We start from the raw sequence: 65,601 nt of genomic DNA on the forward strand, positions 1-65,601 counted from the left end.
TCAATCCGTGGGTTTAAGAGATAAAAGATGTTTGGACATATATTTTTGCGAGTAACTGTTTGCGCTTTTGTGAGCTCGAGCATACCGGAATGTTCAAGATTTCACTATGAAGAAAAAACAATTGAAAAAAAATGATTAAAAATGAAATATATGTGGACAAAATAAAATCGGAAACTGAAAATGAAGAAAAAAATCATCATTGTTTAAAACTCCAGATCTTAGACGATCACACATTATCAAATTCCAGATCTTGTGATCAGCCATAAATATTAACAACAAGATGGCCTTAGGTTACTCACCTGAGAAACACACTATAACACACCATAACAGTGTAAACATGTTTGACTTAGTGATTTCATGGAAAAAAATATTCTGACCAATTATTATTAAAATTGGAGCAAAAATCTTGAGTATAAATAAGTATTTCTTTTGTTTGACCTAGTGACCTAGTTTTTGACTCCACATAACCCATATTTGAAATTAACCTAGATTTCGTCAAGGTAATCATTCTGACAAAAATTCATGAAGATTAATTGAAAAATACAACCTTTATCGCATATATAAGGGTTTCCTTTGATTTGACCTAGTGACCTAGTTTTTGACCTCAGATGACCATTTTCAAACTCGGCCTAGATTTTATCAAGGTAATCATTCTGACAAATCTTCATGAAGATCAGTTGTAAAATACAGCCTCTATCGCATACACAAGCTAAATGTTGACAGACGACTGACAGACGACAGACGACGGACGCCGGACATCGAGCAATCAGAAAAAAACTCACCTGAGCATTAAAATTTCAAATCTTACGAACAGACATGAACATTAACAACAAAAAATATTAAAATCACATTAAGAACAAAAAGATTTATTAAAATTCTAGATGTTTTAAATTTTTTAGATATTACAATTCAGTTATATTTTTTTATAAAGCACAAAAAACCTGACAATATAAGACTATTAGTCTTCCTGGTGACAGGCGTCCGGGAAGCCGTCCAACTAGTCCCAAAGACTTGGATTTTCCCTTTCCTCCTTAGTCACGGGCAGTGTCGGCTGTAAGTCTTGGATAAGAGCATCGAAGAAAGCTTCCAGTACTCCGACGTCACCCGTTAGTCGTTGCAGGCGCTGTGTACCATCACCGAGTGGAGATATTTGGCCGAGAAGACCTTGATAAAGACATCATATATAATTCTCTTTCAAAATGTTCTAAGGAAGACTGCTTATGGCGAGACAGGCCTTTAACCTCGTAAATGATTAATGCTAAGTTATTGTACAAAAGAGTGTACCTTTGCAAGTCATCAATTTGTTTTTCAAGTTTTCCCGCCACATGATTTAGTTTTTTATCAACGTCTCCCAGAGCTGTAATAATACTATTGATAGATCTCGTTTTTGTGAAATTCATGTCTAGTTATATTCAATATGGACAAATTCGATTCAAAAACATGTAGTATAGATTTTTGGGAGATAGAATTACATTTACATGAAAAATGAAGCCTTTAAGGGGTCAATCAACTTGATAAAATAGCGCTCACTGTATTGGTACTGTACCGTAATGTCTAAATCTTGCATTAATACAAAGATTCGTAGCGAATAAAACTTATTTCAGAAATAACTAGAATATCAGTCGATTCTGAATGAGACATCTCGTTAAGGTAATCTAGATGTTCTGATTGATTTTCTACATTATTTGGTACAGGAACATTTTTAGTGAAGCTTGTAGCTTGTTCATTCTCAGAATAACTTTCAGATCCAAATTGGTCTTTGCTCTGCTTTTTTAGATGTTTTCTTAATTGAGCTAAAACGAATGTTCTCTTCGGCGAAAGAGTTTCCCTCTGAGGTTTGACCCTATTTGTCTGATGTGGTTTCGGCATCAGATTCATCGTAACTGCTTGAAGAATCATCTTGATGCACTACAAAGTTCGCCATTTTCTTTTGGTAACCTTGTGGATCCTATGTTTGCAAGCCATATCTGATCGGCATGGACCTGGAGTACACGCTTATCAAGCTGACTCTTAATCAGGTATGTTACTGGGCCTTTTTGTTCTACTACTTAGTATTCTGAAATGTGATTTCCAACGGTCTTCAACTTTGTTTTTTCTTTATTTATTCTTGTAATAGACTGCACCATTGACCTCAAACTTGATGTCCTTAGCTTTCTTATCTATTTGTGACTTATGTTTCGTCTTTGACCTCTTTATACGTTTATACCCAGGAGAAATGACCTTTTCTGATCTTAAAGAACAATCTTATGAAAGTCTTCGCCATGATAATTTGTCCTATGCTTTAGCAGATTATCAATAGATAGAAAAGGTAGAATAGGGTCTCGGTCATAGACAAGATAGAATGGTGTAAACTTTGAGCTTGGTGACACGTTGTGTCTTATGCCTTCTAAAGACATATTCAAGTGGACATCCCATTCACGAGTATTAGAATTCACTTTGTGTTTATGTCATGTAGGAGCCTGTGCAACCTTTCTTGTTTAGCATTGCTTTCAGGGTGATATGTAGTACAAGATACATTGTCTATATTTAATTCTTTTAGGGTTTCTGTAAAGGCTGAACTCGTAAATTCCGACCCTCGGTCATGAATAATCTGAAAAGGACACCCATACTTACATGTACCTAGGATAAATTCATTCAAAAATAAGTCAATTATAGTATCGGTACTTTTCAGGGGTTGCAAAAGCTTCGAAACACTGAACATATCGGCAAAACAAACAAGTTTTTTCTCATAAGGACCACATACATCTATTGATTCAATTGACCATGGGAATGCGGTGATATTTGTTTCTCTCAGAGGGGCCTTGACCTTTGTCAAATTCCTTGTTTGACAATCTACACAGGAAGATATATAGGCATATAGATCTTTAAACATGTTTGGCCAAAATACTTTGTTTTGATAGTTGCAACATTCTCTGAGTCCCTGGGTGTGAATCTTTATGATATTCATTTATGATTAATGCTTTCTAATGACTTGGAACATAGAGTCTCAACAAGGGCTCCTCATCTGGATTTCAAATATAGTAAAGACTTGACCAACTTCTAAAAATGTTTTGCATTCGGACATCTTTGGATCACCATGCTTAAGTTGCATCTTGATCTGCATAAATGTGGGGTCTTTTTCTTGCTCAAGTTTTATATTTAGATCTGCGAATTCTGCAACAAAGAATCCTATTTTTCATATTCCTTATAAGCAACTTAGAATTGATGACATTAATATTTTTGTATCTATATTTTTGCTAGCGAGTTTGTATGTATAATTATGAACCTCGGGTTCGAACTCTGTCTCAGACTCAGTTTTGTATACTTTCAGATTCGAGCGGTCTAGAGAGGAAATTAACGATGACATTGTTTTTGCCTGGAAGATACTTGATTTTACAGTTGTAATCGCTTACAGACAATGCCCATAATTTGATATTCTTGTTCTTTATTAGTGAATCTAATAAAGTTACTAGTGGATGGTGATCTGTAAATATTGTATTGTGCATTTTTCCTCGCGTAAGAAATGGTTCATTTTCTGTAATGCATAATTTAAAGAGAAGCATTCCTTCTCTATTGTTGACCATTTCCACTGAGATTCACTTCGCTTATGAGACAAGAAATACACAGGCCTTTCTTTTTTATTGTCCGTTTCTTTTGAATCTCTGTACAAATTATATGATTATGATGTTTATGTGAGGGTAGGCTAAAACGGGAATGGTCCAAATAAAGGGTACATTATTTCTTGTTAAGTTTATGAGAGGTTGGTTCAGCTATCTTTGAAAACGAATTGATAAATCTTTTGTAAAAGCTATTTGGTGTATTTTTAAGCCTTGAAAGTTAATTTAGAAGTAAAAACCCCATACCTTTTGCAATTGTTGCAAGATTAAATATAAAAGTCCACAAATAGGTCCATTTTGAAAACATTCTTATTTTGATAACGTTATCTGTTCGCAAGAGAACGAGTTGAGGAACGGCCTATCGCACAGACACAGTATGGCAGGCCGGCAAAGAGCTGATAACTATCAAAGTTTACCAAGTAAGAATGTTCCTTGCAGACGTTGTTGTGGTGAGGATATACGAGAAATACATGACAGAAATATTTTTTTTAATTTGTGTACCTTTTGAAAAACCTATTAACATGAAAACAACAAAATTGAAAACAAAACTTGAGTAAATGAGTACATGAACTGACTAATGAACAACCAAGCTATACACATAAGAGAGGTGTCAAATGGGTTCTGGCACAATATAAGATACCCATTATTATGACACCTGTCTAAAACAAACAACGTAGTTCGATATCATAATCTAAGGAGGGAAAGGGTCGAAACAACGATTGCCCAACGGAACACCGTATATTACCGAAAAGCTAGAAATCTACACCAAACACGATAAGAAAATGATTTCGTCCTATATAGGTAAAAAAAAAATATCTTAAAAAACGTCATCGTCTAAAAAATTAAAACAAAAATGCCATTACGTCCTTAGTCACTCACCTGACCTTGATCTTTTGACCTTAAATATACATGGCGATCCAAGAATACACCCGAGTCTGGCTTTTTGAATGATTATAGCTCAGCGTGGTGAACTAATAAAACTGACAATAAGCAATGAAAATACCTAATGATTTTTTGCCCTGCGAAATACAATCAGGTGCTGGTGGGAGTTATAGTTACCATTTTGACCCTTGACGATCAGTCTGCAGCCAACGTTTATAGTCAAAGATAATCTGATGTGAGCATAAATATTTGACACAATGTCATTTTTAAATATATGACTTTTGTCAAAACAAACATTTTACGCAAATGATAGTTATTAATTCTGACCCATTTCTTTTGTATGAACAGTCATAACTATTTCTGAAATTCTGAAAAATCTGAATCATTGATTTGCAAGAAGGGCTAATCTGGTTTATAACGCTTTAAATGGACAAAAAAGTAACATCATAAAGTAATTGTTATTTCTTACATAAAAACTGTGCATAAACAATGACATTTTTTTTTGTAAATGTTTGATGTAGACGTGTTCATTTTGAGACTTGCCACTTTAATCATCGAGTTGGAATCCTGAACGAAAAACAATTTCTGACTTGGTAAAGTAAGCAAATTTTCTAAACAAATGCTTTCTCGACAGCATAGTGATGTCGAAACTTTTGTTATTAAGATTGTAATATGCATACCGTAGGGAAAATGTTTTAGGTTTTTCGTTTTGATAATGTTTGTAGCCAAAAAATTGTTTGCTAATTAAACTGACATTTTTGATAAATTCTTACATGCCAACCGATTCTTATGACGGTAAAAGAACTTGATGTCGAACCCTATCCTAAATGTAATTACCCAAATATCGATCTGAAAACGGTACAATCCATCTATAAACTGACAAAGATACATTTTATATAGTAGCTTGGAAACTGATGTCCGGATTTTGAGCTATAGACATTGCATCTGGAGGTCGGGTTTACTGTTAAGTTACTTTGACCTGGACTTCTCTAAAAAAAGACAAAATCATGGTAATTGTTACCAGATTTATTCTCTCCCCTTTTGTTGTAGCAAATGGTGGACTCCGAGAACAAATCTACGGGGGTAAAGTGGCGGAAGACTATAGGGGCATTGCAGGTAGATGTCACATTTTTTGCTTAAAAATATATGTTTTATATCTTGTTTAATGTTTTAAAATGTGTAAAACAACGCCTTCTTTATACGACTTAGTGATGAAAAAACCTGTCTACCTGAACATTAATTAAGGCTACATTATTTGTCGTTTAAGCAATGCGGGTCACAAAGCAGCGGCTCAGGGTCAATGATTGGTAGGGAAGTTTCTAGGCGGCAAGACAACCGATGTCGTGAATGTTGTGCAAGCGATCACTGTAATAAACTGTTGTGTAGCCAACGAAAACGTAAGCTGAATTCAACTTTAAAAAATTGCGTTCGTATATTTCCTTGTGTTAACTTAATTCTGTACAGTCCACATTGTATTAAGAGACCACCCAAGGGACTGCTAAGAAGTGGTCTCTTAATGGAATGGTCTCTTAATGAATTTCAGTCAGATGAAAAGAAAAGTTATTTTTTAACTGTTAATGTAACAGTATTAATTATAAACATACATGTAAGGTTTAAAATCTGTTTTAACATCGTGAACACATTTCCAAGTACACACACCGTGAAAATTATGGCTAGATTGTTTGTCAGTTCGACTGATACAAAGGCTCATTGCATTCAGTCACGTGTAAAACATACTCACTAATTACATAGATGACGAAATGTCTGGTAGAATTTTGGTACCCGGTCGCTTAATATATACTTTTGTCGAATATTTCACCTTTCGGGACTACATTAATGTAGTCGCTAGTCGTTTAATGAATAAGTCGTTTAATGGAATGAATTTATGTACTGAAAACGTTCGGGGGGATTTGACCGGTCGTTTAATACAAAAATCGCTTAATAGTGGTGGTCGCAAGTACGATGTTGACTGTATTTGTCATGTTATAAAGAAACAGTTATGCGTGCCGTAAAAAGATGAAACATGAATAACAAGAAGACATTAATATTTAGCAATGAAAGAAAACAAGTGGACCCTGTTTCTACGATTTCTAATGTAGATGCGATGTGTAGCATAATTATTATTTAAATTTTCTTAATTTTTTTTTTTGGATCCGAAAGCTAGACTTACATGTATAAAGGTCTTCTCCTATTATAGTAAATTTGGCGGTATTACATAATTTGTTTGAAATGTGTTATTGAACAAACATTTAGCTGATATGCATTGAATAGAACAAATGACATGAAACAAAATATTAGTATCAAGTTAGAAATTAACCAAGTTTTGAAAAGAATCGCGATTAGAATATATATTTAATATATTTAAGCACTCCAAATCGATTATAAGCCGCGTAGAAAAATCATTAGGGCTGCACCTCCTTAAAAATATTCCGCAAGCGTACAACCTTCTCGTTGTGTTTAAATATATTGAAACATGTTCTGCTCCATATGTAAGAAATGATTTATAGCAAAACCGTGTTTTAACACTATTCATACACGATGGACGGTTGTACGTCAAGCGTAATAATTTATTAAATTATTTCGTACGACGTATAACCGCCGGAGTGTTTTAATAGTGTTCGAACACGGTTTTGCCATAATTTTTTATTGTACAATTTAGATCAAATATAATAGAACTGTTTCCTCGCGAATGCATGGCGCCAAATTGTAGCTCGTCACGCTCCTTTGTTTATACACGCCTGGACTGGAAATTGTAATACTTCTTGTGGTATAGTTCCATTAGAGCGCAAATGATGTCAAATTATTCTGCACAGCGAAAAACCAACTCAGTGCGTGCGTGCGTGATGCATATATGGCTTCTAATACAAGTATCATATTGACGTGACGTCAATATGATATCGTTTTGATAAATAAAGCATTGCTAGTCATATTAGAATATTTCTTAAGTAATTCAATGTAATTGTGGATTTTATCTTTGTAATTCCCGTTTTTTTTATTCTTCCTGTTCTACCTGTCAATATTTACAACCAAACACAACCATTATACAAGCATTTAGGAGTGACCTGTCGCTTTTATTAATAGATTTGAAAGGTTACTAGAATAAACCACTTCATTAAAGGGATACCCTACCTTTTATAACTTATTTTAATGATAAATATTTAAATGACTGCCTCTTCGACAATTAGACGCCGTGGTGCAGTGGTAAGCGTGACGGCTGTAGAATCGAATTCCAATGCATATCAATACTTTTTTTCATTTTATATATTTTGTTCATTTTATATTTTGGTAACATACATTTAAAATGATAATAATGTTATAGATGCATTTGAATTGCATTACTTGTATCATTTTGCTATTTCGCATATAACATAGGTTTTTCAAATATCTTTTTGACTGTGAATTATTCAACATGGTTGACATACCTGTTGACAATTTGGTCATTCAACTAGCTGATGACACTGATTCGGTGGAAACCGACGCCGCCAGCGAGTGTGAGGATGCTCCATTGGGTGTGTGTGTTTGAGATGTATTGAATGTATTGAAAATTGTATGAATGAAATTAAAAATGAAATTGAAATGATGAAATAAAAAAACATGAAAAATATCAATAAAAATCCAATCATAAAACAAATCGCCCTGTGTGGGATTCGAACCCACAGGCTTCTAATCGCAAAAGTTAAATCACTAACAAGTTTCTTCAATTCTACCAATTATACTATCAATGCAATTTCAATCTGATCAGTATTTGAAATATATTTATAGTTTTAAATAGACAAAAATCTTTCAAACCCTTATTAAATAAATGGAACAGTCTGTAAAATCCAGATCTAAAAATAAAAGCGACAGGTCACTCTTATTGCTAATAAACATAGTGGGTAGAGTTGAGAACTGAGCTTGACTTCATACATGTATGTTTCGTGGTGCGATAGCTCGATTGGAAGCGTCGGATCTAGCTTTACCAGACGTCGATTCCATTACAGCACGTTGACTGAAATGACAAGATACGCGAAATAGACGGCTTTTAGAAATATTTTATTCAGTTTTTAAAGCTAACTAGAATATTTCATAATCAGCACATCAAAATGACAATGATTTATTTCTGAATAAAAAATGATTATTGAAATGTTAGACAATAGCGTCTGATAAGGTACCTGAGATAAAATTCTATTGAAATATGTTGTGAAAACAAACATGTGAAAAACAAGATAGACTCTAGGGCTACAAATGCTTTATCGACTTAGCTACTTCCTCTTGCAGCATACTCGCATAGATCTCACGGTCTGACAAATTTCACACTACAGCGGTACCCGTATTAAAAAACAATGTCAAAAGACCTAAAGGTGTAAAGCCTCATTATTAAAGAAAATATCCTAGGAAATTATCAGCAACCGCGTTTAGCGTGAATGTACTCAAGGAAAGCGTAGTTTTATCATTAGAATGAAAGAATTTGTACAAATAATCAAAACGCCATCTAGTCGAAACATCATGGAAAAGGATCGTACACTGTATACCTTTATCAGAATTTTGGCAATTTTCCACACAAAACATATAGAATTCAGAATTAAGTTATATTTTAGTGATAAATTATCTATATACAAACTTTTATGTTGTTTTAGGACTGTCATCCGTAGCAGCTGTTGGTTTTCAGGCACACGATATAAAGAAAACTGCGCATAGCAGTGGTGAGACACTGGTATTTAGCACAACAACGTTTGACATAGGTTCCGGATACAACAACAAGACTGGGGAATATGTTACACCTGTCGCCGGAATATACATGTTCACATTGCAGCTGTGCATGAGTAATAAAAAGTATTTATACTTTGAAATTGTTTCTGGAAAATCTGCTATTCTAAAGGGTTGCATGCATGACGACGGCGATGGAACCTATGGTTGCCAAACAGCTACAACTGTAGCGGTGCTAGGTGCAAAGGAAGCTGTGTCGATAAAGAGCGAATCAACTAGCAGTGAAAGTGATATTAAGAAGGAATCGGGAGTCTGGAATAGCTTTTCTGGTGTTCTGATTAGCGCGATCGCCAAATAGACAAACCATTTCGTCTTTCTTATTTAAACAATAGCATACTCTTCTTGATCTTTCTTATGATTATGCAGTAGTCAAAGAACTCTGCTATTTATTGTAGTATTTAATAGAAAGAGAACTGTAACTGTATGGTGAACATGCTTGAAAATACAACTGACAGACACAAAACAATTGTTCTTTTGCTCTTTCATATTTCTTGCTCTCTTCTTTCTCATATTCTTTACGCTGTTTAAACAGTTGTTACAAACGTATTTCTTGTTACTTTTTGTTATTTCCATGCAATACCACAGTACTGGCTTTTTCAGCTAGGTAATTAATCATACAACTGCTAATTTTAATTTGGTTGTTTGCATTTTTCAAAACTTTTGTTGAAAAGATAAGTTACATCGTAAAATGTGTTGTTTTCTTTTTTCAAATGCAATATTTGTGAAAATCTTAGTGCAAGCATTTGCATCTTGTTTAATAGGTACCTACTGATTTACGGGATTAAAGGATATGGTCAGTGCGACCAAAACATGTTCTTTTCAATATGGCTAAATATCTTCCGAAATGCACTTATCTTTTGTTCACCTAATTAATTTTCACGGAGAAATAAAAAGTTGTTTTCAGTGTTTTATATTATCATTACCATATTACGCCCCATCCTAACTCCCTTCACATCGCCAACCTCGTCATGTCGAGTTGCGCGTCGTTTTGTATTGTCGCGCGTTGTATCGCATGTCGTGCAGCGATGCGACATGACATTGCGACATTAATGTTGTCGTGTCGCGCGTCGTGTGTCGATCTAAAACACAACGGACGACAAACAACATGAGATTAGAAGGATTCCGTAGTGTGTTCCTTAACTGGAGGTGGCGGGTTCGAGTTCCGGTGAGTGCAGATTCGACCGCGGTCACTACTACCCATAACTAAGCTGAGGAACTATATGTTCCTGCCATTGAAATGTCATAAGGCATCGCTAAATTGGTAAGTTGGCCATTAGATTTTCTCCTTTTTTTCAAAACAAAAAAGATAAATTGCTAAATAAATATTGTAAATATGTTTCGCTTCGCACTGAATCCAAAAGTTTTGCCGGTTTCAGTATAGAAATAATAAAGACAAGAGCTGTTGTAGGACAATAACGCTGTATTATTTAAAACCTTGTATTAAATATGTTAAATAATGAAAATATAGACATATTAATTTAACAAGATCAAAAAGGGCACCGATTTTGAGACATGGAAGTTTACTGCTTTAGAGGCTACCTAAGATAAGAGATAATAGCGATAAAATCGCTAAGGGAGCATAACTTTGCCAAAAAGCAAACCAGATTGATTGGACCTGTGTCATTCAAGTCATATCATCAGAGTGAACAAGTGCGATTCCCACAAGGGCTACTTAGATACTAATGTACGAGGGTTGTTCAATAAATACGAGGACTGGCTCTACAACTTTGTTCCCAGTACGTGCTATTCAATATAACTGGTAAAGTTATAACCAGCAACACGTCCGCTAGCAACTGTTGAATATTATTAAAATGAAATGACAGGACTCACTGCAAAACTAGATGTTACTTAAGAACCATAGCAATGCGCTAGCGGCCCAATCGGCATTTGGACATCTTAAATGTAAAATCATCAATGCTTGCATGTAAACGTAAATAAATATTTGCAATAGAAAGAAAAAAGTGAATATATTTTATAACATTTATGTGATGTCTCCTTATCATTTAACGTCAATCGATCAATCGAGTTTAAAATAAACAACGTCGGGGGCAGTCATACGTAGTTTGACATAAAATGGCGTCACACGAACATCTAGGAATCTGGGTACAATTTAAATAGAGCAATGACTTGAAAAAAAAAACATCGACAAAAATGCTAGAATTATTGTAGAAAAAAAGAGCTTTAGCTGAACTATCTTTAAAGATAGCCCAGGCATCCATTAGCCTTAACTGGAAAAATGTACCTATAGATAGGTTGTTTCATGACTTCAAGAGAGATCAATGATAAAAGAAATCTAATATCTACATACTTAAATGTATTTTTTTGTGCTTGTCAAAACTAATATCTTGTTTAAAATTAATATGCTTATTCCCCAGATAATACACTGACATGTAATTAAAGTTCAGTATATTTTCTATAGATCTAAAACATAATTAAATTAATTGCAAATAAAAGCAAAGTTGACGTTATGAAGACGTCACTGACGTGAGCCGCAAAGCGTATCCCTTACTTTTAAAATGATCAAAACGCAAACATAATGCATGGTAACAATTTCAGATTTGATTCGTATGTTTCAGAGACATTATGTTTCAAAATGTTACAAATTTATTACGTCTGTATTGGCTAGTTTTATGGCATCAATCTAAATATTTTGTGAACGACCCATCTACATTCAAATAACATTGTGATAAAAAGTGATATATAGGAAAAAACCGTATATTTGAATCCACCAGTGGTTAAACGTACCCAAAACAGTTAAGTTAAAATGTTCGTAACTTTGTAAAACAGCAAAACAGAATTATGTAATATGTGTATTGCTTGTCAGATTATCACAATTAAATAAACAAGAGTTTCATGTTTAGGAGCATATCATCAAACACACAGAAATATTTGGTAATTAAACAATATCTTTAACATCAGTCTACCTGTCTGTAACATGTTTTACCGTACATTCCCGTACGATTGGATAATTAGAATATTATCAGAGAGTTGTCTCCCTTTAAAAATGAATGTCATTAATTTTGTATAAATAAAAGTGAACAACTGGTGAAAACTACGATCCACCTAGTTTTATGAAGTTTCATCGCTGGAACATTTTTGCATATGCATCAAACAAAAGATAGGCAAAAGTTGTTCACAAACGGTGAGTTTTCAGATGCGTTGAAGTGTCCGAAAGTGTGATCCCTTAATGCAGTCCTTTCTAGAATTCAATGTACATAAATGAAAATCTGATTAAAATCATCTACAATTAATGCTACGCACATTGGATCTGGGGACAGGCTATTGAGACACTCTTTCACCAATTACAGAGTTTAAAAATATCTATATCATTTAACCAGGGATTCCAGTTTTCGATGTGTAATTATCACGTTCGGGTTTATAATTTTAATAAGACACACGAGAATTAGTTTTTTCCTATTTTTTCCATTCAAGATCGAAAAGCGTTTGCCGATTGTAAATTATCCATAGGGCACGGTAAGTGTAATTAAATGCGTTTTGTAGGCTATGTTGAAAAGAGTATCTATTTAGAGAAAACAAAAATAACGTGTATGTAAGACTGTAACTACACTCGGAATAGGTCTGCATACTACAACATACAGTTGGCTTTTTGGAACACTCTGAGACTCTCAGTTTGTAAATACTGCTTGTATCCAGGGATATTGGTCACACGAAGAAATGATTTCTGACGAGCCTCGGTTATGGATTTCTTAGCAAGTTGTCCCGCAGATTTCAGAGTGAATTCTCACTGTATGGCATTTCATGAATCAGATCGAGTTTTGATTTTTTATATAGTTTTTATCAAAATTTAAAATCTGTTTTAATTATTTCAACTCGTCATATTTCATTTGACAGAGCTATATGTGTTAGCGGAATATTTATTACTTAGAGCATTGCATCATGTATTGAAATCAAATAAAACAGGAAAAGAAAAACAAAAACAAATCATTTACAAAAAAAAACGTGTATATTTGGTGGTTATTAGCAATTTTGTAAGTCCAAACCAAATTTCTATTTCGGATAAGTAATAATCAAACACTGCTACGGTTACTCATAGAGGCTTACACTTTAGGCAAAATATTTCCCCGAAGTCCACCAGAGGGCACCTTGACGACATTATTAATGAATTTTATTTACCAAGATCTTCATGTGACCAAGTTTGTAATAGTGCTGGAGAAAAACTTCTGAATTTCTGCAAGGCTTACTCGCTTTTAATTACAAATGGCAGAGTTATTGCAGATAAAATGGTCCTCATTTTACATTCGTAGGGCCATAAGGTAACAGTGTTATAGATTATTTTATGTGTCCATGGGAAATTTTGAAAAGAATAAGCTTTGATGTTGGAGATAGAACTGAATCACACCATTTTCCAATAGAAGTGTTGTTTAAACTTTGCTTGAGTAATGAAACAGAGCACAAAGAAGATAAATTGAAGGGAAATAAAACAAAGTATAATTTTAGCGACTTAAATAAAAAGCATTTTATTAGAACGTTGGAAGAAAAATTGTCGAATGATAAAATGCACGAGATACTGAGTTTAATTGACAATGAAAGTACAGATACAAGTATCATACTTTCAGAAATAAAAGGCATTTTAAAACAAAGTGCACAGTGTTGTATTAAAACGAACAAAGAGTACTCCACATCACAGCCACCTTGGTTTGATATAGAGTGTCATAAACTAAAAAAACTGAAATTTGCTAACCTTAGAAAGTACAGAAAAAATTCGTTCTGATGACAACTTGAATGAATATAAATCAGCACGAACTTCGTTTAAAACTCTTTGCGAAGTTAAGAAAAAAACGTATTACAAAACTAAACTGAATGACTTAGTAGAATCTATCAACAACCCAAAATCATTTTGGAAGAAATTGAAACTTTTTTCAAACAAACACCCAACAAACAATGATATACCCAATGAACAATGGAAGACTTATTTTGAAAGTCTATTTAGCATAGAAAATGAAGAAAATATTGATAATGACATAGAAATGGATGATGATGCTGATTTAGACGAGTTACAAAATATTATATTTAATTCTGAAATAACAGACGAAGAAATTTTGAATAGTGTCAAAGCCCTTATTGAAGAAAAAGCCGCGGGCCCAGATGAACTATCGCCCGGGATATTTATATACTCAGTAGATATTATTCTGCCAATATTAAATCGTCTATTCAATAGATTGTTTTTCAAAGGGGAATTTCCAGAAGAATGGAGCAGTGCTATAATCGTTCCCTTGTTTAAGAAAGGAGACCCCAGTAAACCGGAAAACTATAGAGGAATTTCTCTCCTAGATATTTTTGGGAAAATTTATACTAGTATTATCAACAGACGACTGACATTTTATGCAAATTTATATATGAAAATAAATGAAGCACAAGCTGGTTTCAGAAATTCTTATTCTACTATTGACAATGCATTTATTCTTCAATCACTTATTACTAAATATCTCTCAAAGAAGAAAGGCAAACTCTACGCAGCCTTTGTGGACTTCAAAACTGCATTCGATTCTGTCAGGAGGGACAAGTTATGGCATGTACTGAGGAAAGCTGGAGTCTCCGGAAATATTTTTAAGTCCTTAATAGGGATGTATAAATCTGTGAAAGCATGTGTACGTAACTCTGGGTCTCTAACTGAATACTTCAACTGTCCGTTGGGCTTGAAACAAGGCTGTATGGCTTCACCGATACTCTTCACATTTTTCATCAATGAACTGGCCGAAATGATACAAACAAGTGATGTAAGAGGAGTACAACTATTTCCGGATATTACAGAAATCCTTATTCTTATGTTTGCTGATGATGTCGCACTGATTTCGGACACAGTCATAGGCCTTCAACGCCAATTAGACATGTTGTACGAATTTTGTTTAAGTAGTTGTTTAAAAGTGAATGTTAACAAAACAAAAATAATGGCTTTTAAAAGAGGAAGAAAACTTTCAAATTCTGAGAGATGGTACTACAATGGATATCCTTTAAGCTGTGTTAACTCATTTACTTATGTCGGTGTAACGTTTAGTCGATGTCTTTCTTACAATAAAATGGCATCTGAATTAGCAACTAAAGGAAAAAAAGTACTGATTTCATTACTAAAAACACCATACAAAGGTGGACAGATGCCAAAATCCATATTTTTCAAAATTTTTGATACCAAAATACTACCAATTTTACTGTATGGGTCAGAAATATGGGGATTTGAACCTAGAGAAAGTACAGAAATAGTGCATAGATATGCTTGCAAACGTTACATGTGCGTATATCAAAATTCATGTAATGCAGCCGTCCTAGGAGATTGTGGAAGATTACCGTTATGGCTAGAATCTACTAAACGTGTTATAAAATACTGGTTAAAGATTTTAAAAATGCCTGAAAACAGATACGTTAAAAAGTGTTATTTGATGCAGCGTTATTATGATAATATAGGTAATGTAAATTGGGCATCTAAGGTCAAAAATGTATTGTATGAAAACGGATTCGGTTACATCTGGGATCAACAATGTGTAGCAAATGAAAACCAATTTATAAGAACTTTCGTAGACAGACTGAAAGATCAATATTTGCAAACCTGGGGAGCAAGTCTCAACAGCTCATCTAAGCTGTTTTACTACAAGCATTATAAGTCATACTTTGAACATGAAACATATCTAGACTGCCTAACAATACGTAAATTTCGTCATTCATTTGCACAATTTAGAACTGGCGTACATGAATTAGAGATAGAAATAGGAAGATATACCAACACGCCGAGAGAAGAACGGATATGTAAACTTTGTTTGAACGCAGTTGAAGATGAACTTCATTTCCTATTGGAATGTCCTGTGTATGAAGACATCAGAACTAAATATATACCTGCTAAATATTGGCAAAGACCATCCATACACAAATTTAACATTGTACTCGCAACAAAAAATGAAAATTTGATTAAGAGTGTTGCCAGTTATATATTCTATGCTTTCACGATAAGAAAGTCATTGTTAGAATAAGAAAATATACAAGTTTGATTTACTGAATTATTTACATAATCTGTTAAACGCTCGTTAAATATGTACATTTTGTTGATGTTATTATTAACAGGGAATACAACAATTATGAATACATTTATTTATATGATAACTCAAATTAATTATGTATTTATATCTAACACTGTCATAATAACATGTAATATATGTCTGCCTATTCAAGCCTTAGCACTAGCCTTCTAATTTCGTTTCGTTTAAGGTTAGTCTAGCATCATACTATAAATATACATGTTGTGTAACTTTAAGCTAAAGGACTTAATAGCAGATTTGAATATCATCAATCGTCATAGCAATAAAATGTTACGTTTAGTATGACATAAATTGCAGTTTTAAAGTACATCCAAGATGACGCTGTTTAATTGTAGACTATATTTCTGTTAAATTTTGTTTTGTAATACGCCACTGAATGGCATTTAATCTAGGGCAACGTATGTCTGTATATTTGAAGGTGTAATATCCCAACAGTCGTACTTTGATAATTGCTATAGAGAAAAAAATCTGAAGTTCTACCAGCGATTTGGATGCTATATTTTCTGATATGTTTGTATTTAAATATTTGATACCCTTCAATTGGGGCGAAGTTTGAAACCTCATATGTATTCATGTCAAATAATGTTTTCTATGTATAACTGAAATCCTAAGGAACTCCAAATGAACATACAGTTCCGTAATTGAAAATGTTGCTGTTATATATTGTTCTAATATACATTGTATGTACTCCTGTATAACAAATAATCGTCTAGATTTTGTTGTTAACTAAAACGGTGCATTATAATTCAATTGTTTCTATTTAACATGTTATGGGCCGGAGGCCTGAATCATTATGTAAATAAAGTTGAAAGTTGAAACCTTTTCCCATATATATATGATATATTTAAAGACCGATTCCTACGCCTCCGTAAAGTGATACATTTGAAGAGAACTTTTGCCAGGTTAAGAGTGTGTATAATTATAAGGAAAGGAAACTGTCAACTTCCTAAAAATGGTCCTCTTCAATAACACAGTCATTTCTTCCTACATTAAAAGGAGATATTGACCATGAAACAATTTCAATCTTACTAACATAGTGTTAGCAATACTAACAAACGGAATCATTACATGACTCTTTACATAAGTCTTTGTTCCACAGTTTGTACTATTTACTGGTCTATAGTTCTACACTTAATTTTGCTGGGCTGAAGGCAAAACATGAAGAAAAATATATGTAAACCTATTTCTATGTCTTGTAATAAAGCACTTTTAAAATGCTTGCCGGTCACTCGGACTACAGACAATAGTTTTGACTATTCATCGGTAAGGCATTCAAAAAGTGTACACTATAAATCGTTATAGTGTTATCTAGTTGCTCGTATGTAATACAAGTCGTGACAATCACTTAATTACTTTAATACTTAAAAAGGGACAGTTAGGTTAAAATGATAACCTTTACTATATATGTGACAGAAAGCACATTCCACACTCTCATGTAAAGACCATATAAGATTATATATGTTGCGTTATCTTTCGAAGTACCAAAAATGCCAAACAGAGTTAAGTCTGGTAAGATATTTCTAAAGTATTTAATGAACATATTTATACTTTTTAGTATTTTGTATTTGTCTAAATAAATCGTACAATATCTCACAGTCTCGGTAATTCAACTTATAATTAAGTCTATCTTCAAATCAAATATAACTTTCTTCGGTACTGTACCGAACAAACCAGCTAACTCGCCACTTGTTATTTTGCCAATATCTTAAATATTCCTAAAAGTATGGTTATAAAATTTTGTGTATGCTATGAGCAGTTAGCTGTGGATAAATCTGAAGCTTTCATTAAACTCAAACTATGCCATCATATAAATTTTCTCATTTTACATCTTTGATCCAGTTTTGAAAGGTACTTATATGCGCTAAATTTTCTAGAATTTACAAACTAGCGAAAAACGATTTAAGTAAAGAACACGACAACAAAACGAAATCTTGTCAATCGCAACCTATCGAGAAAGAGCATTTGATATTTGTGTAATTTGTAACAATTCAAACTCTACACCTCTGTATTTCTAGTAATGATATTCATCTGTTTTCTTAAAGCACAACTTTCCTGCTTCTTTCTTTGACTTTCAAAGTCTGGGATGTAGTAGTAAAATGTGTAAAATACGTATATCATATATATCGTGATTCAATAATTTTGAAAGTTTTATATGTGACTTACAACATGTTATATGTGTATTCTACTTCCAAACAAAGGACTTTCAGTACTTCTAAAGATATTGCCAAAATTGTGTTTCTATGAAGTTGGTTTCTAAGTTCCTTTACGATGCAAATATAAAATGAAGTTATTCAACATAAATATCCGGTTAGATAATTTTCTATGTAGTTATTTATTATATCTATACGCTTTTATAATTTTTCAGTTGCACTGTGCATTTGGCTGACTTTCGGAAATGCTGGTAAGTGGGTATTAACTGCTGTATTTGATTGATTTTGAACGATTTTTCATTTAAGGTAGTTGTACTTTCTGTCGTTTGGCAATTAGGCATTCTTTGGACGTGAGTATAGCCAAACGTGTACATGACTTTCCGTAACGAGAATGCGAAAATAACATACGGAGAAATGTAAACGTAAAACTGTCGTTACAGGTCCATAACCTTAAGAAAACATGGTATTTTAATGAGTTAACACAAAGCTATCTTATTTGTTGGCGTGATATCCTTCTGAACCTTTTTACACTTGCAGTGTTTCTTAAACGTTGCAACGTAAGTGCCGGTCCGTTACCTTAAGAAAACATGGTATTTCAATGAATTAACACAAAGCTATCTTATTTGTTGGCGTGATATCCTTCTGAACCTTTCTACACTTGCAGTGTTCCTTAAACGTTGCAACGTAATTGCCGGTCCGTTACCTTAAGAAAACATGGTATTTTAATGAATTAACACAAAGCTATCTTATTTAGAGGAGTGATATCGTTCTTAACCTTTTTACACTTGCAGTGTCCCTTGAATGTTACAACTGTCCAAATATCGACAGTCTGAGCAAATGCAACACCTCGAAAATATGCAATCCAGCCGAGGTATGTAAAGTTATTGTTTGACCGTTTTATTCATTTGTTGAATTCTATCCATATATAAAACAGTGTTATTATAATAATAGCTTGCTGGATTGCTGTGTTCAGCTCGAGTGGATTTCGCCAGTGCGAACGCCGAGTGTGATCCGACTTGGCAAAAATCACGAGAGCCATATACAAACATCCCAGATCTAGCTACCGATATAATGACCCTACATCCTTTCGTTTTTTGGATTGATATCGATCGAAATCTTTAATGTTTATCGATATTAAAATAGAACTGAGTGTAGCTATTGTGTGCACTATTTGTAGAACTGTGTCAAATGAAAGTAGTCAGTCAACATACAATACAAAACGTACAATACGGATTTTTTTCTGCCTGTTGTAATTTACTTGTGAAATACAAGCTGTAATTTTGACAGAATTATAGGTATGCAATGAATAACCACATTGTAATAACGATTACTGCCGTAATCGATCCAACAGTTCTTCACTTTATTCAACCGATCGGATGTGTGAATTAGTCCGATTTGGCTGATTTACATGAAGTATTTAATAAGTAAACAAATCTTGAAGTAGATCGCAATGTCTCGTTGAATTATTAATCGGGAGCCAATTCTTTAGGGCTCTGCATGGAAAGGACATATTTATTTTACCATACGTGATTCCGATTACTAGTTTTATACTCGAGCATACAGTGAGACTTACACTATAAGGGATTACATGTAGTAAATCTGAATATACAACATATCCTTAATAAACTGGACGAACTTAGGCCATATTTATTAAAACAATGTCCAATAGATATATTAGGACTTTGTGAAACATTTTTATCAGATAAAATCGATGACTGCAATTTACATATTAATGGCTACGTCTTTAAGAGAAAAGATCGTTTATTGAAAAAAGACTGTGAAGTACTAGTTTATATACTAGTATCGCATAAAGGCCCATATATACGACGCTATGATTAAGAGACGGAAAATATGGAATCCATTTGGATACAAGTAAATTTATGCAGTAACAAACCATTTTTGCTAAACTTTACATACAGACATTCTAACTCAACTCAGACATGGACAGATTTGTATGAGTACCAGTTCAGTAAAGCAGATCATAATAATTATGAAATTCATGCACTCGGAGATTTTAACATTAAATATAATCCTAAAAATAAAATAAATAAATTCAATAACAAAGGTTGGGAATCATTTATTTCTAAATCTGGACTTACTCAGCTGAAAAATACTCCGACAAGTATTGGTAAAAATGGTTCGTCAATCATTGATCACATCTATATCACAAGGAAAGATTTGATTACTGGCATTATAGTGCCCGAGTATGCAATCAGTGATATCTACCCACTGTCATTTACGAGATCAATTAAAAGTAATCTTTTGAAAAGAATAGACATGATACAATAATTTATAGATGTTTCAATAAATTTGACATACACATTTATTTCAAAAAGATTTGGCAAGCTCACCGCTTGAAACAACTGATACAATAACAGAACAAAATGATGCCTTAGAGTTTGTATATCACATATTGAATAACATACTTCTTAAGCATACTTCTTAAGCATGCACCGTAAAGGAAAAACGAATTAAGAAAGAAACTCAACCTGACTGGTTCACAGATGAAAAAAAAAAGAGGCAACCTATCTAAGAGATTATTTTTACAAAAGTAAGCACCTCGACAATTACAAGAAAACCAGAAATAGAGTGTCAAGTTTCCTATGGAAAGGCTAAAAGATATTTCCAATACGGATAAACAAAATCAGGGAATAATTTTTCCAAATACACTTGTAACAGAAAACAATGAAGTAACAGACGGAGAACTTGATATAATAAATGCCTTAAACGAACACTTTATAAATATTTCAAATGTAATTGAAAAAACTAAATTTGTCAGTGATATTTTTTTGAAAATTTAAAACATTATCTAGATGAAAAATTATCATTTAACAAATTTGGGATTGATTTCATTACTCCTTTGGAAGTAAAAAATATCATATCTGAAATTGTTCTTAAGAAATCAACTGGGATAGACGGAATAAGCCCGAAGATTATACAAGACTATATTAGACTGCGGATATTTTATAACTCCAGCTATCACATCTATAATGAATACAAGAGGGCCAAGATGGCCCTAGGTCGCTCACCTGAGAAACACACCATAACAGTATAAACATGTTTGACCTAATGATTTAACGGAAACAAATATTTTGGCCAATTTTCATTAAGATTGGACTAAAAATGTGGTCTCTTGAGTTTAAACAAGTATTTTCTTAGATATGACCTAGTGACCTAGTTTTTTACCCCAGATAACACATCATCTAACTTGACCTAGATTTCATCAATGCAATCATTCTGACCAAATTTCATGAAGATCAATTGAAAAGTACAGCCTCTATTGCATACACACGGTTTTTCTTTGTTTTGACCTAGTGACCTAGTTTTTGACCTCAGAGGACCCATATTCCGATCTGCCTTAGATTTTATCAAGGCAATCATTCTAACCAAAATTCATGAAGATCAATTGAAAAATACAGCCTCTATCGCATACACAAGGTTTTTATTTGATATGACCTAGTGACCTAATTTTTGACCCCAGATAACCCATTTTCAAACTCGGCCTAGATTTTATCAAGATAATCATTTTGACCTAATTTTATGAAGATCCTTGAAAAAAACAGCCTCTATTGCATACACAATGCTTTTCTTTGATTTGACATTGTGATCTAATTTTTACCCCAGATTACCCATTTTCGAACTCGGCCTAGATTTTATCAAGGTCATCATTCTGACAAAAATTCATGAAGATGAATTGAAAAAACCCAGCCTCTATCGCATACACAAGATTTTTCCTTGATTTGACCTAGTGACCTAGTTTTTGATCCTAGATAATCCATTTTCGAACTTATCCTAGATTTTATCAAGATAATTATTCTGACTTAATTTCATGAAGATCAGTTGAAAAATACAGCCTCTATCTCAAACACAAGGTTTTTCTTTGATTTGACCTAGTGACCTAGTTTTTGATCCCAGATGACCCATTTTCGAACTCGGCCTAGATTTTATTCCGGTTATCATTCTGACAAAAATTCATGAAGATCAATTGAAAAATACAGCCTCTATTGCATACACAAGGTTTTTTCCTTGATTTGACCTAGTGATCTAGTTTTTGACCCCAGATGACCCATTTTCGAACTCGGCCTAGATTTCATCAAGATAATCATTCTGACCAAATTTCATGAAGATCAGTACAGCCTCTATCGCATACACAAGCTAAATGTTGACGGACAGACGACAGACGGATGAAACAAGCAAGGAATCTTGAATTGTTTATCAATGGAACGATAATTGAAAATATAACAAGTCAAATATTCTTTGAATCTGTATACATGTAGATAATAATTTAACGTGGAATGCACAAGTTTGGAATGTTGTGAATTAACTTAACTCAAAAGTTGCACTTTTAAAAAGAATTTCGTACTTTTTGACCGATGAGATGAAGAAGTTATATTATAATGCAAATAATATTTCAACCATGGACTATTTCAGTACTGTATGGGGGCTTGCCTGTAAATCAGATACTAATAAAATATATAATATTCAGAAGAGAGCAATTCGTGTAATAACGAAAAACGTAAAGATCTTTCTTTGCTAAAGCCCCGAACAAACTACTTGAAACAAACATTCTCATACAAAGCCACGTATTTATGGAATTCAATTCCATCTAACATCAAACTGCAAGATAATCTATTAACATTTGAACGAAACATTAAGGATTATTTATTACAAGAACAATAACTGAGATTTTTTTATTTATTCATTTATTTATTTTTGAATCTTCATCATTTATCATGCATTTTTGTGGCATAGGGTAGCTTTTAAATTTTGTGATATTGATGGATGAATGTACATGATTGTATGCAAAATGAATAACACTGATTTATTCCCCTGGTAAAATCATTTCAAACTGAGTAAAAACTTTGTTTTCATAGTGTGTTTGTCGTTAAAATTCTGCTACTGTTACTATTATTGTTGTAGATACTGTGTTTTAACATTTATATAGAAGGCCATATTGGAAATAAGTTGTATGCATACTATGTATTCTTAATATGTAACCTCCTTAAAATAAATTATTATCATTATAATTATTAAAACAATAGAACCATAATTCTTACTACCTTACTAACATCGTGATTTCAAAGGTTTCGCCATCGCGGTTGTGAGGGCGAGAACGCGAAAACACATTACAAGATCGCGAAAACACGACGCGAAAAATATCGCGTTTTCGCGCAATTAATATCGTGTTTTCGCGTTTTCGCCCTACTCAGAGCGAAGGCGGACCATGATATTGATAGCGCGAAAACGCGATATTTTTGGCATTGTGTTTTTGCTTTAGCGCATAGAGGCTTCGTAATAAATGACTTCCGGTCAAAACAAAATGTCGAGAAACATTTTCGTGGACAAAGAAAATGTTTAGAATGTAAGTTTTCGGCAGTTAAAAACTAATCTTCTAGAAAATATTGGACACAGAGGTACCCGAATGAAGTATGTTACTTATTATTTAAACAATGAATGACGAAAAATAAGTCATATACCTACATTTAACTTTTACCTGACACACGTGTGACTTTTTACCTGTGATATACCTGGACCTGAGGTTTACCTGATAAATGGGAAATCGAAAGAGAAATCGAAATAAATCCTCACCAACGATTTCCTAAAACTGACATTAGTGACAGTATTTCTGAGAGTGAAGGAGAAAATACAGACTATTTCGAAGCATTGGAATCGGAAGGAGAGCTGAATAGAGTCCCCCACCCACTTTAGAAAACACTTTAGAAAACAACATGACCAAGTTTAGTCAGGCCGATCTGAGGGAACTGAGCTCGCAGTTAGCCCCTCTGTTGATAAAAGATCTGAAAACTCAACTGCGAGATGACATTTTATTTGAGTTAAAGGGAGAAATTAGTGCTATTGTTCAAAAAGAGACTCAGAATCTACAAGATGAAATCATTGCCCTAAAAGCACAAGTATCTTACCTTGAATCTGACCTGAAATCGGCTAAAGTGGAGCAGGATGAACTAGCTCAGTACGATCGTCGCATGAATCTGGACATATCAGGCATTCCAGGCGATACAGGCAACTATGACGAGGATGTGGAGGCCAAGATTTTGGAGGAGGCAAAGAGGCTGAAAATCAAGCTGTGCAGCAGTGATAGAGACAAGTGCCACAGAAGAGGTAACGTTATTGACAATGTAAATAGAAAAGTGATTGTTAAATTTACCAATTGGAAGGCTAGGCAGTGCTTATATGAAGCTAGGAAAGAGATGTCTGATAGCATCTTTGTGAAAGAAAATTTGACACCATATCGCGAAAGCCTTGCTTTCCATGCCCGACAATTAAAAAAGGACAAATTAGTTACGAAGACGTGGGTAGCTGGATGTAGAATTTTCGTTCAGCTGCCAGGTGAAACAAAAGGACTTATGATAACGGACATAGAAGCGATCCAGGAGATCAGGAATAAAGGATAAATATGTAATCTATAATCTGACAGGAGCTGACAAAAGTGGCAGTTTTGTTTATATATAGAGAGTGAGCTAGATATTAACATTGCTATATTTAGAGATTTATGCTATTCATGGTGTAAACCTTTTCTCGCTCTACTGATTTAATGATAAATTACATACCTGTTGTACAAACGTAGCCTCACTTTCTGAGCAGACGAATTTAAAATCCAGTGGAAGTAACGCACAATTCATTTCCGTTAGCATACGACTCAGTCCAAGCTATATTCCTTTTTCTAAGAAAGTCTTATTTTCTTGTATAAAGTTGTTTTTTTGTGTTTTTTTGTTGAGTTGTATTTTAATTAATTACAGACAGTGATACAAGAACGAAACACTAATACATTCTTGCTTATTATACCCATTTTACAAAGGGAGACAATACTGTCGAAATCGAAATACAAAGCTTGTAGGATTTGTTCATCTTTCAGTGTATTACCATAAGTATTAGTTTCTGTTTAGTCTTTTGTCCAATGTCTGTGCATGTGTTTGTATATTAAGTATCTATTAAACAGATGTATATTTGCTACTTTAACTGTTATTTGCATATTTGTATACTTTTGGTACTCTTGTTTTTAAATGTAACAATGCCTGTCTGTCTGCCTGTCTGTCTGTCTGTGTGTATGTGTCTGTCTGTAGATATTGTCAGTATATATCTAAATAAATGAGTGAGTTGTGTCTCGCCTGCATGATCCTCAAAGATGTTCTTTCACAATGATTGAATGAATAATTTGTAAATCGCCTACTTAAATTTATAAAGGGGAGATAATACTGTCGAAATATAAATACAAAGCTTGTAGGATTTATTCCTCTTTCCGTATTAATTTCTAATTAGCCTTTGGTCCGTCTGTCTGTACATGGGTTAGTATATGTAAATATTATATAACCAGATGTATAGCTGTTATTTTTAACTGATACATGTATTTGTATATTATATACTTGTTGAACTCGTGTTTTTTTGTATAGATATTTGTTTTATGTTTTTTTTTTATTGGGGATGTGTATTCATCTGTTTATTCATATGCATTGCTCAATATATATAACCTTGTCTGTCTGTCTGTCTGTAGTCTGTAAATATATATATATTTGAGTGTGTTATGTTTTGACCTGCATTATCTTCAAAGATGTTTTTTTTTTTTCGCAGTGATTGAATGATTTAGTTGTAAATCGCCTGCAGCTTATCTAATTTTATAATTATTTCATAGTTTAAACAGTGTTTTCTTTTGTGAAGTTTTTTTCTTCTAAAATATAGAAATGTTCTTCTACTAAGATATAGAATGTAATAGAATTAATGTCATAATTGATTAGCTTCAAACTCATTAAAAATTGGGCTATAAAAATACTATCGATGTGCGACTTTGTTTCTATGACTTGTATTAATTGTTTTCAGTGAACAAACATTGACACTAAATTTAGAATATATATCGATTCCAGTATTTAATTAAATTCCAAATCTACTGTGTCTACTAAAATATCCAATCTATGGTATAATTTGGAAATTAGTTTTTTAATGGATTTTTCTTTGTGTTAATGCCTTTGTGTTAATTTTAGCAATTATGTACTGTTCGCTTTCCCGCGCCTTTATTGTAAAGCACGAGTTCAGTTCTCCCTTTCTCTTGTTCTTTTGAAATGTTTTCAGTGGTCGGTCTGTGTGCTAACATCAGGTATTACTTACCCCAATGGGTGATGACATACTTTCTTACAGAGCGGCCATTAAACTTTTTCATGTAAGAAGGCAGCGACTACACAAGAAATATAAATTTCAGTCAAGTTTTATACAACTAGTACTTGTCGGGATTTGTAAAGTTGCTCGCTTAATAACCCATTTTTATCAGTCGTTTTTAAATGCAGTCTTTTTCAGTACAGTGAACTGCTTCTTTTCCTTTATCACCGTTTTATCAGTGTTTAGCAGCGCGCGCTTAGATATAGTTGATTTCCATTCGTCGTATATTGACATGTTTTTGTTAGCGTATTTTCTTTTAAATGCCAGGTTATTACTTATGTTGTCAGGAGATATTGAAGAAAATCCTGGACCGGACATTACCAGTGCATGCTTGTCTATATTTCATCAAAACATAAGAAGTATAAGAAATAAATTTTATTATATTAAGGATAGTTTTCTTGATTACGATATACTTTGTTTTACAGAAAGTAAATTATATACTGATATTCAAGATGAGTCACTGCGCCTTGACGGTTTTGATCTTTTTAAATATATTTATTTTCGGGAACACTAAACTTGATCTCGATTATGGCTGTAATGATGTAAGTCTTACAAAGGCCAATAAATGAGTCAGTTATCTACACTGAGATCTACATGTTTATATATTTGGAGAATAAATTTTGAATACTTGCATCTGTGATGCGCTTTGTTTAGTTCTCTTTACGTCTAGACTAATTAGTTATCCAATGCTGTTGGCATGGTCTATTTTCAGGTTTGTTTTCAAGACGCTGTAATATCTGGACAGACAAAAACAGTGAATCTAGGCTGTATAGATTACAAGGTACTATGAAAAGCAATTGGCGTATTCATAATGCAGTTTCAAAATTAATTTTACAAAATAATATATCCATCTGTCCATACTTCATGACTATACTTCTGTGAATGTGTCCTTAGAGAGGCCGTCATTTATCAATTGGATCATTCGGGCAAGCAATATATATGCTGTTCGGTTTTAGAGAAATCGATGATTGCGATAGAATTAATGGCCTTTAAAAGTTTACTTTTCATAAAATGTTTCAAACGTTAATAAAGAAATCTTATTTGTTCTTTTAATATCGAAACATATTACTCGATCTGAAAACGGTACAATCCATCTATAAACTGATCAACACTTTTGTAGTGGCTTGGAACCTGTTGTCCGGGTTTTGACCTATAGACTTTGCATCTAGAGGTTAGGTTTACAGTTAAGTTAACTTGACCTTGATTTCTCTTAAAAAAGACAAAATCATGGTATTTTTTTACCAGATTTATTCTCTCCCATTTTGTTATTGCAAATGGTGGCCCCCGAAAACAAATATCCGGAAGTAAAGTGGCGGAAGACTATAGGGGTATTGCATGTAGATGTCACATTTTTGCTGAAAGCTATACATGTTTTATATCCAGTTTAATGTTTTAAAATGTGTTAAACAACGCTTTCTTTATACGATGTTTTGACAAAAAAACCTGTTCATCTGAACATTAGATAAGGCTACATTATTTGTCGTTTAAGCAATGCGGGTCACAAAGCAGCGGCTCAGGGGCACTGATTGGCAGGGAAGTTTCCAGACGGCAAGACAATCGATGCCATGAATGTTGTGCAAGCGATCACTGTAATAAACTGTTGTGTAGCCAACGAAAAGGTAAGCTGAATTCAACCTAAAAAATGCGTTCGTATATTTCCTTGTATTAACTTAGTTCTGTAAATTTTGTCATTTTATAAAGGAACAGTTATACGTGCAGTAAAAAGATGAAACATTTTACATGAATAACAAGAAGACAATAATATCTAGCAATGAAAGAAAACAAGTGGACCCTGTTTCTACGATTTCTAACGTAGATGCGATGTGTAGCATAATTATTATTTAAAGTTTCATTTTATTTCCTCAGCTTCGCAATGTCTTGATGATGAAACAATAGACTGCGTACGAATGGATTCCGTCTTCGGAATATGCAAAGATATACAACATGCAAAATCATTGTGTCCTAAATTCTGCCGTTTGTGCGATGTTGGTATGTATCGTTTATTGATGAGTTATTATTCAATTCACGAGCAAATTCGGGTACTATTACAATATAGATCTTACACCAGGTGCTAGTTCATTAAGTTACCTTTTGACCTTAACAGTTGATGGTGTATGGTCCGAATGGTCAACCTGGTCTGAATGTGATGTGACATGTGAAAGTGGGACACAGACACGTGCAAGGACATGCACAAATCCAGCGCCAGCACACGGTGGTCTAGATTGCGCAGGGAAAACCATGGAAACAAAGCGTTGTTACAAAGAACTTTGCCCTGGTGAAGTATATGTACTCTTTGAAATACTATTTGTAAGAAAGTCTGACGTAGGTGGTCGAAGAAATTAACACATGTCATGAAAGTCCTAAGAAAATCACCATTTGAGAGTTAAAAGGGATATTTTACATAATCTTTCATTTTCATTTAAATAAAAAACTTTAACATCAGACATCCATTTCATGTTTATAAATACCAAATCATTTATAAACGTGTTCTTTTTTGCAGTTATCATTTGTCATGTGAATGCTGATTACACATTTCTAATTTATAAAACAATTTATAAAGCTGAATTACGATGTAACAAATATTTTACAGGATATAAATTTAATTTCTGAACAGAACTAGAACTATTGATTTCCATTCCTAGTGCTAGACAACCGTTGATTAATTTCTTGTTGAATTGATTCGTTTACTGTCAAAACCAATTTTATGCATTAATTTCTACATTTAAGATATACTGATATTGTTAGAAAGCTAGTTCCGCAACTTTGAATAAAACACATATGATTGTGTATACTTTGTGTAAATATGAATCAACATCTCTGTCTTCAAAATGTCTGCAACTGCTTAAAACTGGTCTAAGCATATTTGCCCAAGACGAAATAAGTCAATTACAGAAAACGGTACAAAATGATCATATTCCAATTAGTCCCTTATATTTATTGGTCCCTATTCTTTCTGTTGGCATTATCCTATCATGAGTATAGCCTTTGGTATCAAGAACTTTGAAAATACATAATATTCATAAATTTGAACTACTGACAAGAATTTAAAGTAAGGCCTGGTTAAATCTTATATGAAGAATTATGTAATTAAATATTATAGTCCAATTTCGTGTAAAATTCTAGTATTCTGTGTACTTGATCACTATGAAGTACATGGACAATGGAGCGAGTGGGCATCTTGGGAAGCTTGTAGTACAACGTGTGATGTTGGCATAGAAAGACGACAGCGCAGTTGTACAAACCCAGCACCATCTCGATTCGGAGACCACTGCTTTGGTTTGAATGTCGACGATAGGTTATGCATGCCAGGGGCCTGTAGCAGTACGTTAGTTTTTCCTTCTGTCTACAAACATGGAATATGTTAAACGATAGCATATTACTTATTTTTCAAATTACTATATTTTGCACGAAACTTAGAACGTTTACAGTGTACATAGTCATAATTACCCTTTTGTTATAAATAAATAACTGATTTAGTCTATTCGCTGAAAAATATCTGACAATTGTTCCAGACGGTGGTTGGTCACCCTGGCAACCTTGGGATCCATGTAGTGTTTCCTGTGGTGGAGGAATTCGTTCACGGTCAAGGATTTGTAGCAATCCAACACCTTCACCTTATGGTCATTATTGTGTTGGAAATCCTTTTCAAATAGAAACGTGTAGCACTGAAGCATGTCAAGGTATAGTAATATGTATATACTTCAGTCTCTTTTACCCGTTTTGAAATATTACCCCATCTTTCCCGCCCCCATTATCATTTTGGTAATTTTGGTCCTGCAGAAACTTTGAATATATATTAGATTTTGTCATGCACATCATTATTACTAATGTCGAAATAAGCAAAATAAGAACGGCTAACAACACTACAAAGAAGTAAATGTTAGTCAAAAACCTACAACATTCAGGCGTTACAGAAATAATAGTAGATTGTGATACTGACTTGTAATATAACAACTGTATATATTTGTACATATTTTTTTTTCATTAGCGACCGTGAAAGATGTTGCCTTCCAAGCACACACTCTAACGAACACAGCCCCACTCAATGGCGAGAAACTAGTGTTCAGCACAACAACACTTGACAAAGGATCGGGTTACAACAACAAAACGGGAATTTACATAACACCTGTCGCTGGAATCTACATGTTTACCTTGCAGTTGTGTATTACTGCTAGCAGATTCATTTACTTTGAAATTGACACGGCAGAGGGCCCTATTCATAAAGGCTGCTTTAATGACGATGCAAGTGATTTTAGTGGTTGCCAGACAGCCACAACTATTGCAGAACTTGACGCAAAGGAACATGTTTGGATAAAGAGCGGATCTTCTACCAGTGGAACTGATTTCTGGAAGGAATCGAAAGTCTGGAATAGTTTTTCTGGTGTTCTAATTAGCACAGTTACGTAATAGAAAAAAACAATTCAGCTGTTTATCACTGATTATTAATAGTCATAGAATTGTTCATTTTTTTCATAATCCACCAGTACACAGAATACTCTGATATAGCTTGTGGCTTTTAGTAAAAGCAGAACTTTAATTTTATGCAGAATGCACGCATTGTTTATCTTTTTTATTGCAAAATGTTTGAAGTGAATTTAAACAATTGGTCATTGCTCAAATATAATAACTTTTACATTTTTATTCAGGTTGTGTAAACAGTTATTACAAGCGTATCGACTGATACTTCGTCATTGCTCTCTCCATGTCATTTTGTTAGCGCCAGTAGTTTATAAAATACCGATGCGAGCGTTCGACCCCACTTGACCTATAACCCCTCGGTCCAAACTAACCAATGCCTACCAATTTAAAATCCACAGGTTTTAAACCCAATTAAAAGTTTTAAATACATATGATATAGATGAGTTTACAGAAAAAAATATATTGTTTGAAAGAAAGAAGATTTACTGATAATATAAATGCTCATTATGTTACAACAAAAAACGGGAGAAAAATGATAAGGGCTACTTGTTCATCTTGTGGAAAAATAAAATCAAAGTTTGTTAAAAGTACAGGGGGTAATTTAGATATTCACAAAGCAATGTTACCTTTATTACCTAAGAAAGGTTTAACACTTCCAGGATATAATTATTGTGGGCCAGGAAATCCCCTAGAAAATGGACCCTCTGTCAATGAACTGGATGCAGTATGTATGGACCATGATTTTTGCTATGACAGTGGTGTAAAAAAGGGTACATGTGATAAGCAAATGCTTTCCAATTTAAATAAAACTAAATCAAAAACATTTGGAGAAAAGATTGCAAAACATTTAGTTGTGAAACCTATAATTAAAACAAAATACAAACTTGGGCTGGGACAGAAGTCAAAAAACGGGAAAAGGGGGTAGAGTATACCCCCGGAATCACTGCAGAGCCGGTAACTCTGAGCTACCGCTGGAGCGATGAATTAGCAGAAGAATTACACAAACCAATTAAAAGAAAATTTAGGAAACGAAGAGTGATAGTTAATGATATTGATGATACTTGGTCAGCTGATTTAGTTGACATGCAAGCTTTTTCGAAATATAATAAAGGAGTAAAATACTTGTTAACCGTTATTGATATATTTAGTAAAATATGCTTGGGTTATTCCATTAAAGAATAAAACTGGAGAATCTGTTACTGAAGCATTTGAAAAAATAATTTTAGAAGGACGATTACCAATAAATTTATGGGTAGATGAAGGAAAAGAATTTTATAATAAAAAGTTTGAATCATTTTTGAATAAAAATAAGATTAATATGTATCATACATTTAATGAAGGAAAGGCTGTAGTAATAGAAAGATTTAATAGAAGTTTAAAAAGAATAATGTGGAAATATTTTACAGCAAATAATACTTATACTTATTTAGATAATTTACAGGAAATGGTTGATAAATATAACAAAACAAAACATTCTAGTATAAAAATGACACCAACCGAAGGTAGTAAAAACTTAAATAAAGGTACTGTTTACTTTAATTTATATGGTGATTTAAAGATACCAAAGAGTAAAACAAAATTTAAAATTGGTGATCGAGTTTGCTTAAGCAAACTTAAAAGACATTTTGAAAAAGGATATACACCAAATTGGACAGAGGAAATATTTATAATTTATAAAATTAATAATACAAATCCCAGAACATACACTATTAAAGATTTAAATGATGAAATAATTCAAGGTTCATTTTATGAACAAGAACTTTTACCTACTACACAAGAAGTTTTTAGAATAGAAAAAGTTATTAGACGAGACTATAAGAAAAAACAAGCTTTAGTAAAATGGAAAGGTTACAATGAAAAATTTAATAGTTGGGTACCATTTAGTGAATTGAAAGAAATTTAATTTAGAAAATAAAAAGTTTAATTATATAAATGAGTAATAAAAATCTTATTTCTAATAATAATGGAATAGAAACAATAGATCAATTAATTATTCACTTAACTAAACTAGCTGCTGCTTACAGAAAAAGTTATAAATTTTGTGGGAGAGTAAGTACTGGGTTATATATTACAGCAGGTGTCTTTGGTTGCTCAGCTGCATTAGCACTTGTTCCAGCTATTCCTGTATTTGTAGCAGTTGCTGGTGCTGTTCCATCAGTAATTACCATATTTACTAACAGACTAAAACTTGACGACAAGAAATTTATTTTAAAAACACATCATCACAAAATAAAACAACTTATAACAAAAGCACGGATTGGAAAAGTAAATAAAGAAGATCCAAATAAAGTTATTCAGGATATTTTTACAATACTATTAGAAATGCAGAAAGAAAAAAATTATTCAACACCTCTTGAAATGCACATGAAGGAATTTAAACTTAACGGATATAAAAGTAAAAAGGAAGAAGAGCTGTATTAACTTTAATTAAAGATTTTTTCTATAAGTATTTTATATAAATGAGAAAAATTATATCAGTTGAAGGTAATACTGCATCAGGAAAAAGTACGTTTTTAGATATTATTAAAGAATATAATCCTAATTTTAATATAATTCCAGAACCAATTCACTAATGGCAAAATGTTATGGATCCACGTGCAACCGAAGGTTCCAGCTTCGCAAGTTATAATTCATATAACCTTTTTGAACTTGCTGCTCAAGAACCTTCCAAATATTTATTTCCTTTTCAGCTAACAACTTTAAACAGTCATATAAAAATGTTATCTTCTGCTAAACAGTTTGATGGTGTTTCTGTCCTTGAACGTTGTTATTTAACTAACAGTAACGTTTTTACAAAACAACATCACGACAATGGTGTTATAAATGACCCCGAGTGGGCAGTATACAATCTTTTCTTAACTGATCATATTAACTGACCATACGGAAAAAATCCAATTGATGGATTTGTTTATGTTAAAACCGACCCAGAAATATGTTTTAAAAGACTTCAAAAAAGAAACAGAACGGAAGAAAACAAAGTTGGTTTAGATTATTTAGAAAAACTACACAAATTACACGAAGAATGGTTAAACAGAATGTCTCAAGAAGGTATTAAAATTTTAACAGTTGATAACAATTTAGAAAAAATGACTTTAAAATCTTATTCAAAAGATATAGATAATATAAAAAAAATTCTCAAATCAATATAATTTCATTAGGTGCGTTTTAAAGATTTTTTTCTATAAGTATATTATATAGATGGTTAATAGAAAGGTAGATAGAATGATTATGTCAAAATTATCTAGCACTTTAGGAGAAATAATGAATCCAGATAAAAATTCATATAAGAAAGTTCTTAAAAGAAGAAATGTTATTAAATCAAAACTTGATCAAATAGTTAGCGATGAATATAAAAATCATGTCATTGATAAATTACAAAATGTTATAGATCCTTATCTTTTAAAAAATAATTTATTTGAATGGAACTGTGGTTGTCTATTAACTGAAGAAGAAAATGCTGAAAGATTATGTGATTGTCCCAGACCAAATAATATTCGAAACAATCTTAAAAAAGTTATTGTAACCGACTGTGATACTAATGAAGAAAAAACATATAAAAGCAATTATGCAGCGTCTAAAGACCTTGGTATTAATTCTGGGTTAATAACAATGTGCTGCAAAGGAGAAAACCGAGTAAAATGTGGAATATCAAAAACTAATGGAAAAAGATATAAATTTAAATATTTTATTTCTTCTTAAAGATAATTTAAAACTTTATTTATTTTATTATTTTTTTAATTATTTTTTTAATCCTTTTTTGCTTAACGAATTTTATTTTCCAAATATAATATATAGATGGAAATCGAGAGATCCACAAAACAATATTATAAGAAATTTGAAATTAAAATTACATATAGACAAGATCCAAAAAATCAATTATATTTAACTATAAACGACTCTTATGAAATACTTAAATCTGAACTTAAAACTTTAAAAGGTATAAAAATAAACGTTGTTTTAAAAATAACTTTTGCAAAAATGGATAAAACTGATACAATATATAAATCAGCTTATTTTCAATCAAAGGCTTTAGAAATTATTAACACAAACGAAATAAAAAGAACTTTACATCAAGCTTTTGATGAAATAATAAATAGAATTGGTAATTGGATTTCTGAAGGAAGTGGCTGGAGAATAGAGTCAGTTGATTCTCATTATATAAATAGATATAAGTATAGTCCATTGGCTGCTTCAAGTTATTTAGAATTACCAAAACCATTACAAAATTCAATGAAAGGATTAATAAATATAAAGAATGATGATAACGAATGTTTTAGATGGTGTCATTTAGCTTACAAATTTCCTGTTGAAAAAGACCCCCAAAAAATTTCAAAATATAAAAAACATATAAACGATCTTGATTATACTGGAATAAAATTTCCTGTTACATTAAATCAAATACCTAAAATAGAAGTTTTAAATGATATTTCATTTAATATATTTGGATATGAAGAAAATAGTATTTATCCATTGTACATATCAAAATATCAATACGAAGAACACTGTGACATGTTGCTAATTACTAATGATAAAATAAATGATAAAATAAATGATGACTGTAAACCCTCAAGAACTGTAGTCCAACATTATGTTTGGATAAAAGACTTTAATAGATTAATGACTAACAAAACCAAAGACCAACATAGAAAATATTTTTGTAAAAGTTGCTTACAACATTTTACTCAAGAAAAAATATTAAATGAACATATTCCAAATTGTTTAGCTATTAATGGTATCCAAGGTGTAAAAATGCCAAAAGAGGGAAGTAAAGTACAATTTAAAAATTATCATAAAGGTTTAGCAGTACCTTTTGTAATTTATGCTGATTTTGAATCAATAACTAAAAAAGTTTTAACTGCTTTACCATCAACTGAATCTTCATTTACTGAACCATATCAAAATCATATAGATTGTGGTTACGGCTATAAAGTTGTTTGTTGTTATGACGATAAATATACTAAACCAACCCAGATTTATAGAGGTCCTAATGCAGTTTATAAGTTTATTGAAAAAATGCTTGAGGAAGAGGAATATTGTAAAGAAATATTTAAAGAACATTTTAACAAAGATTTGAGAATGTCTAAAAAAGATGAAAGTGAATTTAAAAAACAAAAGTTTTGTCATATCTGTGAAAAAGAATATATAGAAGGTGAAGTGCCAGTACGTGATGAAAAACAAAGTTTTCCAAACGGACCAAAGGTCCGGGATCATTGTCATATAACAGGAAAATTCAGAGGAAGTGCTCACTCAGAATGTAATATTAATTTTAAACTAACACATAAAATTCCTGTTATTTTTCATAATTTAAGAGGTTATGACGGTCATTTTATTATGCAACAAATAGGGAAATTTAAAAAAGAAATTAATGTTATTCCTAACAATATGGAAAGATATATGGCATTTATGATTTCTGACTTGGTCTTTATTGATTCATTCCAATTTATGTCTCAATCATTGGATAACTTAGTAAAAAATATTCCAGAATTTAAATACACATTAACTGAATTTAATTGTGAAAATGTTGAATTATTAAAGACAAAAGGTGTTTATCCATATGATTACATGGATTCATTTAAAAAATTTAAAGAAACAGAATTACCTTCTAAAGAAGAGTTTTATTCAATTTTAAATGAAACACATATATCTGACAACGAATATGAACATGCTAAAAATGTTTGGAATAAATTTAAAATTAAAACAATGGGAGAATATCATGATCTATATTTAAAAACTGACGTATTACTTTTAGCTGATGTATTCGAAAATTTTAGAAAACTATGTTTGGAGTACTACAAATTAGATCCTTGTCATTATTTTAGTAGTCCTGGTTTAGCTTGGGATGCAATGTTAAAAATGACTGGAATTAAGTTAGATTTAATAACTGATATTGATATGTATCTTTTTATTGAAAAGGGACTGAGAGGAGGAATAAGTTATATTTCAAACAGATACAGTAAAGCAAACAATAAATATATGAAGGATTATAATTCAAAAGAAGAAAGCAAATACATTATGTACCTCGACGCCAATAACCTTTACGGTTGGGCTATGTGTCAACCTTTACCCTCTGGAAACTTTAAATTTATATCCGAAAAACAATTTAAGAAATTAATTGCAAAAGGTAAAACTAACTTTATAGTTGAATGTGATCTTGAATATCCAAAAGAATTACATAAAACCCACAATGATTATCCTTTAGCTCCTGAAAAAATTAGAATACCAGATCAATGGCTTTCTGATTATAGTAAAAATATTAAAACAGAATTTGAAATAGGAAAAAGTAATGTAAAAAAATTAGTTCCAACTTTAATGAAAAAACAAAATTATGTAGTTCATTTTAAAAATCTTGAACTATATACACAATTAGGGTTAAAAGTAACAAAAATACACAAAATATTAACTTTTGACGAAAGTCCTTGGTTAAAAAAATATATTGATTTTAATACTCAAAAAAGATCTAAAGCAAAAAATTCATTTGAAAAAGACTTTTTTAAGTTAATGAACAATTCTGTATTCGGTAAGACGATGGAGAATTTACGCAAGAGCGTTAATATTAAATTAACTCATGATGAAAATATTTTATTAAAATACATAACCAAACCTTCATTTGTTAGTTCAACGATGTTTAACTCTAACCTTTTTGGTATTCATAGAATAAAAGAAAGTTTGTTATTAAACAGACCTTGTTATGTTGGAATGTGCATTCTAGATTTATCAAAATATTTAATGTATGATTTTCATTATAATTACATTAAAGAAAAGTACGAGGGTAATTGTAAATTACTATTCACTGACACTGATTCATTATGTTATGAAATAAAAACCAAAGATGCATATGAGGATTTTTATAAGGACAAAGATTTATTTGATAACAGTGATTATGATAGTAATTCAAAATTTTATTTTGATAATAATAAAAAAGTAATTGGAAAATTTAAAGATGAAGCTGCCGGCATTCCCATTGTTGAATTTGTCGGATTAAGAAGTAAAATGTATTCATATTTATTAGAAAACGAAGTAAATGTTAAAAAATGTAAAGGAATTAAAAAACTTGTTGTTAAGAAAACGATAGTTCATAAAAATTACAAAGATACTTTGTTCAATTCAACCCAAAGTAATCACACCTTTAAAGTTATTCGTTCTAATAAACACACTCTTTCCAGTTATGTTATAAATAAAACATCTTTATCATGTTATGACGATAAAAGATATATTCTTGATAATGGTATTGATACATTAGCTACCTTAAATTAAAGAACCATAAATTGTTAAGTGAATATTCGTCACGTTTAAAGAATTAATATAAAAAACATCATCCATTTTAAATTCATTTGCATAATTAATAGAAATAGATTCATTTTTTCTATTATTTTTTACATGATAACTTTGAAGAATTACACTTTCTTTATTTTTTATTTGTAATTTAGCTTCTCCTTTATCTAATTTAATTGCATCAACAAGAATAATTAAGATGCAATTTTGTTTAATTGCCACAATATTACCACCCTGAACCAAACCAGGACTAGCATTTACAGTTTGCCATTGAAATAATCCACCATCGGTATCTTGGGTATAACTTGTTAAAAACAATGGAGGTTTTCTTATTAATTGCCTTTCTATTTGTTTTTCTATTTTATTTACTTTTTCATTTATATTATTGAATATTCCCATTATATTAATTATTCCAGTTAAATAAATGTCCTTTTTTATTAAAATAATTTATAATAGTTTGTTCATTTACTCTTTGATTATGAATTTTTAGTATTTTATACAATAAATCATACAACGGTACTTTATCTTGTAACATTTTAATGAAAAATAAACAATAATATCCGCAAAGCATACTTGTTTTGTCTTGATATTGAACATTGTTGTATTTTACATTTGGTATATACTTAATTACTTCTTTTGGTGGAGGAAGTCCAAACGGATCGAAATACAAAGTATTAAAGTAACAAACCCAATGTGTTCCAGGACCAATAGAGTCATCTAAATTGATTATTCCACACTCGTCCTTTTCTTTTAATTTTAATAAATTATTTCTACTAAATACACCCCTAAAGTTTTTAATTTTTAATTGTTTTACCCATTGTTCAATTTCAAAGATCAATCTGTAGTCCTTTTCCACTCAACAAAGATGTAATCAAAGGTATTCCTAGACTAGCAGCCAACATACCTAAAAACCCACCGTCTTGTTTTTGTTTTTGTGTTAATTTAATCACTCCAGTTCCCACTAGTTGCTTTCTTTGATTAGGTGTAAGATATGGTGATATCATATTTCTCTAATAAATGTGGGTTATGTATTTGTGCATTACTTTTATCAGGTCGTTGTAAATAAACAAATACATGTTGTGGTTTTGTTACACCAGCTGTTATTCTAAAAGTTGTATTAATCTGTTGTGTGTCACTTGATTGCATCATCATTTCCCGAAGGTATGACCATCTTGCTTTTTTAAATCTTTCAGTAGTAATTAGATCAAACCCAAATTCATTGAAATCAAACGTGGAACCCATAGAATTAATTTTGTTACAATTACCCTACTGGATCAGCAGCATTAGCTCTAAAAATTAATTATCATCATCTGACAGCTGCAGTGTTATTTGAATTTGACTTGGAGGTAAAATATTAGTTTTCTAAACCCTGAAAAATGAATAATTATTTAATGGAATTTTAGCATTACCCTCAGCACCACCTTGGATTAAATTTCTTTCTAATAGCGAAACACTATTATATCCAGCTTGGCCAACCCTACTTTCAGCAACAGCAGTAGTATCTAAAGAGATAAATTCATTTGTTCCAGTTGATTTTGCATAATCTTCAGATAGTTCAACCAAACTCTTTACATTTACTACCTTATATAAATTATTACAATCATAAACAATTTTTCCATTCTGTTTAACCACTAACTGATCAATTAATGAAGCTGCATTATTAATTAAAGCAATTTGATCTCCATCAGCATAATTATTACCATTAGCAAGCTTATTTACTTTAAAACTTACTTCAAAATAAGCATTAAACCAATCAAAATATGAACTTCTATCATTAATTGTAAAGTTATATCCGTTTTTTTTTTGTTGTTTAACATTATTTCCCAGGACAGATATTAAAGCTGTATCTAATTGAATAGGAGTTAATTCATATCTTTCGCAATATTGTTTTGTTCTAAACATGTATATATTATATATTATTTTATTTTTTATAAATTAATCTGTTAATACGTTTTTGTTGGGCTGAAGTTCCAGATCCTGACAATATTCTATTTATTCTCATATGAATTTCCTCCTCCTCCTTACTATTTTTACTATTATTCTTTTCTTGTAATTCCTTGGCAATTAAATTACCAACTGCTGGAGCAGGTTTCTTTTTAAATTTTTCAACAATTTTAGCTGCAGCTAAATTTCCAACTTCTGTTCCAACCTTTTTTGTTCCACTTTCAAGTGCTGCTTTTCCTGCTGTTTCCAAAGCTTTTTTTCCAGCTGTGCTAATTGAAGATGCAACTCCGCTTGAAAACAATTTCGTTAAAGTGTCAAAGATACCTGTTCCGTGTATAATTTCTTTTCCTGTGTGAGCATCAACATAAATAAATATTCCTTTATTTTTGTCATAAACTTTTTTGTACATTATATAAAACTAAAATTTAATAAAAGTTTAAATTAAAGTTTTAAAACTTTAGTTTTAATTAATTTCTTTTAAAATTAGTGTAAAACTTGTTTCAACCTCATTAAAATTAATTATTCTACCGAATACATCTGTAATATATATTCTAATTGAATTTATAATATATTTATTAATTTCAGAATATCCAACTCTTTGTGGTTCTTTTGTAAATGGATAAGCTCTTGTTAAATCTGGCAGTACTTAAAGCATAGATAATATCACTGAAATTACCATCAACAAGTGAATTATCAATAAGATCACAATGAATGTAAATTGTATCCACAGAGTTAGTTATATTTGGTGTTTTAGTTCCCCATTCAGTATTGTCTAATTTTTTTTTCTCAAATCCAAGCAATGTATGAAAATTTGATGTTTCCAAATCCAAATTAAAATTACCTGTAATTGAAATCAAAATCTTAAAACTACTTAAATCAAATTCCAAACTTATTGGAGCAATTTCTGATTTATCAAATTCATAATCACCATTACTTATTAATGTTTCCCTAATATAATTATTAATATCTGTGTAACTGTAGAACCATTTGTAAATATGATATCTTTCCATCCTTACCATTATTATAACGAATTCTTTTATTGTCATATTCATCACTAATATTATGCCAAGAATAGGTCATAGTGTTAATACTATCCAAACCAACAACATAAGTTTTATTTTTATCTAAAATTAAAGAACGACTAAATCTGATTGTAAAATCACTCGGAGTATTTTTATTATCTTTAACTGTTTCAGAACTTAATACTATTTTTTGTTCCATTTATATATAATTAAAAACTAAAGTTTTAAAACTTTAATTAAAATCTAAATTCAAGAAAAATAATTTTTATATAACTTTTCATGTTGTTCTGGTAAGAGTGAATTCATTTTTAATAGTTCATCAATTATTCTAATACCTTCATTTTTTAGTTCTTCATTATTATTTCCAGAATCAATTGAACCACAAATTAACTCCAAGTCATCAACCAATTCTTTTGGATTACATGGACAAACGTCATAACCTTGTCCCCTAATTACTTTTTAAATTTCATAGATCTTTTTATTGATAGGTAATCCTGATTTTTCGTTAATTCTTTGAATATTTTTCTTGAATGAATTGAATGTTTTCTATTATTGTTATATCTTTTATTAATTAGATCAATTAAATCATCATCTACTTTAGTGTTAATTACTTCCTTTCCAGTTATTCTATCCTTAGCAATAATTTATTTTGACCATAAAGTTATTTAAGTTAATAATTAAATACATATTGTCCATTTGGCGAAACTTTATATGGATATGATGTTTTATTCCTTTTCCGTATGTAGGAGCTAAATTAAAGTATTTATCAACCGTTTTTTGTACTTTATCAGTTCGTCTTGTTCATGTTTTAATTCTTTTGTTTTTTCTTGTTTATTTAGATCTTTTGATCTTGATTTGCTAGCTATCAGACCGTTTAGCTTCACAATATTCGTAGTAACATTACCTATTGTATTTTGGACTGTGTCTTCATATATTTTATCAGGATTAGATTCATCTGCAGTAAAAAAGTCAAATATTTCAGACGGTTTGGAATATCCATATTCTTTTAAAACATCAGTATCCAAACCAGCATCCAAATTTATTTCATGTATAGTTTTCCCCCATTTGTCAAATTCCCTCAACAGGTCTTCATCTTCAGGAGACTCTGTAATTGGTATTGGTTCTTGGAATAGCTGTGGTAAACCCTGATATGTTTGTATGTCTTTCATTTCATCACCTAGTAATGCTAATTGTTGTTTTATTCCAGGTAATGCTTTTAACTGACTTGATAATTGTTCTTTTTGACTTTCTATTTTTTCAGTAATTGGCTTATAAATTTCAGTGTACATATCCCGATTGTAGCTTTTCTTATTTTTTCTCTATTATTTCTTCTCTAAGATCTCTCATCTTTTGCCCGACTAATTTTTTTCTTATTCTTATTTCATTAAGTTTTGATTGCATTTATATAATAATGTAAGATAATGTAAGATAATGTAAAATAATGTAAAATAATGTAATATTATATAAATGGAAATTCCAAATTATGATACAAAAAGTGATAAATCCCAATAACTTTAAACAATTTAAGCAATTATCCTTTTATGCCGGATTCATGTTTTAGAATGTAATATGTGGATCTTCTGGATCTGGAAAAACAAATACATTAATGCATATACTTCGAAAACCTCTTATATATTATGATAAATTATACTTGTATGCTAAAAACTTAGAACAATCTAAATATCAAGATTTAATTAACAACTTAAGTCAAATTGCAAAAAAAATTAAAGTAGATCCAAATGAAATACTTGAATATTCAGCTGATCCCAACCAAATTGAACCTTGTGAGAATCTTGAATCAGAAAAACAAAAAGTAGTAATATTTGATGATTTTGTATGTGAAGATAAAAAAGTTCAAAATGAAATAACAAAATACTTTATTCAAGGACGACACAAAAACTGTTGTGTTATTTATTTAAGTCAGTATTACTATAAAACACCAAAAGATATTCGAATTAACTGTTCACACTATATTTTATTTGAAAGTCCAGGTAAAATGGAAAATGATAGGATTTGTAATGAACAAAATATTAACCCTAACTCTTTTGCTAATGCAACAAATCAAAAATATGATTTCTTATATATTGACAAACCAAGGAAGTTTTTAAGAAAAAACTTTACTGGTAATATATAATGGGAGTTTTTAATGATGTAAAACAAATAAGTGAACCTGACAGTATAAGTAAAGTTAAATTTGATATTGATTTAAGTGATTATGCTACTAAAAAACAATACAAAAAGCTTAGAAAGGACATGGAATCATATCTTCACAGAAATAAGGAACTTGATAACACAATGAACAGAGCATTAGATATGGGAGAGTAATAAAATAATCAACCTAGGAAATCCAGATAAATCCACCGATGTAGTTTCAAGACGATTTATGTTTTAAAAAGTTCAAAGTGTAAAGATGACTATATCTTGAAGATATCAAATCTATAAAACAGACATTAAAGAAGAAGTAAAGAATATTGAAGAATTAACAAAAGATTTTAAAAAGAATTCATTATTAATAGTTGAATTACAAGGTAAAATTGAAGAAGAAATGAAAGCTATGGTTGATTCTATTAAAGAACTTGAAGAGAAATCTGATTTGACAGATGACAACATAAAAGAAGTATTTCGAGTTAATTTAAACATTTTATTCACCCAAATTCAAGAATTAAAAGATAGTATGATTAAACATGAAGAACTAAAAGACAAGATTATTGAAGCTGAGAAAAAGTTACAAAATATGTATCAGTTAGAAATCAGAACAGAAATAAATAAACTAAATACTGAAACTGAAAATAAGCATAAAGATTTATTAGAATTATTTTCAAATAAACTTGCAGAATATAAATCTGAATTGGAAAAGGCAGCTTCACAAAGAGGTGATGATCATGATACAGCATTAGAGGATTTTAGAAAAGAGCTCAATTCTAAAATAAATGACTTTAAAAAACAAATTCGAAATTGGATTAGTATTGTTGATAACCGTCATAATTTAAAGTATGCGGACTTAAGTAATATTACAAAAAAATTACAAGAAGATATGACGCAGCTTAATGCTAAAGTTGAAGAACATAAAAATGAACTGGACTTTGTAGTTGAAAAATCAGTTAAACAAGGAGAGTTAATTACTGCTAATACTGAAGCAATTAACATAATTAATAATCAGCTAGAAAATTTGAGAAAACAACTTGTAACATGATTAATAATGTTGATGCAGTCACAATATAAAATACGAAGAGTTAGTAAACTTAAAGGTTTAATACAAAAAGATATTAATGAATTTAATGATAAATTTAATGATAAAATATAAATATAATAAATGATTTGGACTCTGTAGTTAAAATATCAGCTAAACAAGGAGAATCAATCACTGCTAATACCCAAGTAATTACTGCTAATACTAAAGCAATAACCGCTAATGTCGAAGAAATTACCACTAATACCCAAGAAATTACAAAAGTAAAAAATGTTTTTTTAAAACAAGAAACACAATTAGCTAGAACAAAGAATACTGTTGACAATCTATCTCTTCTGAAGTTGCCACAACAAACGACTTGATGATTTAGCTGAAATAATTCTCAACTTAAAAAAAAGACAGAAAATAGAAGAAAGGCTAGAGGAAGTGAGACATGAAGTGTTTCTCTTTGAATACTATTATAATCATCCTTTTGATTACATACAAATGAAAAAGTATTTTGACCGTCGTGGTGTCTGGATACATTCAACATATGAAAATATGGCTGGTTTGAACTATTTAAATGAATTTCAAGTAAGACCTGGAATTTTCGTAGATTATGAAGATTTTATACTCATAGACCAAAAATATAAAATAGATGTACTAGATATGCTTTTGAGTGGTGTGTTTATAGTCAGAAAAACCGGAACTTATATAATAGATATTAAATTTTTATTAAAGGGTGTGAGCTCTTTAAGTGAACCGTATAAACCGACTAAAAGCCCAATATCACATTTTATATTTAGGTGGCGGAATTATAGGCCTCAGGATGATGTTTTATTTTTTGATATATTTGATAATGTAAATATAACAGCTGAGGCAGCTGAGGACTTTGACACTGATCGGTTAATATCTATGTATAAGAAAAAAATTAAAATTTATCTAAAACAAGGGACAATGTTTGATATTCATCCTTATAACGATTCAGCATCTACAGAATTAACATTTATGCTTTTGATGGGTAGTTACATCAGATTCTACATATCGGATGAACCAAAGGACAGTGATTGATATATATACCTGGGGTTAAGTATAATAACATACAATATCAAGACAAAACAAACACATTTTGTGGTTATTATTGTTTATTTTTCATTAAAATGTTACAAAATGGTATAAACATTTATGATTTATTGTATAAAACACTGAGAGTAAACAATGTAAAACATAATGAACAAACAATTATAAATTATTTTAATAAAAAGGGTTAAAATGTATCAAAAACACAATATTCTTTACTACTATCAAAATGTACCCATAAACGTTATATTCCATACTACTCCCAAAAGCGTATATTCAATCATGCATATGCCTATGGCATACTCAAACGGTTGAGTGATTTCAACAACATCAAAATATCATAACATTAAGCCATACGTATGATTATGGTATAATCCTATGGTTGAGTAATTCTCACAACATGAAAGTATTATGATACTCAACCATGCGTATGAGTATGGCATACTCATAATTCATCCAGTAATTCTAAACATTCGGCACATTCATCTGAAGTTGATGGGTCGCGGGTAAAATTATCGGTTATTCTTCTTTCTTTTAAATATGGATTGTTCCAGATTCTTTTTTATTTCATTATATCTGATTTTCTGTGTAGCGTGTGTTTTCGTTGTTTTTTAGATGTACTTTGTTTTACATTATTGTTCTCTTTTTGAAGTGTTGTCAATTGATGCTGTAATTTTAATATATTTTGTTTTAAACGTTCATTGTCTTCCTGAAGTTTTGTATATTCATGTTGTAATTCGCCTGGTTACCAGACATATTGTTTAATAAGTTCGTAATACTTTTCGCAATATAATATATTCCATTTCTGTATTTAGGGGTCGTTGGAATAATTGTCTCTCAAATATATAGTTAGAACATCAATATCTCGGTGAAACGCTTGAATAATTGATCAGTTAGGTTTGTGTTGCGAAATACGTTATATTTGTTTACACGTTGCTTAACAACCGTTGGTTGAAATGCCAGCCTGTTTGATTATTTGTTCGCTTTGTCAGAAGTTGAAACCGTATGCTCATCAGTTTTATTAAATCTATTGTTAAAGTAATGGATAAAAAGGATAAATGCGTTAATGAACTTGTATTGTATCTTAATGAAAAATATCCGGATGATCAGTTTATCAAAAAACTGGTGCGAGGAATATTCAAAAAACTTTATTAAGTCAGACAGACCTACACGTATAATTAAAACGAACGCGTAGTTTAGTTAAAGAAGAAAATAAAAGAAAAACTGTTGCAGTCTTATTCAGACGAATTTGCATCGGATAAAGAAGAAATAAAAATTAACACAGTGGATCAGTGTGTTAAGAGCATACAAACATTAGAAAACTGGATTAATGACAATAAAAAGAAGATAGTGTACTTTTCTGCTTTACAAGGTCAAGCAATAGATACATTAAAACAGTTGAGAAGAGGAGACACTGGCGTTTTTTTGGCCCAACAAGGAATTCCTTATTCTTCATCTTACTGTAACTCGCTTGTTCGGCTATATAAACTTGTTCAAGAACATCCTAATCTTCAGAAGTGTGGTGTTGAACTTAGATTTATCATGCAAAATATGAAAGCAGTAAAGGAAATATGCACAGAACTCGGGTGGTAAACGATCTGGCAACGTTCGAAGTCAATACGTGCAAACGGATTACAGCGTAATTCTCAATCAGATGTTTCAAAAAAAAACCGACATAAATCTTTATCTTAAAAGGAATGCAATAAATCGTCTGTTTAACTTATAATACCATTTGTAAACGCTTTGCGTCATCAAATTACAAAGATATAATCTTAACGTTTAATGGTTCATGAATTACAGTGTAATTCTCAATTACCAGTCTAAACAAAAATCTATTTATCGACACCGGTGTCATTTTCAAGTTGTCATATCAACAATAACAGCTGATAAAAGGAATGTGATAATAAATCGTCTGTTTAACTGCGGTATAATAGTTAGTACATAAATAAGAAATTCGAAAGTATTTATAGTTAATTATTTTTAACATTTTTAGATTTTGTTCTCATTTTTGTTAATTGGTAAGGTTTTGTCAAGTTAAAGCAACCTGCCAAAGTTTTACTAAAAGTTTGCCAAGGTGGCAGCAACTGCCACTTTGCTGCCTTCGTGGCAGGATTTTGGCAAAAATTTGGCAGAAGTGTTTAATCATAATTTACTTAAAGTACTATGAAAACCTGTTTTTTTTTCTTATTTTTTAAATTGGCAGGCTTTGGTTAGTTTGGACCGAGGGGTTATAGGTCAAGTGGGGTCGAACGCTCGCATCGGTATTTTATAAACTACTAGCGCCGCAATAACCTCTAAGATTGAAAGCTTTTTTAGATCATTGAGTAATAAGGTGAATACAAATGCTGAACTAGAGAGTGGAATGATTCTTTTGTTGAAAGAACAGATTGTATCGTGAAAAAGTTGCAATGGTATCCTTCTTAAGAATTCGATTTTTGACGCCATTTGCAGGTAACACAGATGAACGGTATGGCGTTTTATTTTTTATTTTTCGGTTTACGGAACCGCCGTTAAAAATGAGTTTTCAAAAAATAATAAAATTGGAAAAACGTACTTTTTTCATTTCCTCCGCTATGACATAAAAGCTTGCAGAAAAAAAAAGCATCTCGTATTCCAAAAAGAAAAAGAAAACGTCTCGTTCTTCGAAAAACCCGTCCCGACGAACGAGTCAAATCAACATTAGGAATTCCTATAATTCTATTTTTTGAACTTAATATCTTATGCGTGACGAATACGACCAATTAAAATTTCCGATATATTTTGCCAAAAAGCTCTAGTGGACAGGCTTAACGTTTGCTCACAGGTGCCCGTGCAGTCTTGGTGCCCAAATGGGTGCTGCCCCCTAAACAAAAGTGGAAAATCACTGTTTTAAATTAAAACGAAAAAAAAAATGATTTTTTTTCTATGTACTCTTATATGGAAAAGGTGCTTATGTTGAGGTAACGCTATGGGGGTTTACTAGGGCAAGCTGTGGAACAACCAAAATGTCCAGTTCAGTACCAATGCAAGCTACCCTGCTGCCGTTTACATATCGGGCATTTAGAAAACAGTAAACAATCTTATTCTATCTAGTATACAACCTTAAATAACTTACATTTAAATTCAAAGACGCCAAGAACGGAATAGGTTTTCTACTTTCGTTTTGCAACAAAATGGCCGATCGTCACTTATTTTGCAAGTGTCTTAACAAGCTGGCTTGTTTGAATTTAAATGCAAGTTATTTAAGGCTGTTGACTTGGCAGAATAAGATTGTTTACTACTTTATAAATGTATGATGTGTAAATGGCAGCAATGTAGCCTCTACTGTTACTGAACTGGACATTTTGGCCGTTCTGAAACGTGTCAAAGTAAACCTCCATAGCGTTACGGCAACACAAGCACCTTTTCCATGTAAGAGTATGTAGGGAAAAAATCATTTCATTTTAGTATTAAAACAGTGGTTTTCAACTTTTTTTGAGAGGCCAGCACCCATATGGGCATCAAATTGGACGGGCACCTGTGAGCAAACGTTTAGCCTGTCCACTAGGGCTTTTTGGTGTCCGGTAACCTGTTTGTTTATAAATTTTGAATAACGTATTTTTAATGAAATAATTGTACGTTACATATTACAGATTAATGTTGATTATAGATGTGATTACTGTCTTTTCAAATGTTGTTGTGCAGTAGATGTGCCAAGACAAATATTGACTGACAGAATTTTCAAAGATTATGGCAAAGATGAACTGTTGTGTTACATTAGGCCTATTCATAAATAAATTAACAAATGTCAAGAAAACCATAAGAGGGAAAGCAAGGCTTCCAGTTAAGGTTTCGAAGTAGGCCTTGAAAAGCAAAAATCAAACAACATCAAATCATAGAAAGAAAGAGTAATTTGACATGAAAATTGAACAGCATGTAAAACATGTATATTACTTTACGAAACAAGTGTCAGTATACTGATATAAACTTTGAATTCCAGAAAAAGACTGCCTATATGGGCCCCACTTCCGGACAGTCAAACGCCTTTAAAAACTCACCATTTTCAAAGAACTGTTACACATGTTCGTTTTGATGCATTTGCAATAGCGTGCGAGTGGTGAAATTTCACATAATAAGGTGGGACATAGTTTTCAGCAATTGTTTATCTTTATTTCTTTACAAATGGCATTCATTTTCAAAGGGAGACAATTTTTTCTCGACGATTACTTAAAATAATTGGAAAAAGTTGTCTCCCTTTGAAAATGAATGCCATTTGTACTTAAAATAATCGGAAAAAAGTTGTCTCCCTTTGAAAATGAATACCATTTGTAAAGAAATAACGATAAACAATTGCTGAAAACTGTGTTCCACCTTGTTATGCGAAATTTCACAACTCACACGCTACTGCAAATGCATCAAAACGAACATGTGTAACTGTTCTTTGAAAATGTTGAGTTTTTAAAGGCGTTTAACTGTCCGGAAGTGGAGCTCCTTAAGGCAGTCCTTTTCCGGAATTCAATATTTATATCAGTATACCGACACTTGTTTCGTAAAGTAATATATATGTTTTACATGCTGTTCAATTTTCATGTCAAACAACTCTTTCTTTCTATGATATGGTGTTATTTGAGTTTTGTTTCTCAAGGCCTACTTCGAAACCTTAACAGACGGGCAGAACATTTAGGCTAGGTGTCCGTTTACCAGATGGCTAGACACTTCCTATTCCTTACACTTATGATTTATTCACAATCTAAAAAGATAATTACTTATTAGGCACAGTGCAGTGTATGTTAATTGTCGTAGAGTTGTACCCCTTCAGACTTGGTCCATAAACAGCTATAAGATGATTGATAGCTGCTGAGTGTAAAATCCAACCATGGGTTTAAGATCTGACAAACAGTGTTGTTCAAATGTAGGGAATAAGATTCTTCCTATTTGTTGTTTTAACACAATGTATTAATTTCAGTCAGTGTTTAACATATGACTGCTATGTCTCCATTCATTTAGTATGTGAGGATATATGAAGGTTTTTATGTATAGTATAGTCCTTTGAAGAAAAATATTACAGCTAACTGCCCAGCTGTATATTAATGTAATTTTACAGAAATACAAAGACAATATTTTTTTCTCAGCAGCTATGACAAGTCCAAAGGCTCATTTTTAATCAAATATAAACAAGGTCACAGATATTTTTGAAGGAAAAAGCATAAAATACGGGAAAGAAGATTATAATATTCAGCCTTTGTGATGTTATGCAGAATTTACCCATATTCCTTTCCAAGGTCTGTTTCCTACGGAGAAAAAATTCTGATTCTGTTTTTTTATTTTATTTTTTCCTTCCTCCTGTGTATCATCCTGGCGGTTCGTAAACCAAAGAATAAAAAATAAAGGCATATCAGGGGTTTATTATGTACATGTACGGTAACTTTAATGAAACGAAATAGCATTCGCCCTTAAAAAGTAAACTTATATGTGTATTAGCAAGGAGGGGACCGAGGCCTCGGGCAAATATGACAGACGGGGGCTCTACGACAGGGCTTTTCTTAAAAGACATGCTTACAGGAAAACGTTCCAGAACGACCAAAATATATACCACACATGTCGAAGAATTACATAAACTAGTATATCTTCAGTCGTACAGTTATTCCTTTCCTTCGACTAACTATCTGTAGAGAACTGATAAGTTGGGTTTTTTATTTCTTCTTATAATGAAATTAATCATGATCTGCCAATTTGGATGATATTCAGCTTTTTCAATGATAGGTTGATAAGAAATGTGTTGATCTCTGCAACGATCACATATACTTTGCTGAAATAACTTCAGACCGAACCGAATCACAAAAAAAAAAAAAAAAGAAATAACGAATGGGTATTTCCATTCAGCATTTGCTGTATTTATGTGCGATGTGATATTTTTTAAGAAAAATCTGGTGAATATTTACGTTCACAGCCACGTCCATATAGAATCAAATGTCAATAGAAGTGCACTGTCAGAAAAAAAAACACATTATTTTTCGGCCTGAGAAGACTTGTATGGGAATTTGGCGTTTTATGTGATTTATTGGGCAATATGTTTTGATCGTTCCGGACAAAATCTCTGTAAGATACTTACATGTATAAGCAAGGCAGTATATATACACGATAAAATTTTGTTTAGTCTAGAAGCAGTGGCCGAGATAGAATGGTTTCATCATTGTCTGCTACACCCCACCCAACTGTAGAAACGTCACTTAACCACAATGTAAATGATCTGTCTTCACAAGGAAAAAGGCTGCTCCTATGTTCGAAGAAAATAAGGCTTGAAGGTTCATTTTATCATCTTCTCGGCACACTTGTAAACTCTGCTTCCTCAATTCTTAACGTTACTTTAGAAAATTGTATTGATGCACTTTTTTCTCGTTCTGAAATTATCTAGTGATTTACGTGTACTGGATTTCCCAGGAAGCGGTCTCGAAAGTGGTTCAAATAAGCTTGATGCTTTCATCACAATAGAGCTAAAATAAGTTAGCATAAACTAAATAGAAACACAAATGTGTTCGAATACAATAAAATTGAAGCACAAACTATTCCATAGGTTTTCGGCTACATATCCCCTTCAGGTGTAAGTTTTAAATGTTAAATGAGTTGCAGATAATTGATATTGTAGAAAATGTGATGTTTACACTTTACCTGAAAAAAAAAGTACCGAAAGAAGGCATTTAATCGATATCGTGACTATTTCAAGTTTTCTTTTGTTTATAATTTCTTTGAAATCATCAGAAAGAGACGTGATAACAATAATTGTGTACGCAAAAAGGCTTCAATAATTCTAGTTTTACTGTCATAAACAACAACAGTATTTTTATACTAGTACAAATGACAACAAAAAATATCTTAACTGCGGAGATTTTTTTACACTTTATGCAAATCAAACGTTGGCTTTATAGTATATAATGTCAAACAGTGATACATGAAAGCTTCACCTCATCAATATCAACATTATTGTATTGATAGAAGGGTTCTGGCGATGTTTACATGTTGACATTACCATCGTTGAAACCACCTTTCAGTAAACCATATATTAATATTACAGGAAAACAGAAAGCTAAATTTCGTTTAAATGATCACGTAAAGCTTGAAAGAATTCATCATATGAGCCGCGCCATGAGAAAACCAACATAGTGGGTTTGCGACCAGCATGGATCCAGACCAGCCTGCGCATTCGCACAGTCTGGTCAGGATCCATACTGTTCGCTGTCAAAGCCTATTGCAATTAGAGAAACTGATAGCGAACAGCATGGATCCTGACCAGACTGCGCGGATGCGCAGGCTGGTCTTGATCCATGCTGGTCGCAAAGCCACTATGTTGGTTTTCCCATGGCACGGCTCATATCACATCGTATTCAAGGGAGGTAACATCGACTACACTAGCTGTTCTGAAACACAAGTTGTAAGTATTTGATAAAGATAAAAAGACAACTAATTTCATTCTTCCGAACACGCATGTTACGATATTAACGAAATTGAAAATGAACATGTATTCTCTAAAGCAGTCATAGTCAAAAAAGGGACATTATCAGAAGTGTTTTGTTGTCTCAATATTTCATACCGGCATCTTTTCGATCTGATTAAGTCATTATTTAACATACGGAAGGTTTCCAAAATAATGAGGCAAAAGGTAGACGTGACATAGGAGCCAAAAATTCAAACCTATTCCTTATGGTGGTCACCTATTTTACATGATGGCAAATACTTCAAATAACAAGGAAAGAACTTTCGGAGGAAAGTGTTGAAATATATTAATCTTAAAAATTCAACCGTCATTTAAAATTTCAGCCAATTTCTAGTAGGATGGGTGATTTAGTGTTTTATAATAAAGCAATATGTATAACAATCGTTTTAAATACATGATTATTAATAGGTGTATGTGTCATCGGTTTAAAGCATATTTTAGTTAAAAGTTTGTGAACATTGAACATCATACATTTTGCAAAAAAAAAATGACATGAAAACAAAAACCTTAAAAAGTTTCTGCTGAGTGAAAAACAACAACAACAACAAAAATAAATTATTATAAAACCTATTTGTTTCCTATATTTTACATGTTTATAAACCACTTGCAAAATTTAAAAAAGTCGGCGCCAACATTTCCGCACGATATTGAATTATTTTATGGGTGAACAGGGGACACTCTTCTGTTCATAAAAAGATTATTGGTGATCAATTAAAGACATAGGGTATTCTACAAAATAAGAACAAAATTTAAAATTTTCACAACAAAAACATGAAACTTCATTGAACAGCATTTTGTGCCTTACAAATCGTTATGGGCCTATCCTTAAATGCAAAATAAGTAATTTTAAGCATAAGAATACATGCACATTGTAGTTTTAAAGCATTGCTCCTTACAAGTATACAAAATGGCAAAATGGTAAAAATAAGATTAATAATACTTTGTATGTTACTGAGAAAGTGCACAGGGGACACATTGCAGTAAAAATTTATTTTTAGAAACTTCTAAGAAAAACATTAAGTCTTTAGAAAAGTAACGCGGTTATGGATTTGTAGTGTTCAACATTTAAAATTAGTATTTCTTTGCTATTTTTATGAAGGGTGCTCCATCACAATATTAGAATTAAGAATAGAATAAGATTTAAATTAAGAACAAAGTATCTTGCTTAAAATGTACAGAGTTTAGCTGACATATGAAAATAAAAGCTATAGCAATTTTTATTTGTCTGTGTGTTTGTTTGTTTGTTTGTTTGTTTGTTTGAACAGCTGTCATGTAAAATGTCAAACTTTTTAGGTACATAGGGCAAATATTAAGCTGTATGATTTTAAAGTGCTCGAGCTTTAAAGCTGAAAGTTCGCACATTCATTGACTATATTAATTTGGATATATACCCAAAAATACTTTCTAAAACTGAACTAAATAAAATTAAGGTGAGAGAAGAGAAAACAACTCGCTATTTTAAAACCACGCTTATACAGACGGTTTAAATTTACATCATATCTAGCTGATTATCTCACCGTTATCGTCATAAAGCTTAATGAAATGAGCGAAAATGATATTATCTATATCTCTACCTTTAAAGGTCCACTACTTACGTTCGGACGAGTATTATATGAAAACCAGAGTTTGTAGATTAGACTTCATATTTACTGAAAAAATGACCCGCTGCATCGGATATGACAAAATAGCCATGAATATAAAATAAACAAAAAATATTTGCTTATTTGAAACCGAAAGTATGTTTTCCGATTATTTACGGGTCCGTCGCGCATCTTCGGATTTTTTTCGGGAGAATGCTATATTTTATAAATAGATGCAAAATTCAATGTAGCAGGGTACACTTAGATTCGAAAATTTGGAAACGGCCAGGCTTACATGTAGCGAGTCGCAATATTGCACTTCCCTAATGAGCAGAATCAGGATGGCCATTTTATACATTGCGTGCATATTTTGTGCTTTTAATTAATGGCAAGATCAGGACTCCCATACAAGAATACAGAAAGTTATCAAAACGAAAATTTTACACAATCCATTAAAAACAGCATGCCAAAATCATCAATTTTGCACTTTTTGAACAGTCTACAATGATCCCGCTGCAGGAACAATGTCCAATTTTATTGCATTTCTTAAATTAATAGTCCCTACTGAACGTCAGGATATAAACGGAATGGGGGCCCATCCAGCTCGTTTTTTCACAAAATAGCGAAATAGTTCCTGAGTGTCAATCAACAAGCATGGAACACTTCCGTGATTTGAATTTCCCGCGCCAAGGTGACTCACCGATTCATACAAAGCGAGCAGCAGTTAGTTTTACAACTTATATCAGAATTCTACATGTATCGGCTGTTTAAATTTTCTAAAGAATTAATAATCATTATCTCTCACCTGTGTTTACAGATATCTAAAATAACGAAGTTCTAATTATAACAAAATTTGACGGGGGCCAAAATTCGAAGTGTACCCTGCTACCTTAAGATTTTCCAGTTAATGATCAAAAGAGGGTTTTACTAGTTCTGAAATTTTATATATCTTTCGCAAATTAAACCAAATGAAAATGTTTATAATAGCATGGAAAGAAGTCTGTATGCGAGGGTCTAAACTTGCCCAACCCTAACGCACAAATTTAGCTAAAATTTACAAATTGTCACTACGACACAAAGAACGTACAATACATCCGTTTTTATCATTTTCTGGCATGATTTAACGTATTTTGTCATTAGGAATGATATAAGGGCAATTTTGCATCATTTTGCGAAAATAAAATATCCCCACCCCCTATTTTCCTATTTCATGGGGTCCCCATTGTCCGAACATCTCCCTGATTGACGAAATGCATAGCTGATGGGCCAAATATGCGCTATGTGGAAAATAATGATAAAAATGATGTTTTTACTGTACGAGAACCCTGTTAATGGTGCTAGAATCTAAAAAATTCGTATGCGTGTATACTGACTTTTATCCTTTTATGTGTCCTCACCGTAACATTTTTGAGCTGCTGTGCCATCAGGTAGCGTTTAAAGTCCCCAGAAAGTTTAGAATATCATAGAAGAGGTTCTAAACTATGTGAAACCGCACAATTTTAAGAGCTCTTTCGAAATTTAAATTTGGCAGATTTCCCTTAAGGTAGCAGGGTACACTTTGATTCGAAAGTTTTTGGCACGGCCAGGCTTACATGTAGCGAGTCGCAATATTGCACTTCCCTAATGTGCAGAATCAGGGTGGCCATTTTATAAATTGCATGCATGTTTTGTGCTTTTAATTTATGGCAAGATCAGGACTCTCATACAAGAATACAGAAAGTTATCAAAACGAAAATTTTACACAATCCATTAAAAACAGCATGCCAAAATCATTAATTTGCACCTTTTGAACAGTCTACAATGATCCCGCTGCAGGAACAATGTCCAGTTTCATTGCATTTCTCAATTAAGTAGTCCCTACTGAACGTCAGGATATAAACGGAATGGGGGCCCATCCAGCTCGTTTTTTCACAAAATAGCGAAATAGTTCCTGAGTGTCAATCAACAAGCACGGAACCCTTCCGTGATTTGAATTTCCCGCGCCAAGGTGACTCACCGATTCATACAAAGCGAGCAGCAGTTAGTTTTACAACTAACATCAAAATTCTACATGTATCGGCTGTTCAAATTTTCTAAAGAATTAACAATTATTATCTCTCACCTTAATTTACAGACATCCAAAATCACGAAGTTCTAATTATAACAAATATTGACGGGGCCAAAATTCGAAGTGTACCCTGCTACCTATATTATATGCCCCAACGATAACGTGATGCTTACAAACATAGCGTAGGAATTCAATATTTTTGTAACTGGTTAAAATGTAAATATGTCTTGCTTGCATATCAGTTACAAATTAACTCAGTGGTAAAGCATACTGATCATGTTCATGAGATCTTTTGCCGTGTGGTTTCGAAACTCATAGCAGTAAATTTTCCTTTTTATTTTTGCATAAAATAAGATTCCTTCTTTTTCACTATGACACAATGACAGAGAAATATCTGAGGCCGATATGGCAGCTGAGAAAAGTTATGTGATATAAGTTAAATGCATGTGCTAAACACATAAATAGAAAGCGAATATTGAACATACGTTTTATAAAGACATATATGCACACAGAAACCATCAAAAAAAAAGAACAGAATTAAAAATGGATAGGAAAAGCAAAACAAAAAGAAAATAAAAAAAAATCGTAATCAGGATTCGAACTCATACAAAACGATTTGATGATTTTCTATTGGTATCAAGTATTGCACAAGCAATATGAATTGTTATTATATCTATTATCATAAAATGGACGCGTCATCGGGTTTGCGCGGGAGTCGCGTTATCATTGGGGATTAGTACGTTATTTAAACGGATATTCGTTTGAATTAATTTTAAAATCTCCTGATCCCGAAGAATTTCCGACCGATAACGGAAAAGCGATAAACACGGAAATAGGAAAAAAAGGCCACCCATGTCAGTCTAAGAAAATATAAAAAAGATCATTCGTTTCTCTGCACATGTTTTAACTTCAAGAGAATTTTGCACGGCTATCGTAATGTATTAGTACATGTAGTATATTTCAAAATGTATAGTTGTGTTTTCTTATTTGTTTTTATTTAGCACCTTAACGGTTACTGTACTGCTAATATCTTGCATATGATTTTAGTGCCTCTCCATTTTTTTTGTGTGGGGGTTGTTGTTGGGAAGGAACATTTAGATTTACCCCTATCGGTACGTATGTCCATCCGACCGTCCGTCCGACTTTGTGTTGCGCATATCTCACAATGTCTTTGACACTGTCATCAAACCTCACAGGATTGTCATTCAGCATGTGAGATTGTGCACCTGGCGTTTTAATTGGAAAATCACACAGTTAGACTAGAGTTATGGCCCTTGACTAAGTCAAATATATACCAGTCCGTCCGAATTATTTGACACATAGTCGTCAAAACTCACAGGATTGTTATTCAGCATAAGCGATTAGGCCCTTAGGGTTTTAATTAGAATGTCACTTAGCTAGACCACAGTTAATGAAAACACATATATATAGCTTAAAAGTTTGTACTGCATAGATCTTAAGACATATTTGACCTAGAGCCGGCATATTATTCAGCGTGTGAGTTTGTGTGTTTTTCCTTTTTTTTTATTTTTATCTTTTTTTTTATTTCACTCTGCAAGACAATAGATATGGCTCCTGACTTACACTCTGCAAGACGATTGATATGGCCACTGACTTAGTGAAAAAAAACATTAAGGGCATAAGTAATTGACATAGAGTCTTAAAACTGTAGAGAAATGTTATACACATCATGTAAAGTTTTTGTTGCATATATCTTTAAAGATGTTTCAAAAAGAGTCATGAAACAGTGACAGGAAGTGGAGCACCAGTGCCCTATGAGCACACATCTATTTAGCCTTATTACTCTCTCTTTTTTACATTATTGAATGTATGCATCAAAAAACCTGCCCAGTTTGTACAATTACGAATAAAATATTAGGTATAATGTTGTGACTAAAAGAAACAGATATACTTAAATACAAAGTTGTTTCGATGTTTACAGTGCAACTGGTGTTTGACAGACAATTCATTCTATAGAGTAAACTGCTCTATGCATGCTCTTGGTTCTCCACTACTGACTAGTTTCTTGCCAAGAAAAGCGTTACAAATTAAACAAGTTTATGGTCTGAAGCTTTTCTGTGTTAGTTATTCCCAGCATTGGAGAATTATGTTATCTAGTTCTAGGACTCTTCATTCTCACTCTGTCAAGTTTAAGGCAATAAAACAGACAACCGTATATTTGTTTTGTAGGTTACGTATACGTATTGGTATTTTTATTTTCTGGACGAAAATCTATTGAATCCTTCGGAATTGGAGAGAAAGTAGCCATTTTAACATCAAGATGGTAAAGCAATACAGAAATGAAGTAAGTGTAATACTGAAATGTTACACACATTTTCCTGTTTTTATCATTTTATTTTCCCTTTAATTTACCAGTCACGATGAGATAGGTACGTTGCTTTTGCGTAAGGCAACTTTAATTTTATTTCTGTCTTATAAATAGGTTTACGGTTTACTGCATACGCGGGCAGATGTTGTCCCTAATATAATTTACAATCTCTCACTGTCAACGCCACTCTAAAGACACATTTTATACAAATAATTTAATAATGGGCCTGATCCATAGTACTTATATTGAATATAAAAATTCTAAAGGGCAGGGATTCAAATTCCAGTGGTGTCGACATTAGTTATCATTATTAGTATTATTTATCATTATTACCATCATCAGTATTATTACTCCAATAAAAAGAGAAACATTCAATCAAATTCAAGGCCACCATAAATAAATCGTGGGGTAAACTGAAAATCATGGCCATTCTTTTTTTGTAGAAATACTCGGTACTTCTTGTAAAAAATGTTTATTATAGGCACATATCTTTAATACTTCAAGGAATATAACATTGAAACTTCGTAAACTTGTTCAGTATGTATCCATTGCAAATAAGTTCTTGATCAAGTAAGAATAAACAAATGTATGCCAGATGTAAGCAAAATTAAGTCTTAATTTCGACAACAGCTTTTAAAATCATATAACTGGATCTGTAAGTAAGTTGTTATCATTCAATTACATCTTTGTATCGTCTGTTTTAAAAACGTTTTATGTTTAAAGTTTTGTAGGCGGTGTTTAATCAATACAAAGCATACATATTCAAAAAGCGTCAAAGTTGAACTAGAAGTTGAATTAGAATGAATGAATGGCTTCGACTTTTTTTAAAAAATAACAAAAAACGGCTAGAAACAAAACAGACTTATTTATTTGAAATTCAGTATGGTGCGAAGAGGGTTGTTAAAAGACAATTTTACAGATATCTATTTACCGGCTTGAAGTTAGCGATAGAGCAGGAACAGAAGTGCTCTTACTGTTATAAAGTTATAGCAGTTACAACACTTATTCCCCGTATGGAACTCCGGCATTCTTCGGTTATTATGGCAAAGCAATTACTGTTATGGACGATGGTTGCTGAAATAGCATACAAGAGTACGTAATCACACTGAAATTGCCTATTTTCATAACGTGTCTGCTACCTTAATATAGTAATACACTGTTATGTTTTCTTTCTATATATTTATTTATAATTACCATCGCTCACTCGTATTAGCGGATGTTATTCATATTGTTAGTCCATCCAAAATGGATTTATTTTTACAACGAAACCCGGGTAGGCTTTCAGCTGTCGAAAAAAAATTGAACTTGATAAAACCCCGATCAATTTGACCATTTATGACTTATATTTTATATTTTAGCCCATCAAGTTTAAACTTTTAAGTCTTTGCAAATGGGTGCTATTGTAAATACTTAGGTATAACTTTCATGGATGTAAAAGCATGTCAGAGATAGGCAATTACCGTGTTAATTAAAGATATTTAGTAAATTAGTAGATGGTATGTATTATGTGTGTGTGTGTGTGTTTTTTTTTTGTGCCTTCAATTCAGTCAAAGAATAAAAATAGTTTCTGTTTGTTAGAATGTCTCGAAGAAGCTAAAATGCATCTAACTCGGAATTGCAATAAAGAGGAAAATGCAGTTCAAAGAAATATTCACCCATTGCAATTGCTTCTCCCGGGCTATTTACATCGTGACATATAGACTCCGCAAGGAACCAAAGTTTTCATGCCTCACTGTTTTTGATAGAGCTAAGCCTCAAACGCACAAACTCGTCTAGCCCGACGTTTTACAACTGGACAACACGCCCTATCCTTTCCCTCGTTTACTCGAGTTACGATACCAGTATTTAGTAAAGATTTCTGCCACAAAATATGCTGCATTAACAAGGAATAGATTCCTTAGACGTTAGTGAAATTCGTTTTTTATTACGGGTCTTGGAGGTCCATGAAAAGCGCTAAGCCTTGTTAAATTGCTATCTGTAATTGGTAAATGATGTGATAGAGTAAGTGTTCGTTCTGCAGCAGATCCAGTTGTAGCAATGGCGGTTAACTGTTAACTAAATACTAAGGTTCATAAAAAGAGAGATTACATGTATTATGCATAAAAAGAGTATTGACGAGATTTGTATTCAAATATTTGATTTCTATACACTGATGAAACTCTCAATATTAAAATGATTGTAGAGCTTTTGGAATATCCCATAATTTTGGTTGGCATAAGTATACTATTATAACTGAACGTAGATATTCAATCCATAGGTATAACAGATTAAAGATGTTTGCACATATAGTTTTGCTAGTGACTGTGTGCGCTTTTGTTAGCTCGAGCGAACCGGAATGTTCAAGATTTCACTATGAAGAGAAAACACTTGAAAAAATGATTAAAACTGAAATATATGTGGACAAAATAAAATCGGAGACTGAAAACATGCAGCAAAAAATGTCCGATAAACTTGATGGAATCCAAAAAGCATGGAAGAAAACGGAGCGTGAATTAAAAGATGCAATAGAAGACAATAAGAAAGCGGTTCAGGAAATCAAAGAAGAAATAGATGGTTTGTATAATTTTATCATAGAATTACACCGTGCTTTTCATTGGTTTAATGCAATATATTTGTGAGTTTTACCTTCGCCATCTCCACATCTCGTGGTGTCGGTCACACAAAGAAATGATTTCTAACGATCTATAGTAACGGATTTGGGGAGCCAAATGACACGGATTTCAGGACGAAATCTGTGTTGTTTTGCCGGCGTTGAAAACAAAAGCAGGTTTATATTTCACAAAACTGATGTCACGGATTTCTGTTTATAGTGTGACAGATTCATGACGACTATGCTTGATGTAGTAGAGCTAGTATTGGTTATTTAGGCATTTATTTTCAACGATAAAAAATGAGTGTATTTCGGTAACCAACAGGTCGTTCTCGTTTTTTAGTTAGCGTTGGTAAGAAGCTTTCACCAAATGTCCATGAATCAGATCAACTTTTATGACTTACACACAAAACGTTTCTCTCTTCCTGATTAAAACGTATATATTTGGCTGATTTTATAATGTATAAAACAATTGGTTATCTAATTGTATTTGATCTACTTCAAACTTTCCCTCCAAAACAAGTTTAAAATATCATATAATATGAGTCCATTACTGTGTATGTTCTTTTTAAAAAAAATGTGTAGTAACCTCCGGAAACAACGCTTTCAATTTATCTGTTGTGGTGTTATCTTGTTTTATAATTAAATTTCCACTTCCCTGAGGTTACCCGTCAAAACACACAAACGGACATTTACTAACATTTAGTAATGACGTGTTCTTTAATCTTTGGCTATGCTGTCTGTCTGTCTGTCTGTCTGTCTGTCTGAACGCTTCTTGAGCGTTGAAAGTAAGAGTTGTTTCAGTGCTAAAAACATTTCCAAAATGTGGCAGAGTCTGCTTAATATCAACTCTTTTAGATTTTTCATTTTTGTGCCAGTCATTTTCATTTGCATTGTGTGATCCTGAAAACAAAGTATACCTTACAAATTACCACTTTGATTTATATATTTTTTCGTCGATACGTTACTGACGGTCTTCTCTTGCAACGCTATAGACGCAATATTTATTCCACTAATTTTGGAATGTGACAAATGCCTATACATTGGTACAAATATTTTGTAAAACATTATACACCAATAATTGTATTGGAATTTTTGTTTTCGTCAGATGTTAGTACAGTAAAAAAAGTATTTACGGTGTTAGCTTTAAACTAGTTTTATGACAATATATGTACCAATATAATGTACTTTCATTCCTGCATTTTCATTTTAAGTTTTGAAGAGTTTCAGTTAAAAAAAATCATACTGTCATTGGGATTTAGGTCCAGTTCTGTACGAGATTAACCCCAAATTGTCCAAAACATTGGTTTCTGTCTTATATCGTACGGCGTCTGGTGCATTCATAAATTACCAAATGACAATACAAGTATCTAAATAAGGTCGTATATTCCTAAATATGTACATAAATGACAATACATGTGTCTGCATTAGGTCGTGTATTCCTAAATATGTACATAAACGACAATACTTTTATCTACAAAAGGTCATGTATTCCTAAATACATTAATGTGTATTAATGACAATACTTGTATCTGCAAAAAAGCCGTATATTCCTAAATGTGTACATATGTCTTCTCAAACATATTTTATACCGGATTCTGTACCACCTTACTCACAAATCCGTTACATTTTGTCCTTGAATACGTACCACCTTGCTCATAAATCCGTTACTGTAGATCGTCAGAAATCATCTCGTGTGACCTATCCCGAGCTGTGAATCCGCCGTTTTTAGCTCAGCTATCACGTAGTGACAAGGTGAGCTTTTATGATCGCCCTTCGTCCGTTTTACGGCGTCGTCCGTCGTCCGTCCACAATTTCTTGGGAACACGATAGAGACCACATTTTGCATTCAATTTTGATTAAACTTGCACACAACTTGTATTCGCATAATATCTCGGTATCTTTCAAAAACTGGTGAGATACCATCATGTGTTCTAGAGTTATGGCCCCTTAAAGTGCCAGAATTTGCTATTTTTGGCTTGTGAACACGATAGAATAGAAAAAGTGGAAACTCCACAGGTCGCTCAACACAACAAAAACGAAAATGTTGCAGGCTCGGTTTGATTGAGCTTGTTCATGGACGGTAGTTACAATGCATGCTACTGTCCACGCCCTCTAGCCCCGGGGAGACCACATTTTACAATCAACTTTAATCAAACTTGCACACAACTTGTATTGTCATAATATCTTGGTTCCTTTCAAACACTGGTGAGATTCCATCATGGGTTCCAGAGTTATGGCCCCTTAAAGTGCCAGAATTTGCTATTTTTGGCTTGTGAACACAAAAGACACTACATTTTGCAGTCAACTTTAATCTAACCTGCACACAACTTGTGTTGGCACAATATCTTGGTTCCTTTCGAAAACGGGCTATTTTGGTTTTTGCAGCCATATAGAGACTTCATTTATGGTTTGATTTGATACAAACTTGCAAAATATCTTAAAAAGGATTCCATGATGAATCTGTCAGATCCAATCATGGGTTCCGGAGTTACGGCCCCTGATTGAACCCTGAAAGTGCCAAAATTTGTTAATATTTACCTTGTGAACACAAAACAAATGTAGTAGTGACATTTTGTATTTGATTTTAATCAAACTTACATACAACTTAAGTCACAATACGATCTCGGTTCCTTTCGCAAACCGGCTAGATTTCATCATGGGTTCTAGAGTTACTGCTCCTGAAAGGGGCAAATTTTTCTATTTTGGGCCTTTCAGCCATATAGAGGTTTTATTTATGCTTTGCTTCTATTTCCGTTGCTGGTTCTTTCGTTGCTTTTTCATAAGAGGTAATAAATACGCAACAATTCTCACACCTCCTAGAACCGGCTTAAGCGTAAATCTATTATCGTAAAAATGAATGAACTCAAAAGGACCATACGTATAACATCACTGAATCAAAGTACGGGAAGGCTTTTACAGCAGCCTGGCAGCACATTAAAATGTAAAATAGTAGGCATAAATATAACTATATCAGAGTTAAATTCTACGATGTAGTACGAACATTATAGTTTTATACTTTTAAACGAAACAACTCCTATTCTATTTTGTTTACAGTATCTACTACACAGATCCCTGTGGTAGCCTTCCAATCCTATTTCTTGAAGGAAATCACTGTAGAAAATGGACAGACGTTAATATTTACGAAGACTGTTTACGACAAGGGTCTTGGCTACAACAACGGAACAGGGGTGTACACAACGCCTGTGAGTGGCGCGTATTTGTTCAGTGTTCAACTCTGCATTCAGGTTGACAAGTTTGTGTACGTTGAAATTGTTCATGAAGATGTGACAATTATGAAAGTGCGTTTAGTTGACGAAGGTAAGACTTACCATTCCTGCAGTACAGTAACCGGTGTTGCCGTCCTCAACAAAGGTGAAAGAGTCTGGGTGAAAAGCAGGCTATCATCGACTGGAGAAAACATTTGGAGAAGCCCAAACTCAGTATGGAATAGCTTTTCCGGAGTACTTATTAATAAAAGTGACTAATTACATCCTGTGCTGCATGTTGACATCTTCATGTTGGTTGTTAACAATAAAAGAATCACTAATAGATATTGCCATCGTATTTGGTCCCCTACGAGTTGAAAAGCATTTTCAGACACAATAAATTGTTTATTTCTCGTCCATTTGTCCTTCATTCTTTGTCCAGTCTATATTCTTAACTTGGCAAAAACATTCACCTTTACAAAACGATGTTCCGCGCGTAAACCCAGATCATTAGCTCAAGGGGTCAAAGTCATACCTTTTTCCAGAGATTTTTTGTCATTCTTCTTGCCCAGTTAATAATTAAATTGAATTAATTAGAGCATTAATAAATTAACTATCTATTAATGAATTAATTACACATTTATTTCGTAATGGTAAAGTTTAATCGATGCAAGTTTGAAATACCTTTTTGGAGGAAGAAACTGAATAAAACATGGTAATATTCAAATCTTTTGTTGAGGAATTTTATTCAGCCCATGAATGAGGATGATAGTTCTTATATGTGTGAGAAGTTTGCATGTTTTGAACATGGAATCTATTGCATGTTCTATTGGCTATTTTAATGCGTGTGTTGCACTCGCTGAAGTAATAGCAACGAAGGGAATACAGTGAAGGGAAAAAAGTG

The 65,601-nt window shown here is 32.2% G+C and overlaps 3 protein-coding genes across 3 annotated transcripts; all 3 read left to right on the forward strand.

Moving 5' to 3' along the window:
- The first annotated feature begins 7,887 nt into the window (after nucleotides 1-7,887).
- LOC128553497 (uncharacterized) lies at nucleotides 7,888-9,522 on the forward strand. Its single transcript, XM_053534666.1, has 2 exons — nucleotides 7,888-7,987; nucleotides 9,095-9,522. The coding sequence occupies exons 1-2, from the start codon at nucleotides 7,888-7,890 to the stop codon at nucleotides 9,520-9,522; spliced, it is 528 nt and encodes a 175-aa protein (XP_053390641.1).
- Nucleotides 9,523-17,680: 8,158 nt separating this feature from the next.
- LOC123543665 (thrombospondin-2-like) lies at nucleotides 17,681-32,817 on the forward strand. Its single transcript, XM_053534665.1, has 10 exons — nucleotides 17,681-17,779; nucleotides 18,636-18,671; nucleotides 19,212-19,291; nucleotides 27,299-27,367; nucleotides 28,076-28,205; nucleotides 28,453-28,575; nucleotides 28,691-28,861; nucleotides 29,737-29,907; nucleotides 30,099-30,266; nucleotides 30,575-32,817. The coding sequence occupies exons 1-10, from the start codon at nucleotides 17,758-17,760 to the stop codon at nucleotides 30,991-30,993; spliced, it is 1,389 nt and encodes a 462-aa protein (XP_053390640.1). The 5' UTR covers nucleotides 17,681-17,757; the 3' UTR covers nucleotides 30,994-32,817.
- A 28,100-nt stretch (nucleotides 32,818-60,917) lies between these two features.
- LOC123543296 (uncharacterized) lies at nucleotides 60,918-65,112 on the forward strand. Its single transcript, XM_045329375.2, has 2 exons — nucleotides 60,918-61,451; nucleotides 64,546-65,112. Exons 1-2 carry the CDS (start codon nucleotides 61,172-61,174, stop codon nucleotides 64,974-64,976), a joined length of 711 nt encoding a protein of 236 aa, XP_045185310.1. The 5' UTR covers nucleotides 60,918-61,171; the 3' UTR covers nucleotides 64,977-65,112.
- Nucleotides 65,113-65,601: the final 489 nt, after the last annotated feature.

Source organism: Mercenaria mercenaria, unplaced genomic scaffold (genome assembly GCF_021730395.1).
Source record: "Mercenaria mercenaria strain notata unplaced genomic scaffold, MADL_Memer_1 contig_3892, whole genome shotgun sequence".
NCBI lineage: Eukaryota > Metazoa > Mollusca > Bivalvia > Venerida > Veneridae > Mercenaria > Mercenaria mercenaria.

Coding starts and splice junctions, on each gene's coding strand:
- LOC128553497 (XM_053534666.1), top strand. CDS start 7,888: ATGGTTGACATACCTGTTGACAATTTGGTCATTCAACTAGCTGATGAC. Junction 7,988..9,094: donor GTGTGAGGATGCTCCATTGG/GTGTGTGTGTTT, acceptor ATGTTGTTTTAG/GACTGTCATCCGTAGCAGCT.
- LOC123543665 (XM_053534665.1), top strand. CDS start 17,758: ATGCCAAACAGAGTTAAGTCTG. Junction 17,780..18,635: donor GCCAAACAGAGTTAAGTCTG/GTAAGATATTTC, acceptor ATAATTTTTCAG/TTGCACTGTGCATTTGGCTG. Junction 27,368..28,075: donor TAGGCTGTATAGATTACAAG/GTACTATGAAAA, acceptor TTGTCGTTTAAG/CAATGCGGGTCACAAAGCAG.
- LOC123543296 (XM_045329375.2), top strand. CDS start 61,172: ATGTTTGCACATATAGTTTTGCTAGTGACTGTGTGCGCTTTTGTTAGC. Junction 61,452..64,545: donor AATCAAAGAAGAAATAGATG/GTTTGTATAATT, acceptor TTTTGTTTACAG/TATCTACTACACAGATCCCT.